The sequence below is a fragment of the Bubalus kerabau genome, chromosome 17 (assembly GCF_029407905.1).
Source record: "Bubalus kerabau isolate K-KA32 ecotype Philippines breed swamp buffalo chromosome 17, PCC_UOA_SB_1v2, whole genome shotgun sequence".
NCBI lineage: Eukaryota > Metazoa > Chordata > Mammalia > Artiodactyla > Bovidae > Bubalus > Bubalus kerabau.
The window spans coordinates 36,367,934-36,440,022 of NC_073640.1; the positions used below are offsets into that span (position 1 = coordinate 36,367,934).

Here is a 72,089-nt window from a genome sequence, read left to right on the forward strand (position 1 = left end):
TTCCATAAATTACTGAAGAAAAAGTACCAATTTACTGGCAAAATAAAGTTTAAATCTTGACACAAATCTGCTGTAAGTTCAACATGTTTAAAAGGGTGCCTTTGTCCATTGTCTCACTCCAAACGACTGTTGCCCTGGAGTCTTAGGCTGATGTTTTTTAACAAGGAATTGATTTCAATTGGACATGGCACACAAGGTAAGCATTATAAGGAGCTTTTCTTCTTGGCCATATTGCATGTGTATGAATTACCTTCCACAGGGAGAGTTTTATTATTAATCATTTGTGCCAATAAACGTCTCATTAAATCTAACTTACACTTATGGAGTATGCAATTGTCATTATATAAATATTATTTCATGACATAATGGATAAACTATTAAGAAATCTGTATTTAACTGATATATTCAGGCCGAATTCATAAATGCCCTATCCTAGGGACTATTTGAGAATTTCATAATCTTTTGATTAAAGACTGTAGGATTTTACTGATTATATTTGTATAAGCCATGTTGTCTTTATAGTAAGGTGTGTTGGTATTTAAAAAACGATTAAACGTTTTCAAGAGAAGGGCCACTTCATATTCACCCACCTTTCATCTCCTTATTATGAATTATATATTATTCTCTTACTTCTGTATCCTTAATACGCTTTTCTCTCTCTTTGTAGGCAATTATACAGCAACCCATCTATATAGCTCATGAGACTTGTCCATTTTTTATGACTACCTGTAAATATGGAGGAAGTGAGTACAAAATTTATAACCAGTTGGACCATTTTAATTTTTTGTGTGTAAGGGGGTATCGTCATCATACAGTGCTGTTGGAATTTAAGAGGAAGTTATTTTAGAATAGTGTGGGGAGTGATGAATGTTTACATCTAGAAACTCCCTTTAGCCTAGTAGGTGACCAATTTCCACAGAAGTCCAGGGTTAGGGAGAGCTGACAGCAAGGCTACTTGAATTTATTTTCTGAGAGATGGAAGGAGACTCGAGTGCAGAGCATAATGAGTGGGCGTTGGCTGCCAGCTGCTGAGAAGAGGCAGAATGGAGATGGGATTGGGCTGAGTCCAGGTTAGAGAACTAACTTGCAGAGGGTGTTGGTGTCCTAGCAGGCATGATGTACTCAAATCTGGTCTCAGCCCAGTGCTTGTATCCACAGTAACCCAACATCAGAATTCTTCAGGGAGCAATCACACTTGAGATGTGGTTCATGGACAAGACCCTCACCTATGTCCATAGTGTCCAGCACACAGCCCAGCACACTAGTTTTCTAGAAATACTTGCCAAATTGTGGGTGGAGAGAGGATGCAACCAGTATCAGGGCCCAGATGGAACATCAGATTTTGTGGGCTTGGGTTTAGTACATGGTTGGAAACCTGAGGCAGGCCTCCGAGACAAAAAGCAAGCTATGTGAACTAGTCCTAGAGTAAAAGCCAGCATCCTAGGACAGTGAAAGATGTGTGATGCTCAGAGCTCACTCAAGAGCAGTGGGTACCAATCTTAGGTGGCTATGTGTCTATTGTTTTCATTTATCCATTCAACAAACAGTTACTGGGCACTAGCTTTGGTCCAAACACTGTGTGGAATGTTGAGACACAGAGATACAATGCTATGAAGCCTGTCTTGGGAGAACTTCTTCCTTAATTGGGAGAAAGACATTCAAACACCATTACAGGCCAGGCCAGCACCAGCTCTAAGGGTGGTGTGGGCAAAGTCTCAGTACGAGACTCAGTGCCTCCAGGATGGTGGTCTGGATGTCAGGTCTTTTGAGAAAAAGTTCCAAGAGCCCAGATTCTTCCCAGTAGTAGAATGAACATTGAGTGAACATTCTAGAAACCCCAAATTACAGTTAAGTCGTTGGTTATTTAATTTCAAAAAACCCTTGGATTGAGTCAGGCAAAGCGCTTTACAGATATTACCTCATTTAATCTTCCCAACAATATTGAGGGATAGGTACTAACATTTCCATTTTACTTGCCCAAGATCTCACAGATAGTATTTGAGGAATTCTGAATTTGAACTCAGAAAATGTCAGTCCAGAATTCATCATCTTAAACCCTACACTGTAGTGTGCATAATGATGATTTCAGAGACCTGATCGATGGGTGTGAGGTGAAGTGGGTGGAAGTGGGTGAGTGGAGGTGTCTGGATGTGTCTGGTGGAAAACAGGATTTGAGTTAAATCACCCCAGTGAAAGTGGGGCTTTCCTGTAGCTCAGTTGGTAAAGAATACACCCAAAATGCAGGAGACCCTGGTTTGATTCCTGAGGTGGGAAGATCCCCTGGAGAAGGGAAAAGCTACCCACTCCAGTATTCTGGCCTGGAGAATTCTATGGGCTGTATAGTCCATGGGGTCACAAAGAGTCAGACATGACTGAGCGAGTTTCACTTTTACTTTTTCCAGTGAAAATGAGGAGTAGAAATCCATTTGTTTTTTCAAGAGCTGGTTTCCTGTGTTTATTTATTTTGGGCTGCACTAGATCTTCGTTGCTACACACGGGAGTTCTCTGGCTGCGGTGAGTGAAAGGCTGCTCTCTTGTTGCAGGGTGCGGGCTTCTCATGCAGTGGCTTCACTTGTTGAGGACCATGGGCTCTAGGCACACGGGGTTCAGTGGGTGTGGCACACAAGCTTAGTTGCCTACAGCATGTAGGATCTTCCCGGATCAGGGCTTGAACCTGTGCCCCCTGCATTGGCCAGCAGATTCTTAACCACTGGACTGCCAAGGAAGTCCATCAAGAACTATTTATTTAACATCTCCACAGAGTGCCGGGGGCTACCCTGGTGACTCAGACAGTAAAGAATCTTCCTGCAATGCAGAAGACCTGGGTTTGATGCTTGGGTCAGGAAGATCCCCTGGAGAAGGGAATGGTTACCCACTCCAGTATTCTTGCCTGGAGAATTCCATGGACAGAGGAGCCTGGAGGGCTACACTCCATGGGGTCGCAAAGAGTCAGACTCGACTGGAAGACCAACACTTGCACTTTTCAGAATGCTGGGCCTTGCGCTGGGTGCTGGACATGCAGTGAGAAGCCAGGGAGGTGAGACCTCCTTTGCTTGGAGCTCCCGGGCTAAGGAAGGATTCAGACGAACCAATGGGTGATTCCAGCAGTGAGCAGCAGGCCGAGTGCAGCATAGTGGGGGCACAGAGGAGGGGCTCCTGACCTGGTCAAGGGTTGATTTCTGGAAGAAGTGAAGCATGCAGGGAAAAGCCTAGAAAGAATCGGAAATGAGGGTTGAGAAGCACACTCAGCAATTTAGCAAGGGGAATGGAGGCAGGAGTAGAGGGGTTCCCACTGAAAGGCTCCTGAAAGGGGGAGCCATCAAGAAGCATCTTGGGTTCCCTGCTGGTCTTCTGAACCCCAGGAGTTCAGGATGGTGCCCATCAGCCCCTGCCAAGGTAGAGTCTTGTGTCTCGGAGGATCATATCACTGGTCACATTTGGTTCCTCAAACCCAACCCGGCTGTCCCCTTGTAACAGCAATTTAGTAGGTTTAACTGTGGTATACGGAGTTTCTGTTCCAGTAGGCTTTGAGAAGCGCTTCTGAAAAGGCCTTTATAAATCTCTACAGTAATGAATTATGAACTACAGGAAAAGGGCTGCAGCGTCCGTCTGCCCCTCCCGCTCCTGCGAGGGGAAAGCTGAGCCCGATTCATGTATTCTGCTTCGTCTGGCCTTGTTTTCTTTCAGAGACAAGAGAACATCATAACCTTGAGCTATCTGGTAGAAATAAAAGATTGATGTGAAATTTTACTGTGTAAAATTGGGGCCTTTTCATCCAGAAATGAAAACAATTGAATATTACTAAAAAAAAAAAAAAAAATTGAGAAGAACTTATTTTATTCAAACTCTAAGAACCTTCACCCTAGAATAAGCCTCTTTATGGGAAAATAAATAAATTAATACGTGCCTCATAAGAAATAGATGTTTCCAGCAGTTTCAAATCTCGAAGCCCCAGAGTCTGACAGCCTCATTTTAAAAGTGGAAGTGCCAATGAAAGGACCCAGGAGGTCACATACCTCACTTAAGGTCACCAAACACGAATGGGTGAATTCAGACCCAGAGGATCTGTCTCCAGAGCCTTCTCCACAATACAGCGTTGTGTTACGTCTCACCTTCTGGGCCATGTTGAAAAGTTTGCCAGTCGCCCTGAGATGCTGTAGAGCACGCAGACGAGAGGACCTGCCAGAACCCTCACTGGCTGACTTCTCCTGAGGGAGCTGGAGACGCCTCTGAAGCGGAGTTGTCCTGGACTATCTTCTGGGTGTTCATATCTCATGGTCATGGTCATTATAATTGAGCATCAGTGTGTCTGGTTAAAGTGGCACGGGCAGAGGATGAGGCTGCCAACGCCTGGGGGCACCATCAGCCACAGCATCCAGTGCAGTCCAGCCTGGGCTGGACCACTGGCACCCAGTCCTGGTTCTGCTCACAAACCCACCGAGGAAGCAGAAGGCAGAGGAGAGCTGGCCCAACAACAGCTCATAGGAGAAAGACCTAACTTGACCTTACCCTAGAGACATATCTATGGTATAATTCACTAGAGAAAAAAAAAATGGACATGGATATATTCTAGGGATCATTGTTAGAACTTTAAAGGACAAAACCACAGACAAGCAAAACCCTAACATAGTCTCAAAGGGCACTAAGAAAATCAGAATATCCAAAGTAGGGATATGATAGGTGATGATGATTCGGGCTTCCCTGGTAGCTCAGTTGGTAAAGAATCTGCCTACAATTCAGGAGACCCTGGTTCGATTCCTGGGTTGGGAAGATCCGCTGGAGAAGGGATAGGCTACACACTCTAGCTTCCTTGCACTTCCGTGGTGGCTCAGCTGGTAAAGAACCCACCTGCAGTGCGGGAGACCTGGGTCCAATCCCTGGGTTGGGAAGATTCCCTGGAGAAGAGAAGAGGCTACCCACTCCAGTATTCTGGCCTGGAGAATTCCATGGATTGTATAGTCCACGGGGTCACAGAGGGTCAGACACGACGGAGTGACTTTCACTTTCCGGTGATGAGTGCGCGTTCCCAGGATAAATGGCATCACCAGCAGCATTGTTGTTTCTATTAACTATGGTATTATTACTATAGCCATCGTTTTTTAGTGTAAAGCCTTCTGCTAAGCATATCAGATGAATTAATTCATATTTCATCAATCTCCACTATGAGATGGGGTTTTTATCCTTACTTTACAAAAAAGAAAAAAGCAAATGAGACTTAGTTGGTATGCCCAAAGCCACAGAAATAGTAAATATGGAAGAGGGTGCTCAGAGTTGAATAATTAGGGACTCACAACATCCTCTGTGACCTAAGCTCTTCCCAGCCTCCACTCCACCATCCCCAAGGGGTTAGCTTGTGCCGGGATGGCTGCTGCAGTCCCAGGCATTTGAAACAGGCAGAAAGGAGCTTTTGCCTCCCTCCATGGGTCTCTTATGAGAAAGCTTTTCAGTATATCTGCATCATAGCTCATTGACCAGAGCCACCTGGTCTTAGGGAAGGTCCAATTTCTAACACAGACTGCCAAGGTTCTGGATTCTCTATCTCAGCAGTTCACTCCTGAGGACTGCTGGGAAGGACCAAGTCAGCCCACGTCTCCCTGAAAGAAGGCTGACCCCTTCACCAGGTCTCTGGGTAGACTGTGAGTCTGGGGGAGACAGTGCTCAGGGCCAGTGCTTTCTCAAGGGAGCTGGCAAGACTCAGTATCCATGAGGCTGGGGGAGTACCTAGAGCAGCGGCCCCTCCTCTGCAAGTTCAAGGCTGCAAGGTGGGGGCCCAGGGAGTCTCAGCACTGGAGACACTCATTCCCAACTTTAGCACTCCCAACCTTGGTTCTCTGTTCTCACCATCACTGACAGAGTCTTCATCCATCAGAGCATTCCAACAGACCCTCAACAGCCCTCGAATAATCCCTGGACCTGCTCATCATGGGTCCCCTTGCTCTGTCCTGGGTGTTCCATGTCTGCATTTGTGTTCTCTTTGGCCTGCTCAGAGTTCTCGAGTGTGTTTGGCAGTGGGGTATGCACTTGAAAAAAAAAAAACTTGGCAGGGATAATCATACCCTGCTTGATTTCTGAGCTAAAAATAGCTTCTCTGCATTGTGGAGAAACCAGAGGCCAAAAAAGTCCAGAGCAACATCAGTTCTCTCTCCAGCAGCAGAAACACCTGGAATCGCTGTTTAATTATTTCAGAAGCAATGGTGCAATTTAGAGGTTTCAGGAATAACGTCAGGGGCCTCACATGTGGTTTTGGCAGCTGCCAATCACCACGGGATCCAGCCCAGAAGCTGAGGGTGTGTCAAGTTCATCACTTATGAGCTATGTGACCTTGGGCATGTTCTGTCTCCTCTCTGGGCCCTGGTTCCTCATCAGCTGTTGTTTAGTCACTAAGTCGTGTCCTACCCTTCATGACCCCATGGATTGTAGCCTGCCAGGCTCCTCTGTCCATGGGATTTTTCCAGGCAGGAATACAGGAGTGGGTTGCTATTTCCTTCTCCGGAGGATTTTCCTGACCCAGAAATTGATCCCAAGTTCTCCTGCATTGGCAGGTGGATTCTTTACTGCTGAGCCACCAGGGAAGCTGTCCCCATGAATAGGTTGGGGAAAACTGTACTTTGTTTTTAGGGCAAATGCAACAACCCACTGAAAGAGCATTTGTGAAAAGAGTTCTTCCTTTGGAGAAAAGGAACCGCTTGGGGCTAGAGGAGGAGAGACAGGAGTTCTGCTGTAAAGGATGGACAAAGACAAGGACTCAGGAAGGAGGAGTGAATGAGATTTATTGACCTAGGGAAGCAAGAGTCGGGAAAGCATGGACTACTCAGGGAGCTGGCGGAGGTTAGAGGGAGACAGGGATAAAATAAGCTTGGGACCTGATATACATGGCTCTCTGTGGTTGATGAGACATCACTGGAAGCTTTGAAGCAAGGATGGACATCACAGTTGTATTTTAGAAAATGTAGGGCAGAAAGGAATAGCCTGGAAGCAACAGGGATTAGGCTTCTACCAAAACAAATCAGAAGCGGTACAGAGGAAATAGGGATGGAAAGTAGGGACACATTGTAATTTTTTTTTAGAAGGCTGAAAAAACAGGCCTATTACTGATTAAAAATAGCTTTAAATTAACATATGCAAATGAAGGCCTTTTTCCCCCACCTCCAGCCGCACTTGCCCCTGGAGAAACCAGGGCTTTAAATCAGACTCTAGGAGCCCCCTTCTCAGCCGGATTCCCATTGTCCCCCTCCTGCCTGAGTGTCTTGGCCTGTTGTCTCTTTGCAGGTCTTGAGCTAAGAGGTTCACCCTGCTGACCGCAACCCAAGGAAAAGAACATCCAAATAGGAGGAAACCGCCGAGTTTTCTGTTTTCTTCTGCAGGAGAATGCAAGGTTATTTTTGGCCCCTTTCATACAAATCAGATTGTTTTCTTTCTTTCTTTCTTTCTCAAAGCCCTGTGTCTGGCAGGCTTCAGGCAGGGGAGAGCACATTAGAGCTCGCGTTTTGAATACCTTTGTATTTTTGCTCGGTGTCAGTTTTGTTTGTCTTCTGCCTGGCTGTCTCCCTCGTCTCGGGATTGTTGACTTCCCGCAGACGTTGCTCTCCAGCCAAAGAAAGTAAAACCTTTCTCAAGGATGGGGCGCCTTGGTTGGAGAGAAAGAGAAGGACAAAAGGGAAGCATCCCCCAGTCTGGGAGTGGCTTTGGTTTTGGTGCTTTCGCACTCAGCCCCACTTTCTCGAATTAGTTCTCTGACTTGAGATGCTGAGATGCCCTGGGAGGCACAGGGCTGACGGGAAGAGGAGGATGGAAGCCAGGCTTCCCGACCCTCCAGCCACCAGGTTTCCAAGTGTGCCCCTGCCTTCTTTGTGGCTTATGAACTTTGCTGGTGTCCCTTATAGCAATGGAACCAAGAGTGAGGAGTCCAGGCTTGACCCCGGCTGCTGTCGGTTAGAGTCTGACCTGAGCTAAGTTACTGAACCTCCGTTTTCCTGATCTGTGAAATGGGCATATTAACAGTGGATTGTTGAGTTGACGAAGAGTGTTAAAGAGGATGGTCTGCGTTAAAAACTTGTGGACTGCCTGGAGCATGCATCATGCCGGCTGAGTGTGTATGTGTTTATGTATGTGTGTTTGTGACTGATGTGTGCACTTGTGAAAACCACACCTCCCACTTTTACCCAATAGTTACCGGATTTGTTAAAGTCCCTCTCGGGGTGTCTGGCAGAAGTTGTAAATTAGTTTTGATTCTTAGGAGATTCTTTTTCTCATTCTCTTCTGCTGGAATCTTTCCCTTAAGGCAGCTGAGGTTGATGTGACCTGTAAGAATGTGACAGAAGCAAGGGGAAGGATTTTCCTGTTTAATTCCACACATCATTTTGCTCATTTTGAGCCAGAGTCACTTGTGGATTTCAAACGCAGTGGTTTGTCTTTCATCATTTTACCCAGATGCTTCTCCTTCAGGACAAGAGGGCTGCCTACCTTGTTCCCTCTCATGTCCCTAGTCTCTGGCACATACTTGCAAATATTTGTTAAATGCCTGCAGAAACAGGCTCCTGCATGCACGCACACACGCATGCACGCACACACACACACACACACACACACACACGCACAGACTGTTATTGTTGTTATTTTTTATAAGATATGCATGGCTTTGCATCCCAGCTCCAGCGCCCATGGGGAGGAGGAGTGGCAGGCATGTGGGGTTCTGGCAGCTGGCAGTCACAATGGGACCCACCCCAGAACTGGCAGATGCTTCAGGTGTGTCATTTTCAAGTGATGTGACCTTGGCCTGTTGCCTCTCCTCCCTGCGCCCTGGGTTCCCCATCAGTAAGTTGGGGGCCCATCTCAGAGAACATGGAGGCACAGCTTTCTGAGGGACCTGGCACCAGAAAGACATTCCAATCCTGCCTGGTTTTTCTCACATCACAGAGACCCCTGAGCATCCTGGGATGAGTCTCCAGTCAATCACCACTAATATAAACAAATGGCTGGCACCTGGTCGCTGGCGCCATAAATCAAATAGTCTGAATTTTCCAGGCCTACAGCTGAAGCACCAACTTTTCTCAGCACCACTCACACACACCACATTAATCTCATAAGCATTCACTGCATTGGCAGAAGAAACACGTGGATCCGAATCCTGAGGCTTCCTGCCCTGACCAATGGTGGTCCCATGAAAACATTTGACACCAAGTCTGGGAAACTCCTTCCGGTCAGGTTAGGTTTCTGGTGCTTTAGGCAGGAGCAGAGACTCTGCAGAGGTGGAGGTCGCTGGCTTAGGAGAGGAGGTACATGTACCTGTTGAAAGGGGAATTGCTAGGGGCTCATTACTCCATCCGCCCATTGAATGAAGGACTCTTTCTTTCAGGATAGCATCTCCTGAGGTTTTCTCTGAAGAGCATTGTTTCTATGGTCTGCTAGTGAGTTAGACTGGAAAGGGAGTTGGAAGGAGAGAAAAGAAAAAAAAAAAAGCATTCCTTCATCAAATAATTCTGGGAAATCTTGGCAAAAACAATGTTAAGAATTATTTTTTCAACATTTTTTTTTAACTGCAGAATTTCTCGGCACCTTTAAGAGACTAATGTGCATTTTGACTGTGTGAAAGATAAATTTGGTATCTTGTAATTAACATGCTCTTTTGACAACAGGATGTTTTTCTCCCTCTATCAACATCCCAGGAAACAAGGTTCTGTACCACACTTTGGGGAAAAGAACTTGCAAAGAGGAAGAGAGGACAGATTCTGGGCCTTTAAGCAAAGTTTTCACACAGGTTGAAGTAATTCCAGGTGGTTCAAGGCAAGTCAGGAGATCGTCATTGGGTAGCCAGTCCAGGGGTCACCTCCTTCCTGTAAGCAGCTCAGTTCATGAACTCGCCCACACCAGGCTCGAGTCCCTGCTGCTCTATCCAGGTAGGTTGTCTGTGTGCCTTTGGGTGGGCATTCGTGGCTGAGTGGAGCAGACACTTGGGTATCCAGAACAAAACAGAGAGGGGTACCATAAATCACAGAGAACGCCACTCAGCTTCCTTTCCTGGTCTTTGCTTCTTGAAAAGCAGAGAAAGAGAAACACCAGGCAGCAAACTCCAAGAAAGCCTTAGAGAAGGATTTTCATGTGTGAGCGAGCCCACGGCTGCCTCGAGGGCCTGTGTTAAGCCCAGTTGGCTGCATCAGCCCTGACGTGGTTGTATGCCAGTGGGCCATAGTTGGAGAAAAGCTTGTGAAGGCCTGGTGGACACTGGAATGGCGGGGGGCTGTTGATGGGGGATGCATCGACTGGGTGGACCATGGTGGCCCACTCAGGTGTGACCAAGATGTTCTTCAGGGACTTGGTGGCCTGGGTAATTTCTCTAAGTGGGGTGGTTGGCCATGAGTCCTTATAGCCTTGCCCATGTTTATGATTAGTTTCAGTATCTTAACGCACAGGCTCCAAATTAAGCAACCAAGGAAAGTTGACTTTCAGAGGTGAGTCCAAACAGATTTAGTGGGGCCTGGAGTCCACTGGGTTCTGAGTCTCACGGAGGATTGCACAAGGTGCCCTGCCCCCACACGCCCCCCCTCACCCCAGCCCACCAGGCTTTGCTAGAGGGGCTCGGGTTCAGCACTCCCTCCTGAGGCACCAACAGTGGCTTAGAGCGAAGCTGATAAAGAGAAGGTGATAAGAAGGGAGGGCAGGAATTTCAGAAATGCCATTGCTTCACTTCCCAGAAGTTTCCAAACATTACACCCTGACCTCAAACTGCCCTTGCTCTTTAAGAAAGTGGACAGCGAGTCAGGGAGCTTCATGGACACCGTGGCCCTGGCCTCACCTTGGCTGTTTGGCTTAAAGTTCCAGAGGTTTCTTCAAAGCCTTTGGAGATTTATGTTGTCTTTAGATTTTAGGGAGGAGGAGGCGGCCGTGAGCATTTGCTGAGTGACGACTATGTATGGGGTGGGCCTTGCCACTTGCTCTCTGGTTCTCAGAAGTGGCTACACTTGGAAGCTCTGGGTGGTTGGTTGGTTGTTTTTTAAGTGCTGGTTCCTGGGCCCCAGCCCAGGTAGCCTGACTTAATTGATCGAGAGTGTAGCCTGCGCATTGAGGTTTGCAAGCCACCACCACCCTGCCCCGCCCCAGGTGCACTGAATTCACAGCAGAGTGAATTGAGAAGCTCAGCACTGAAAACTTCTTGTCGCTCATTCCCGGTTGCTCACCAGCAACCCAACCATGAGGACATTAGTGGTGATTGAAACAGAGGCTCAAAGAGCTCAGGGCTTTCCTAGGAGCACAAAGTCTCAGCTAGAAGGTTACAGGTTCCAAAGCCAGCATTATGTCACAGTGAGTCAGTAAATGCAAAATGGGACTTAATTCGACGGTGAGGCCACCATAGGCCAGCCTGGGGCTTAAGCAGCTTGGCAGCTGCTGCAGCCATGACACTCACCCAGCACACCCTTCTCCTGGGCCCACTTCAAAGAGCAGGCTGTTGTCACTGGGGCCCTGAGCAAAGTGACTTGACCCCACAGCTCTCAGGCCCACCCAAGAATCAGGATGGGCTGACTCCAGGCCAAGTTTATTTTTCTTTCTTGTCGAGTGTGATCACTGGAGAAGACTGCAGGGGAAGTGATGCAGATACACATGGGCCCTGGAGGGCGTAGGGTTCACAGCCCATCAAGGAGCCAGCCAGGCTCCATACAGGGTCCTTCCCGCTGCCCTACTCAGACACAAGCCCATCTGCATTCCCGCTGGGCTTTAGGAACTGTGAACTGACTCGGAAGGGCAGGAAGGAAACCAAAGGGTGGGGCTTGTGCCAGATGGTCCAAAAAAAGTAAAACAGTGGGGAATGTGGCACAATGTAAAGAATAAAGCATTTGGAATCGCACTCCCCTGGACTTTGCATAAAGCTCCTTACCTCCTTCAGCCTTAGCTAACCAAGCTTCATGTCGGAGATGAAAATTTCAGGCCCTGATCTCTAGAGTAAGGATAACAATCACCTATAATTGTGATAATTGAATGATATGTAATTTATGATATAATTATGATATATATTATGTATGCATGCTAAGTCTATTCAGTTGTGTCTGAGTCTTTACGAACCTATAGACTGTAGCCTGCCAGGCTACTCTGTCCATGGAATTCTCCAGGCAAGAATACTGGAGTGGGTTGCCATGCCCTCCTCCAGGGGATCTTCCTGTCGCAGGGATCAAACCTGCATGCATCTCCTGCATGGGCACATGGGTTCTTTACCATTAGAGCCACCTGGGAAGCCCTATGATATATGTTATATTAATATATAATTATTCAAATTATATATAAAATAATATATGCTGTAATATAATATTGGGTGGGCCAAATATTTCACTTGGGTTTTTCAATAAGATGTTATTGAGAAATCCAAACAACTTTTTGGCCAACCCAGTATTTCATGTATAAATATTATTTTATATACCATATTATTGATATGTGTATTTGTTCTATGCACAGCTACAGTGAGCAGGCACCAGGCTGAGTCAGAAGCTAAGCTCTTGGTAACTCGGGTCAGTAGCCCGTTGGAGTACTTGATGGTACATCCATTGAATGGAGTACTTTGCAGCTGTTAAAAATGAGATAAATCCACGTAACCCAATAAGGAAAACTGTCCCAGATAGACCACAAGGAGGAAGAGCCAAGTGCAGAGCCATGAGAAAGGACAGCCCTTTTACATCATGAAAAGCATTTACATATGAATAAGTACATATATAAAGTGTAAAAATAGAAACTGACTCTAGCTGGGCATACACAAGTGCATATCCTTGCGGGGACGTGCTTCTCTTCTGAAGAAAATGCATTTCTGGAGAAAGTTAGAAAGGTGGAATTGGCAAAAGGAAATGAGAAGAAGATTTTTCATTTCATTTTATATTTTCTACTTATTTCATACTCAGTTGAACTTGTTTGCATGTGTGTCTGTGTGTGTGTCTGAGTTTCAGTAACAGAAACAATAAGGAGTTTGAGTTAAAATGGAAAGGAAAACAAAAGCAGAACTCGCCCTGAGACTCCAATTCTTTCTCTGTGATCTGGGCCGGCCCAGCAGACAGGGTTGTTTTTCCAGCTGGGAATCATTTCATCCTCTCTCCCTAAATCCTGTGCGAACCCAGATCCAGTGGGAGTTGACAAAGGCCTGGTCCCAGGCCGGTCAGCCACCCCTCCATGTCTGTTGGTGTTTTAAGCACACTGGTGGGTGTGACTGGGCAGTGGTAGGGAGGAGCTGAACAAGGCGTCAGAGGAGGAGGAGGAGAAAGTGACTGCCTAATAAGGAAACCCACATGGTCTGACACTAAGTGTTCAAATGCTGTAAAAGAAAACCAGAAATAAATTTAAATCAAAGTAAAAGGCTGCTTTAAATCCATGCATGGAAGCAGGAATCCTCTGGGTGAATGGATACCAATTTTGAGACTGGTTCTTCCCCTCACCTGCTATAAGGTACTAAATGATCATCCCCAAAGATATCTAACCCTAACCCCAGAACCTATGAGTGAAAGTCACTCAGTCGTGTCCGAATATTTGTGACCCCATGGACTGTAGCCCACCAGGCTTCTCTGTCCATGGGATTTTCCAGGCAAGAATACTGGAGTGGGTTGCCATTCCCTTTTCCAGGGGATCTTCCCAACCCTTGAGGGGTTGAACTTAGGTCTCCCGCATTGCAGGCAGATTCTTTACCACCTGAGCCACCAGCCAGAACCTGTGAACACAACCTTATTTGGGAACAGGTCTTTGTGAATGTCAATTAGGATTTCCAAATAAGATTATCCTGAATTATCCAGATGGGCCCTGAATCCAATGGCAAGTGCTCTCATGAGATATTTCTGTAAGACAGGAGGGGAGAGGACACAGATATAAAGGAGGAGATACGTGAAAAATGGAGACAGAGGCTACAGGGCTGCAGCCAAAACCTAAGGAACACCTTGGCATTGAAACATGTATAATATCATATATGAAACGAGTTGCCAGTCCAGGTTCGAAGCACGATACTGGATGCTTGGGGCTGGTTCCCCGGGGCGACCCAGAGGGATGGTATGGGGAGGGAGGAGGGAGGAGGGTTCAGGATGGGGAACACATGTTTACCTGTGGCAGATTCATTTTGATATATGGCAAAACCAATACAATATTGTAAAGTTAAATAAAATAAAATTAAAAAAAAAAAAAAGGAACACCTGGAGTCACCGGAAGCCTAGAGAAGCAAGAGAGGACACTCCCCCAGAGCCTTTGGAGGGGCCCAGCTCTGCCAGTACCTAAACTTCAGACTGCTGACCTCTAGAACTGGGAGGCCATTGTCCTCTCCCCTTCAATCTTTTAGAAATATCTCATGAGAACACTTGTTGTTGGATTCAGGGCCCATCTGGGTTATCCACGATGATCTCATTTGGAAATCCTTACTGACATTCACAAAGACCTCATCCCAAATAAGGTTGTGTTCACAGGTTCTGGGGTTCGGATATTAATGTATGTTTGGGGGTTTAGTACCTTACAGCAGGTGAGGAGAAGAACCAGACGCAAAGTTGGTATCCATTCACCCAGAGGATTCCTGCTTCCCTGCACAGATTTATAGCAGCCTTTCACTTAGAATTAAGTTTACTTCTGGTTTTCTTTTACAGCATTTGAAACTTTAGTGCCAGACCATGTGGGTTTCCTTAACACCAGTTTATCCTCCTCCTCCTCTGAAGCCTTGTTCAGCTCCTCCCCACCACTCCCCAGATAGACTCAGCAGTGTGCTCATTCTTAAAAACACCGCTAGACAAGGAGGGGGTGGCTCTCCTGCCTCAGACCAGGCCCTTGTCAGTTCCTGCTGGATCCGGGCTCGCCCGGGATTTAGGGCGAGAGGATGAAATGATTCCCAGCTGGAAAAACAAAGGCAAAGGAGAAAAGGAAAGCTACAACTATTTTAAAGCAGAGTTCCAAAGACTAGCAAGGAAAGATAAGAAAGCTTTCCTCACTGATCAATGCAAAGAAATAGAGGAAAATAATACAATGGAAACTCTGGAGATCACTTCAAGAAAATTAGGGATACCAAGGGAACATTTCATGCAAAGATGGGCACAATAAAGGACAGAAATGGTATGGACCTAACAGAAGCAGAAGATATTAAGAAGAGGTGGCAAGAATACACAGAAGAACTATACAAAAAAGATCTTCATGACCCAGATATCGTGATGGTGTGATCACCCATGTAGAGCCAGACATCCTGGAATGCAAAGTCAAATTGGCCTTAGGAAGCATCACTACAAACAAAGCTAGCAGAGGTGATGGAATGCCAGTTGAGCTATTTTAAACCCTAAAGGATGATGCTGTTAAAATGCTGCACTCAAAATGCCAGAAAATTTGGAAAACTCAGCAGGGCCACAGGACTGGAAAAGGTCAGTTTTCATTCCAATTCCAAAGAAGGGCAGTGCCAAAGAATGTTCAAACTACTACACAATTGCATGCATCTCACATGCTAGCAAAGTAATGCTCAAAATTCTCCAAGCCAGGCTTCAACAGTATGTGAACTGTGAACTTCCAGATGTTCAAGCTGAATTTAGAAAAGGCAGAAGAACCAGAGATCAAATTGCCAGCATCCACTGGATCATAGAAAAAGCAAAAGAATTTCAGAAAAACATCTGCTTTATTGACTATGCCAAAGCCTTTGACTATATAGATCACCACAAACGGTAGAAAATTCTTAAAGAGATGGGAATACCAGATCACCTTACCTGCCTCCTGAGAAACCTGCATGCAGGTCAAGAAGCAATAGTTAGAATGGGACATGGAACAATGAACTGGTTCCAAATTGGGAAAGGAGTATGTCAAGGCTGTATATTGTCACCCTGCTTATTTAACTTATATGCAGAGTACATCATGCGAAATGCCAGGCTGGATGAAGCACAAGCTGGAATCAAGATGCCGGGAGAAATAACAATAACCTGAAAAGCAGAGGACAACACCCTTATGGCAGAAAGTGAAGAGGAACTGAAGAACTGCTTGATGAAAGTGAAAGGAGAGTGAAAAAGCAGGCTTAAAACTCAACATTCAAAAAACTAAGATCATGGCATCCAGTCCTATCACTTCATGGCAAATAAATGGGAAAACAATGGAAACAGTAATAGAATTTATTTTCCTGGGCTCAAAAATCACTGCAGATGGTGACTGCAGCCATGAAATTAAAAGATGCTTGCTCCTTGGAAGAAAAGCTGTTATCAACCTGCTGCTGCTAAGTCACTTCAGTCGTGTCCGACCCTCTGCGACCCCATAGATGGCAGCCCACTAGGCTCCCCTGTCCCTGGGATTCTCCAGGCAAGAACACTGGAGTAGGTTGCCATTTCCCTCTCCAATGCATGAAAATGAAAAAATAAAGTGAAGTTGCTCAGTCGTGTCCGACTCCTAGCGACCCCATGGACTGCAGCCCACCAGGCCCCTCCATCCATGGGATTTTCCAAGCGGAGACATTACTTTGCCGACAAAGGTTCGTCTAGTCAAAGCTATGGTTTTTCCAGTAGTCATGTATGGATGTGAGAGTTGGACCATAAAGAAAGCTTAGTGCCAAAGAATTGATGCTTTTGAACTATGGTGCTGGAGAAGACTCTTGAGAGTCCTTGGACTGCAAAGAGATCCAAGCAGTCCATCCTCAAGGAAATGAGTCCTGAATATTCATTGGAAGGACTAATGCTGAAATTGAAACTCCAATACTTTGGCCACCTGATGTGATGAACTGACTCATTTGGAAAAGACCCTGATGCTGGAAAAGAGTGAAGGCAGGAGGAGAAGGGGACGACAGAGGATGAGATGATTGTATACTATCACTGACTCGATGGACATGAGTTTGAGCAAGCTCCAGGAGTTGGCTATGGACAGGGAAGCCTGGTGTGCTGCAGACTCAAAGAGGCATACGGGACTGAGTGACTGAACTGCTGGGCTGGCCCAGGTCCAGCTCCGGGATAAAAATAGCTCCAGGATCAGGGCGTGTCAGACCTTTGTTACCTTGTCTTGTTTTGAGCCATGAAGAGGGTGGTAATTATTACAGCAGGCTAGGAAACAAAGGGCTTCCCTGGTGGCTCAGCAGGTAAAGAATCTGCCTGCAATGCGGGAGACCTAGGGTTGATCCCTGGGTCAGGAAGATCCCCTGACAAGGAAATTGCAAGCCACTCCAGTATTCCTGCCTGGAGAATTCCCTGGACAGAGGAGCCTGGCAGGCTACAGTCCATGGGGTCTCAAATAGTCAGACACAACTGAGCGACTAACACACAGGAAGCGAACACTCTTGCTGAAGAGGCACAGCTTGCCTTGAATTGACTTCCTGGGCCAGGGACAGAGTCTGGGATTTGAAGAGAGATTGGACAGCCCATCCAGGACGCCCTGCCAGGTCCCCAACACACTGGGTGGGCCCTGGTTTCCCTTTTCTGAAGTAGCGTCTCATGATACTCTCTGCAAGCTTATTCTTTTTTTTCTTTTTTTTTTTTAAAGACTTGATTATTAGGCTGCACTGGGTCTTAGTTGCAGCATGGGAGATCTAGTTCCCCAACCAGGGATCAAATCCGGGCCCCCTGTATTGGGAACTCAGAGTCTTAGCCACTAGACCACCAAGGGAAGTCCCTACAGGATTATTCTGCTTTATTTTTCAGCATGGAGCCTGTAGTGACCTGATATCTCATCTTTTCCTATAGTAACTCCCCACCACCGCCACTCCCCACCACCCATACATAAGGGGATGTGAGCTCCGTGAGGGCAGGGCTGACAACCAGGCTCACTTCTGAATCTATCCCCAGCACAGCTCTTGGCAGGTAAGGGTGCCAAGATGATGAGATGATCTTTGAGGAAGGGAGAAAGGAGGAGAGCCCCTGAGAGGGATGTAGTGAGAACCCGCTCAGACCCAGCCCCCACCAGCTCACAGTCTAGGCAGGTGGACAGGTAAATGGAGAAGGTTCTGGGGAGGCTGTACCACATGGATGCAAGGGTTAAGAAGGACATGTAAGAAACTGTAAGAAAGGGCAGACAGCATCCTCAGGGAGCAGAGAAATGCAGGAGCTGACCTCCGCTGGCAGGGATGGGGAGATTCTGCCCAGGGGGACAGCTGTGACCAAGTCCCCTGAATGGAGGGGAGGAGGCCCGCTCCACAGCACAGCCTTCGTGAGAGACAATAAGGGAAGAAGGAGAGGTTGGAGCAGGTATGAGAGGCGTCACGGGGAAGGCCCATGGACCAGGTGGGGGATGCTGCTGTGTGTGCTGGGGGTGGAAGAGGCTGCAGGGGCTTCAGGCCGGGAGCCTGCCCAGGTGACCATCAGAGGCCCTCAGTGTACAGGGCCCTGGACACCAGTTCCGCAGCCTCCAGGAGGTTAATCTATATTCCTTTCCATCCTCTGTGTGTGTGCTCAGTTGCTTAGTTGTGTCTGATTCCTTGCGACCCCATGGACTGTGGTCCACCAGGTTTCTTTGTCCATGGGATTCTTCAGGCAAGAGTACTAGAGTAAGTTGCCATTTCCTCCTCTAGGGGATCTTCCCAATTCAAGGACTGAACCCACATCTCCTGCATTGGCAGGCAGATTCTTTACCACGGGGCCACCTGGGAAGCCCTTCCCATCCTTTACAACTTCCCAAAGTCCACAGTTACATTAGTAATTGCAGCTAGGCATTGAGTCAAGAATGTGCTAGGAGGCCTCCATATTTAAATATGTACTCCTTTGGACACATTCTTATGATAGCATGATTATTCCCTTTTTATAGATGAGTTGAGTCTCAAAGCTGGTAGCTGAGGAGATTAAGGTTTAACCCTGAATCTATACGGACTCTGGGTGCCATGTCCACACATACACCAGGGCCCGTGGCCGCCTGTATTGTGAAGCATGTCATGACTTCTGGAGTAGTTCATACACGGGACTCTTCTCTGACCTAGAGCAGAGGTTTGGCAAATCCAGGGCAGAGATCGTTCACGCCATTTTACAGAAAAGAAAGCTAAGAATCCAAGGAGTGGGGTTCTTTCCTCATAAGCTGCAGACCCAGAGGACGGGCATCAGTGTTTCATGCTAAGGTCCTCTGCCCAGGAGCCTTGTGGTCAGACTTGTGTCCATACAACAGTGCAGAATGAGGACAGTGGAGATGGGGGTGGCAGGAACGGGGGTGCATGTTGTTCCAGATCCAGTGCCTGCTGAGCAGGGCTTTTCCCCAGAGCTCAGCTCCGGGCCACCAGGCAGCACATCCAACCTTCTGGGGAAAATGGTACTCCCTGGAAGGAGCTGGCTGCATCCATCTCGTTGGACAATATGCTATTTTTGCCAGAGAGCTACAGGGCATAAGTATAGATTTCTGAGCATTTTTTATTACCTGACTTGATGGTCCCTGCACATCTCTTCATTAAACCATAAAAAGCCAGACAGCCCTTCCCAGAAACTGTGCGTCTACCTGTGTCCCATATAGACGTGGGGGATTGCAGCCGTATGGCAGAAAGGGCCCCACTTTGTTGGGGGGGCACTGGAAATCAACGGCCAGTTGTCTCAGAATTACCTTGGAGATGAATGACGTGGTTCCCAGGGGGCCTTTTCTGTCTTTTGCTGGGGCATTTCTTTCCTTCTGCCCTGTAACCAGATCTGATTCTGGGATACAGACCAGATCCTGGGCCCTGCCCTCCACTTCCCTCAGCCACTGTCTTCCTGTGCTTTTCCCCATGCTCCTTTCTACCCCAGGGCCTTTGCACTACCTGGGAATCTCATCTGTCCCTGTCATCTGTGCCTAGGCAACCTTTTATTTCTCAGACCTCCATCAAACCCCCTGGGCCCACCATCTAAGTCAGGCTCCTTTGTCTAGAACCATGGTCACTTGATTTGGGGTATTTATCCCACTTTGTAAGGGTTTGTGGATTATTTGCTTAGACTCTGTACTCCACTGTAAGCTTCATGAACATAAAGACTATTGTTTCCATTGCATTCCCAAGAGCCTAAAGAGATAACCTGGTCCATACTCATTTCCATGTAAATATTATAGAAAATGATCAAATATAAGTGAATGCATGAATGAATGAATGGACGAATAGATAAACGAGTGAGCAAGCAAGCCATGGTTCTCACCCAGGGGAGATTTGCCCCTCGAGCTCCCCCTTCCCAGGATATATTGGCAATATTTTGAGACATTCTCACTCGTCATGCCATGGTGGTGCTACTGGCATTCAGTGGAGAGAGGCTGGTGCTGTCAGATAACCTGCACAGAGCAGCGGCCCCACCTCCCAGCAGAGAGCGTGTTCCACCCAAATGCCAACAGTGTCGAAGTTGAGAAACCCTGGAAAGCTCTTTCCTAGGGCTGCTGAACAGAGCACTACAAACTGAGTGATTTAAAACAACAGAAACGGAGTCGAGTACAGTTGAAGAAGCCAGGAGTCCAAAATCAAGGTGTTGGCAGGGCTGATCCCCTCTAGAAGGCCTGAGGAGAAGTCAGTTCCCTGATTCTCTGGTGGCTTCTGCTGGTGGCAGAGAGTCTTGAGTGTTCTTGGCTCACAGCTGCCTGCCTCTCTGATCTCTGCCTCTTGTCTTCACACAGCCTCCTTCCCAAAGTGTCTGTTTTTCTCCTCTTCCTGTAAGGGTACCAGACGTTGGATTTAGGGTCTGACTTAATGACTTCATCTTAATTAGTTACTACAACTGCAAAGGCCCTATTTCTGAATAATGTTACCTTCACAGGTACTGGGGTTCAAACTCAGTTCAGTTTAGTCACTCAGTCCTGTCTGACTCTTTGTGACCACATGGACTGCAGCATGTCAGGCCTCCCTGTCCAGCACCAACTACCGGGGCTTGCTCAAACTCATGTCCATGGAGTCAGTGATGGCATCCAACCATCTCATCCTCTGTCATCCCCTTCTCCTCCTGCCTTCACTCTTTCCCAGCATCAGGGTCTTTTCCAAATGAGTCAGTTCATCACATCAGGTGGCCAAAGTATTGGAGCTTCAGCTCCAGTATCCCAATAATATTCAGAGCTGATTTCATTTAGGATTGACTGGTTTGATCTCCTTGCAGTTCAGGGGACTCTCAAGAGTCTTCTCTAACACCACAGTTCAAAAGTATCAATTCTTCAGCCCTCAGCTTTCTTTGTAGTCCAACTCTCACATCCATACATGACGACTGGAAAATCAATGCTTTGACTAGACGCACTTTTGTCTGAAGTACTGTCTCTGCTTTTTAGTATGCTGTCTAGGTTGGTCATAGCTTTTCTTCCAAGGAGCAAGTGTCTTTTATTTATTTTTTTTTTTTTATGCTTTTATTTGAGGAAACTTTATTTTTTTATTTTTTTTTTTAAATTTTATTTTATTTTTAAACTTTACATAACTGTATTAGATTTGCCAAATATCAAAATGAATCCACCACAGGTATACATGTGTTCCCCATCCTGAACCCTCTTCCCTCCTCCCTCCCCATTCCATCCCTCTGGGTCGTCCCAGTGCACCAGCCCCAAGCATCCAGTATCGTGCATCGAACCTGGACTGGCAACTCATTTCATACATGATATTTTACATGTTTCAATGCCATTCTCCCAAATCATCCCACCCTCTCCCTCTCCCACAGAGTCCATAAGACTGTTCTATACATCAGTGTCTCTTTTGCTGTCTCGTACACAGGGTTATTGTTACCATCTTTCTAAATTCCATATATATGCGTTAGTATACTGTATTGGTGTTTTTCTTTCTGGCTTACTTCACTCTGTATAATAGGCTCCAGTTTCATCCACCTCATTAGAACTGATTCAAATGTATTCTTTTTAATGGCTGAATAATACTCCATTGTGTATATGTACCACAGCTTTCTTATCCATTCATCTGCTGATGGACATCTAGGTTGCTTCCATGTCCTGGCTATTATAAACAGGGCTGCGATGAACATTGGGGTACTCGTGTCTCTTTCCCTTCTGGTTTTCTCAGTGTGTATGCCCAGCAGTGGGATTGCTGGATCATAAGGCAGGTCTATTTCCAGTTTTTTAAGGAATCTCCACACTGTTCTCCATAGTGGCTGTACTAGTTTGCATTCCCACCAACAGTGTAAGAGGGTTCCCTTTTCTCCACACCCTCTCCAGCATTTATTACTTGTAGACTTTTGGATCGCAGCCATTCTGACTGGTGTGAAATGGTACCTCATAGTGGTTTTGATTTGCATTTCTCTGATAATGAGTGATGTTGAGCATCTTTTCATGTGTTTGTTAGCCATCTGTATGTCTTCTTTGGAGAAATGTCTATTTAGTTCTTTGGCCCATTTTTTGATTGGGTCATTTATTTTTCTGGAGTTGAGCTGTAGGAGTTGCTTGTATATTCTCGAGATTAGTTGTTTGTCAGTTGCTTCATTTGCTATTATCTTCTCCCATTCTGAAGGCTGTCTTTTCACCTTGCTAATAGTTTCCTTTGATGTGCAGAAGCTTTTAAGGTTAATTAGGTCCCATTTGTTTATTTTTGCTTTTATTTCCAATATTCTGGGAGGTGGGTCATAGAGGATTCTGCTGTGATGTATGTCAGAGAGTGTTGTATTCTTACTGATCCATTTCCAGTTAAAGAAACCTGAGTTCAGAAGGATAAATACAGTGCCTTAAAGTACAGAGCTGATAGATGACAGAGCCTGGTCATCTGAGGGGAAAGCCATGCTTAGCTCCTGTTCCCTGGGGACTCCCCCACCCCTTACTGAGCTCCCAGTGTCTGTCCTTAGTTCTGTGGCAGGAGCTCTGCCCTGTGCTCTCATAGCTGGAGGCACTTGCCTCTCCCACAGCCTTTTCTCTGGCATCCTTCCTGTTTGTTTATATCCCCTTCTCCATCTAGACTGTGAAGGCTTTCAGGGTAGATACAGTGTTGCTTTCATCTCTGGGTTCCCAGCCCCAATACCTACCTGCAGGGCACACACAGCCTGTCGATTGTTAAATAAATGAATGCATTCATGGTTTTAACAGTCTAGTCTAGAGACCTTACTTTTGTTTGTATTAGAATTTCCCAGGTTATACTGCAGTGAATACAATACAACTCTGACTCTTTTAGAAGCAACCAGAAGCTGAACTTAAAAATTTTAAAATAAGTTTCCATAGTGAATTTAGCCTGGATGACTCTAAACTAGATTACTACTCTAGATTAATCAACCCTAAACCTACTTCCTTACTGCTGAATTTCACAGGGCCTTAAACATTCTCATGTGCTTCAGAAATTCTAAGAAGGTAGATCATCTTCTGGATATTTCATTTTTATTTTTTAATTTTTTGAACAGTCCTAAAAAGTACTAGAGCTTCCCTGATGGCTCAGTGGTAAAGAATCCACCTGCCAGGACGGGAGACACGGGTTCAGTTCCTGGGTTGAAGGATCCCCTGGAGAAGGAAATGGCAACCCACTCCAGTGTTCTTGCCTGGAAAATCCCATGGACAGACGAGCCTGGCAGGCTACAGTCCATGGAGTCGCAAAGAGTCAGATATGACTTAATGAGCAAACAACAACAAAAAATACTAAGCCTAGTACAGGGTTGGAATGTGCTGGGGTGCACCGCACTGCCTCCTGAATGGAGACTCTCCCACAAAGCTGAGAGGAGGAGGGGGCTTCCATCCAGAGCAGTGTCGTAGCTGATGGGCTGGGAGGACCCCTCTCTCCCACTCTGGTCTCCACTCTGCACCCACATTCTCCTGTGACCTCTTCATTCTTGTTTTTGGTAGATTTCTCCCCACTCTCATCAAACCCCAGTTGCCTGAGCTGAAAATGAAAGTAGATGGCCTGAAGCTTCCTGTAGCTCATTAACCTCCACATTATCTCAGGGAAATTATGCCAATTATCACATGGGGCTCAGGATTGAACAGCAACCACGTCTGGGCTGACTGTGATGGATGCGACCAATTTAAGGGGTGGAGGGCAGCTCCTCAGGTGGTGAAAGAATCATTTGTTTTGCCAGGAGATGCTTTCCCTGAGGCAGATGCAAGGTTCGGATCTCCGGTGGGAGAGCTCTCCTGGCATCTTCCCTGGGATGTTTCCAAGGGGGACTTCGTAAAAAAAAAAAAAAAAATTTTAAAGCATATATTGGTTAACTTTGTTTTCTTATTGTCTTAATAAAGAGAAGTAGAGAGAAAACACCAGACATATAAAAATGGCTCATAATCCGCCTACCCAGTGAGTTCATTTGACCTTTAAAACCAATCAAAATGGAAGTAATACAATATAGGTAGGTCTAGACAATCTGAGGAGTTCAATAAGTAACAAAGTTAAAGTGACTATCTTCCCCTCCCCCTCTTCTAAGCATAGTCTCTCAACAGCTAATAGAGTTTTGTGTTTCCTTTAGAAATAGTGTGCCTGGGGAAGCAAAATGGCTTAGAGCAGGGCCTCTCTGACCTGATGTCTGGAAAGCTTGTTCCATCACAGGTTGCTGGGACCCATTCTCAGAGATTCTGATTCAGCCACTGGGGTGGGGAATTTGCACATTTAACAGTTTCTCTGCTACTGCTACTGCTAAGTTACTTCAGTCGTGTCCGACTCTGTGCGATCCCATAGATGGCAGCCCACCAGGCTCCCCCATCCCTGGGATTCTCCAGGCAAGAACAGTTTCTCAGATGGCACTAAATGCCGGCTCTACCACTTTCCAGCTCTGATTTTGAACAGGATAACCTCTCTTTGCTTCATCTTCCTCTTCTGTAAAATGGGGCTCATGATAGTTATGAGAAACAAGTGAATTAAAATATTTGCATGTTCTGCATATTAAGAACAACGCAATAGCTGCTATGATGCACGTGCGTGCTCAGTCACTTCAGTCACGTCTGACACTGCCACACTAGGACTGTAGCCCATCAGGCTCCTCTGTCCATGGGATTTCCCAGGCAAGAATACTGGAATGACGTGCCATGCCCTCCTCCCAGGGGATCGTCATGATCCACGGATGGAACCCACATCTCCTGAGTCTCCTGCTTTGCAGGCGGATTCTTTACCCACTGAGCCACCTGGGAAACCCCAGTGTATCCTGTTAGTCGCTCAGTCATGTCTGACTCTCTGCCACCCAGTGGACTGTGCCCACCAGGCTCCACTGTCCATGGAATTTCCAAGAAAGAGTACTGGAGTGGGTAGCCATTCCCTTCTCCTTGGGAAGGGATACTTGTACATATTCTTCAGTATTATGCTTTGTTTACAGTAGTGATTTTTATACATTTGCCTATAAATATATTTAGTCCTTTTGAATTATGCTTTCCATAAAATCAGAGTTTAGATGTCATTCTAGGGCATATGCTGGCTTTCTATAAGTGACCACACTGGTTTAGTGTTAGCAAAAACAAGGCCAGGACCTGACTGTGGCTCAGATCATGAACTCCTTATTGCCAAATTCAGACTGAAATTGAAGAAAGTAGGGAAAACCACTAGACCATTCAGGTATGACCTAAATCAAATCCCTTATGATTATACAGTGGAAGTGAGAAATAGATTTAAGGGCCTAGATCTGATAGATAGAGTGCCTGATGAACTATGGAATGAGGTTCGTGACATTGTACAGGAGACAGGGATCAAGACCATCCCCATGGAAAAGAAATGCAAAAAGCAAAATGGCTGTCTGGGGAGGCCTTACAAATAGCTATGAAAAGAAGAGAAGTGAAAAGCAAAGGAGAAAAGGAAAGATATAAGTATCTGAATGCAGAGTTCCAAAGAATAGCAAGAAGAGATAAGAAAGCCTTCTTCAGCAATCAATGCAAAGAAATAGAGGAAAACAACAGAATGGGAAAGACTAGAGATCTCTTCAAGAAAATTAGAGATACCAAGGGAACATTTCATGCAAAGATGGGCTCGATAAAGGACAGAAATGGTATGGACCTAACAGAAGCAGAAGATATTAAGAAGAGATGGCAAGAATACACAGAAGAACTGTACAAAAAAGATCTTCACGACCCAGATAATCATGATGGTGTGATCACTGACCTAGAGCCAGACATCCTGAAATGTGAAGTCAAGTGGGCCTTAGAAAGCATCACTGTGAACAAAGCTAGTGGAGGTGATGGAATTCCAGTTGAGCTATTTCAAATCCTGAAAGATGATGCTGTGAAAGTGTTGCACTCAATATGCCAGGAAATTTGGAAAACTCAGCAGTGGCCACAGGACTGGAAAAGGTCAGTTTTCATTCCAATCCCAAAGAAAGGCAGTGCCAAAGAATGCTCAAACTACCGCACAATTGCACTCATCTCACACACTAGTAAAGTAATGCTCAAAATTCTCCAAGCCAGGATTCAGCAATATGTGAACCGTGAACTTCCACATGTTCAAGCTGGTTTTAGAAAAGGCAGAGGAACCAGAGATCAAATTGCCAACATCTGCTGGATCATGGAAAAAGCAAGAGAGTTCCAGAAAAGCATCTATTTCTGCTTTATTGACTATGCCAAAGCCTTTGACTATGTGGATCACAATAAACTGTGGAAAATTCTGAAAGAGATGGGAATACCAGACCACCTGATCTGCCTCTTGAGAAATCTGTATGCAGGTCAGGAAGCAACAGTTAGAACTGGACATGGAACAACAGCCTGGTTCCAAATAGGAAAAGGAGTACATCAAGGTTGTATATTGTCACCCTGCTTATTTAACTTCTATGCAGAGTACATCATGAGAAATGCTGGGCTGGAAGAAACACAAGCTGGAATCAAGATTGCTGGGAGAAATATCAATAACCTCAGATGTGCAGATGACACCACCCTTATGGCAGAAAGTGAAGAGGAACTCAAAAGCCTCTTGATGAAAGTGAAAGTGGAGAGTGAAAAAGTTGGCTTAAAGCTCAACATTCAGAAAACAAAGATCATGGCATCCGGTCCCACCACTTCATGGGAAATAGATGGGGAAACAGTGGAAACAGTGTCAGACTTTATTTGTCTGGGCTCCAAAATCACTACAGATGGTGACTGCAGCCATGAAATTAAAAGAGGCTTACTCCTTGGAAGGAAAGTTATGACCAACCTAGATAGCATATTCAAAAGCAGAGACGTTACTTTGCCAAAAAAAGTTCGTCTAGTCAAGGCTATGGTTTTTCCTGTGGTCATGTATGGATGTGAGAGTTGGACTGTGAAGAAGGCTGAGCACTGAAGAATTGATGCTTTTGAACTGTGGTTTGGAGAAGACTCTTGAGAGTCCCTTGGACTGCAAGGAGATCCAACCAGTCCATTCTGAAGGAGATCAGCCCCGGGATTTCTTTGGAGGGAATGATGCTAAAGCTGAAACTCCAGTACTTTGGCCACCTCATGCGAAGAGTTGACTCATTGGAAAAGACTCTGATGCTGGGAGGGATTGGGGGCAGGAGGAAAAGGGGACGACAGAGGATGAGATGGCTGGATGGCATCACTGACTCGATGGACGTGAGTCTGGGTGAACTCCGGGAGTTGGTGATGAACGGGGAGGCCTGGTGTGCTGCGATTCATTGTGTCGCAAAGAGTCAGACACGACTGAGCTACTGAACTGAACTGAATATAACCAGTGCAGCAAGGGGCATCCTTGTACATGTTCTGACAAACATTTTGTGACTATATTCATACAATAAATTCCTAGAAGGGAGGTTGCTAGACCAAAGTGTGCATGCCTTTTATATATTGGTAGTTTGAAAATTAAAATATGCACATTCATGGGAAGAGTAATTTGTTTCTAAGCCTAGGTCTGATGTAACCTAAGGGCAAAGGGGGTTTGCTCTGTGGACTTGGTTGTCTTCACCTTCAAAATGAAGATGTAAACGCAAACCAACAAAGCTGACACACTGAGGTGCATGATCAAATGACCATGGACTGCTTGTTGAGCACAGAGCAAGAGGCTGAAGATCCAGAACTGGCTGAAGCATGCTGTCTGTGCTCAAGGAGGTTTGGTCCAGGAGAGTGAACTTCTAGGAAAAGAGATGCATTTGCAATCCCTCCAGAATGACAGGTGCATCTGTAGGGTAATGCATACAGATCCATAATGGCACCCAGAGTAAGTCTGGTGGGCCAAAGTGATCAGAAAAAGCTTCAAAAGGATGGGGTGGAGGTGTTTTGCAAACTGAATGAGAATGGACAGGAGGGGATGGCCCTTCAGAGAGGAAAAACAGTACTTGTTAGCACCTGACGCAGCACTTGATGTAAGGTTGGTGCTCGAGAACAACCTCAGCCCTAATGGGACTCCACTTTCACTTTTCACTTTCATGCGTTGGAGAAGGAAATGGCAACCCACTCCAGTGTTCTTGCCTGGAGAATCCCAGGGATGGGGGAGCCTGGTGGGCTGCCGTCTATGGGGTCGCACAGAGTCGGACATGACTGAAGTGACTTAGCAGCAGCAACAGCAACAGTATACATTCCTACCAGAAGGTTGGTGTCATCTGCGTATCTGGGGTTACTGGTATTTCTCCTGGCAATCTTGATTCTAGCTTGTGCTTCACCCTTATGATAGAAGGTGAAGAACTAAAGAGCCTCTTGATTAAAGTGAAGGAGAAGAGTGAAAAAGTTAGCTTAAAACTCAACATTCAGAGAGCTAAGATCATGGCATCCAGTCCCATCACTTCATGGCACATAGATGGGGAAACAATGGGAACAGTGACTTTATTTTTGGGGGCTCTAAAATCACTGCAGATGGTGACCGCAGCCATGAAATTAAAAGACGCTTGCTCCTTGGAAGAAAAGTTATGACTAACCTAGACAGCATATTAAAAAGCAGAGACATTACTTCACTGACAAAGGTCCGTCTAGTCCAAGCTATGGTTTTTCCAGTAGTCACGTATGTATGTCAGAGTTGGACTATAAGGAAAGCTGAGCACTGAAGAATTGATGCTTTTGAACTGTGGTGTTGGAGAAGACTCTTGCGAGTCCCTTGAACTGCAAGGAGATCAAACCAGTCAATCCTGAAGGAAATGAGTCCTGAATATTCATTGGAAGGACTGATGCTGAAATTGAAACTCCAATACTTTGGCCACCTGATACAAAGAGCCAACTCATTGGAAAAGACCCTGATTCTGGGAAAGTTTGAGGGCAGGAGGAGAAGGGGATGACAGATGATGAGATGGTTGGATGGCATCACTGACTCAATGGACATGAGTTTGAGCAAACTCTGGGAGCTGGTGCTGGACAGGGAAGCCTTGTGTGCTGCAGTCCATGGGGTCACAGAGTCGGACATGACTGAGCAACTGAACTGGATATACCTTCCTAATAGAATTCATACAATCAAGACAAGATTTGCTTTCTTATACTTCTTATCACGAGGCTGGAATATAAATATCAAAATAACCCTCAGATGTGTCCTGAACTTGCCAGAAGCACCTATCTGCTGGGTAGAAGTCACAAGGTTCTGAGAGTAGAATGATCATAGCCACTTCCTTCCATAGAGACTCCAGTCCCCAGTGAAAGGCCAGTGGACATTCCTTTAGCTTCCACTGCCAGACTAGAAAGTCTACTATTCCAGTCAATTGGAAAGTCTAATTCAGTGGGAACAGTGGACAAACCCACAGCCTTCTGGTTTTTACCCAAATGGTAGATGAAAAGCAGGCATTAATGAGAATGGCAGGGGACAGTTGCAGTTGGTAGTTTTAAGGGAGAAACAGTGCTCTGGTGCAGGCTGCTCTTCAAATATGTCCTAGATGAGTTAGAAAGCACACATCAGAAAGGTGTGTTTCATGGTTGCAACCTGCAGATGGTTTCAGACAAGGGTTATTGAGGCCACAGTCTATAAGGCACCATATAGTCCACCGCCATGAGGTAGAAGAACATATACAGTCTTCAGGGAGGGTGACCCCCAAACATTCCAAAGTCATTATCTCATTCAAGAGAAAGAGGAGGAGATATTTGAGGTGCTCTGGTTAATCTGTTCCATTATCAGATCCCTGATTGATGACAAACCAGGCTGTTCATCCCTCACCTCCCTCACTCAGCTTTATTACCCACCACACTTCCCTGCCACCCATCCCTGCTGGTCCCCAAGCATGGGTTTAAAGTCTGAAAGACTGACCTGAGTCCAAACAATGCCCCCTTTCTAGATGTACAACCACAGGAAACTCCGTCAAGCACTCTGAAACCCAGGTTCTGTTTTCTGTATCATGCTGATAATGTTGAGAGGATTGAACAGTAGCTATTTTTGGAAAGGTCTAACTAGAGCTTCAATCATATGGATTTTTTTTTTAATAATAATGCCCTCACTGAAAAAGAGAATTGCCATCACATATGGATATTCCTTATCCCTGTTTTGAATTGGATGGCCTCGAGGCTCAGCTCTTGACTATGGGTTTCACTGATGTCACATGTGTGCTAAAGTGCTGATCAGAATTAAGCAGGGAAATAAGATGACTGAATTAGTTAGGACATTTTGTGCTTGCCAAGGCTAAACCTAACTTGAGCTGACTTAAGGAAAAATGCTTGTGGTAAATTATAAATAGTAATGTTTCATGAAATAATGGGATGGAATTGCAACTGAGCTTAGTTAGGGAAGGGTCTGGAAACAAGAACTGGAAGCCATAAGTAAACCTAAAAATTGACTCTCTCCCCTTCACTGTTCCTACTTCTCGTCATGTACTTGATTTATTGTTCTGTTTCCTTACATCCCTTCTCTGCTCCAAATTCCCAGGGTAGACTGTGTAGCCCCAAGGATCCTGGCTTCACCTGTGAGAGGACCAGCCAGCAGCCAAGACCATCCGTCCTGCTCCTGGTCCCTGTTTCAGACTCCTAGAAGATAGAATCTGATCCCTTCAGCTTGAGTCTGCCTTCTACTCATCAGCTCTGAGTGGTAAGTAAAGTCATAGAAAGACTAATGGCTACTAGGGGCTCCTATGCATCTTGGATATTCTACGATACAGGAACAGATTGATCATTTGAGGAAGACTGTAGGAGGGAAGAGATTTAGAAAGAAGTAGTAGACTAAAGGTTGCTCAGTCACTATTCTCTATAAAGTGCTGTTGAATATCTAGATGTATCCATCCAGCTTTAGAGAACTATCTAATATATATTTTTAAATATTTATTTTTGACTGTGCTGGTGTCAAAAATTGCTATGGTGTCTTCATTGCTATGTGTGGGCTTTCCCTAGTTGCGGCGAGCAGGGGCTGCCCTCTAGCTGTGGTACCCAGGCTTGTCATTGCGATGCTGTTGTGGTGGAGCACGGGCTCTCGGTGTGTGTGCTTCTGTAGCTGTGGCATGTGAGCTCAGTGGAGAACTGTCTATATTTACATGAGAAAACTGGACCAGATCAGTGGTTCTCAGCCTTGGCTTATCGCTTGAGTGGCATGGGGAACTTTTAAAAATCTTAATATCCAAGCAACATTCCCAGACCAAATACATCAGAATCTCTATCCATGGGATCCTGATAGCTATATATACACACACACACACGCACACACACACACACGCACACACACACATATATATTTTTTAAGTTCTTTAGACAATTCAGTTTTCAGCTAAGGTTCATAACCATTGGACAAGATCAGTGGTTCTCAAATGAATCGCCTCAATCGCGTTAAAATGAAGGTTGTGATTTAATTGGTTCAAATCAGGGCAGGGGATTCTAACAAGCTCCAAGCTATCGTCAGTGCTGCTGGTCTATAGATTATACTTCGAGTAGCAAAGTACTGAATTATCCTTGTGTCCAAGTCAAGTCCTGAGATATATTTGAAACAACATTCACTCTTTGATTTATTTTGTTTTGACTGCGCCGAGTCTTCGTTGGTGCGCGGGCTTCCTCTAGCTGGGCCCAGCAGGGGCTACTCTTACTTGTAATGCAAGGGCTTCTCATTGTGGTGGCTTCTTAAGAAAGAGATTATTTTCTCCACAAGTATTTATTTTCTTCTCTGTACTGGACCCTATGCTAAATACTAAGGCACAGAAATCTAGTGTCTGCCACAGAGGAATTTACACGTAGTCCACATAGCTGGAGAGAGGCAAAAGAAAATATTCTGTCTATACCACCTTTACTTAGCTGTGTTTGGAGGCCTGTTTATCATGGATTTATGTCTGTTTTGGTCTGGTTTGTTTTTTAAGAGAATGTCCTTAGTGAAAAAGGCACCTGGCTTCCCTGACGGGAGAAAATCTAGCTCAAGACATGGAAGGAAGGGAGGACATAAAATTTAGGGTAAAAAAAGCAAGACATGGAGTCTGTGATGGAAACTACTGTTTGGCCCTGAGCATAAAGGACAAAAATGATCTACCTAGCTTGGGAATAAGAAAATGATCAGTATTATGGTAATAGATAGATACTGCATGAAAGGATCGCTTTGTTTTTCAGTGGATTCAATGATTAATGAACCAAGCCCACTCTAAGAGATCATACACATGTTTTAGGACATATCTGGAGTCCCTAATAATAACACAACCAAAGCTGTTTCAGTGCTTATACTCATAGTTCATTAAGCTACTCTATGCCAGAAAGCCAGCAATACCAGGACAAATTGATTCCTCATTTCCATGTCATAGAGCATGCGTCCAACTAGCACAGGGGGCACACGGCTGTAATAAATGACCTGGTCTTCATTCAGTAAATATTTTCTCAGTGACTAGTAGGTGCCAGGCACTGAATTTGACCAAAGTCTCAACATTGCAATTTGAGAATTATTCATATGCTATTATCTTTAAAAATATATATATTTATTTATTTGTGGCTGTGCTGGGTCTTTGTTGCGCTGCAGGCGTTTCTCTAGCTGCAGCGAGCGGGGGCTACTCTTCATTGCAGGGCATGATTTTCTCATTGTGGTGGCTTCTCTTGTTGTGGAGTAGAGGCTTCCGCAGTTGCAGCATGTGGGCTCAGTAGTTGGGGCGCTCAGGCTCTAGAGCCCAGGCTCTGTATCTGTGATGCACAGACTTAGTTGCTCCATGGCATGTGGCATCTTCCTGGACCAGGGATGAAACCTGTGTCTCCTGCACTGGCAGGCAGATTCTTTACCAATGAGCCATGAGGGAAGCCCCTGCTGATGACAAAAGCAAGCTGTTTTTCTATCCATGGTTGTGTTTAATCCTTCTGGAAACCTGAGATGAAGGAGTCAGGATTGGTGATGCCTTTATGTGGCTGATGCTGGTGGAAACTGGGACGTATTTCCCATTGAAGAAATTTTGGAAAATAGGATCCAAAATATTGAAGGGCCATATAAAGTCCCACAGCTGGTAAGTAGCCAAGCTGGAGTAAGAACAGGGATGCCCAAATTCCAGATTTGGGTTCTGTCCATTTAACCATGAATGGTTAACAAGAATAATAGCTTGTTGTTAAAGTTTGGTTTGGGGTTAGCCATCATAAATACTTAGGGGAAAATGAATGGAAAACACAGGACCTGTAAAATACCATGGCTTTGTGTATGAAGAGAGGGAGAGTTTCAAAATGGCAGTTCTTGGAGTTTCAAATTTCTCGTTTCTAGCACGGATTCTTTTCTCCTGGCAAGGAAGGCTGGAACAAGAAGCAGTCATGAAGGGAACGTTTCCATCTGTCTCACAAATGTATTTCTGTGCCAAAGTCAGCGTCTACCTTTATAGCTAATACACGTCAAAAGAGAACATTTAGAGAGGCGCTTCACAAAAGCGTGGTTAGTTTAGGAAGTCAGAAGGTTATACGTGGCCCCAAGAAAATGTTGTGCTTTTCAGACAGCTTCAAGCTCCCCAGCCTTCCAGCTTCCCATCTGGTTTTACTCTCACCCTGCTCTTAACCGCAGCCAGGGGTGTGAGTCCATCCAAAATGGGAACGCGATTGCCTTCTCTGCAGGGTCGAAAAGTCTCACCGGCTCTCTGGAAGAAAGTTCAGGTTCCTTAGCCGAGTGCCTTTTGTGCCGTGGCCACTGCTGATCACTCTGATCACTGCTGATCCTTTCCCTCCTTTCAGCCTTCTGTAACATTCTTCAGCAAAAGCAGATCACATCAAGCTGTATCCTGACTTATAGGACACTTGGGGTAATACTTCCCTGCTTTGGACTATGCTGGTTCCACTGCAGAAATGCTGCCTCTGCCTTCTTTTTTATAATCTTTTTAACTTTTTTCTTACTGGAGTATAGCTGCTTTACAATGTTGCTAATGTCTTCTTTTTAAAATATTTATTTAATTGGCTGTGCCAGGTCTTAGTTGAGGCAGGTAGGATCTAGTTCCCTGACCAGGGATCAAACCTAGGCCTCCTGCATTGGGAGCCTGGGGTTTTGTTCACTGAACCACCAGGAAAGTCGCTTTGTTGTGTTAATTTCTGCTGTACAGCAAAGTAGATCAATGATATGTTTACATAAATCCCCTTTCTTTTGGATTCCCTTTCCTTTGGAGCAGAGTTGAGTTTCCAGTGCTGTCCAGTAGATTCTCATTAGTTATCTATTTTGTCCATAGTATCAGTGAAAGTTGCACAGCCGTGTCTGACTCTTTGTGACCCCATGGATAGTCCATGGAATTCTCCAGGCCAGAATACTGGAGTGGGTAGCCGTTCCTTTCTCCAGGGACTCTTCCCAACCCAGGATTCGAACCCAGGTCTCCCACATTGCAGGCAGATTCTTTACCAGCTGAGCCACCAGGGAAGCCCAGTGTATCTGTCATTTTAAATTTTCTGCCTCTGCCCTCTTCACTCAGCAAATTGTTACTCATCCGTAAGGACTCAAACCTTATCCAAAAACTTCCTTGACCAGCCCCAGACTACAGCAGGGGAGTCACCTTAGGCTATATCTATGAGTTTTAAAAAGCAAAATCCATTCATCTGTTGATGAACATTTAGATTGTTTCTGTATTTTGGCAATTGTAAATAATGTTGCTGTGAACACTGAGGTATATGTATCTTTTCATAAAAATTAGCATTTTTTTTTTTTCGGATAAATACCCAGGAGTAGAATTGTTGGGACATATGGTAGGTCATATGATTTTAGGCTTTTGAGCAACCACCATACTGTTTTTCACAATGGCTGCACCAATTTATATTCTCACCAGCACTGTACAAGGGTTCCCTTTTCTCCATATCCTCACCAACATTTGTTATCTGTGGTCTTTTTGATGATAGCCATTCTGAAAGATATTAGGTGATATTTCATTGTGGTTTTTAATTTGCATTTCTCTGATGGTTAACAATGTTCAGCATCTTTTCAAGTGCCTGGTGGCCATCTGTATGTCTTTTTATTGGAAAAATGTCTATTCAGATCTGCCCATTTTTAAGGTTTTTTTGGTAGAATTTACCTCGAAGCCAGCTAGATATATAATTTTCTTTGTGGGAAGATTTTTAAATTAGTTTTTACTTGAGTATAGTTGCTTTACAATATTGTATTAGTTTCTATTGAACAGCAAAGAGAATCAGTTATACATATAAATATATCCTCTCTTTTTTGGATTTCCTTCCCATTTAGGTCACCACTAAGCACTGAGTAGAGTTCCTGTGCGATACAGTCAATTCTGATTAGTTATCTGTTTTATACATAGAAGTGGATCTATGTCAGTCCCAGTCTGGCAGCTCCTTCCACCTCCCTTCTTCCTCTGGTATCCATATGTCCATTCTCTGTGTTTGTGTCTCTATTTCTGCTTTGCAAGTAAGTTTATCTGCGTAATTTATCTAGATTTCACATGGGAGCAACATTATACATTTGCTTTTCTGACTCACTTCACTCTGTATGATGGTCTCTAGGTCCACACATATCTCTGCAGATTATGCGATTCTGTTCCTTTTCAGGGCTGAGTGATATTCCATTGTCTGTGTGCACCACATCTTCTTTATCCATTCCTCTGCTGATGGACATTTAGGTTGTTTCTATCTCCTGGCTACTATAAATAGTGATCAGTGAACATTAGGGTGCATGTATATTTTTGTTCTGCCCATTTTTAAATCATGGTGTTTGCTTTTTGATGTCACGTTGTATGAGCTGTTTATATATTTTGATTATTAACTCCCTGATCATATCATTAGCAGATATTTTCTCCCACTTAGCAAATGGTATGTCTGTATGTGTGTATGTAACGAAATCCTGTTTAGCTATAAAAACGAAATTTTGCCATTTGCAACAACACAGATGGACTTGGAGGGTATTAAGCTAAGGGAAATAAGTCAGAAAAGCAAATACTGTATGATATCACTTAAATATGAAATCCCAAAATGACACAGATACAAAGAACAAACTAGTGGTTATTAGTGCGGAGAGGAAAGCAAGGAGGGGCAAGAGAGAGGTAGGGATTAAAGCTCCAAGGATGTATTGTACCACACAGGGAATATAGCCAATATTTTATAATAATTATAAATAGAGTACAGCCTTTAAAGATTGTGAATCATTATGATGTATACCTATAAATTACATAATATTGTACATCAATATATCTCAATTTTAAAAAGTAAAAAGCAAAACCTAATCATCATCTCACCCTCCAAAAAAATCATTGAGGGTCCCTTAGGTTTGAGCCACTGTTCTAATCACTTGAAATATATTCTCATTTTTTAATATACACAGCATCTCTATAGATTTGAAATTAAATAAAGTAACAAACAAAATCTTGAGCTTTCCAAATATGACAATGTCTGGGACATAGTAAACACAGCAACTGCTCAATAATTTGTAAGGCTAAATTTATAAATGTTTTTCATTCATTTAAAAAATCGATTTTATTTTTAGAAGTCATAGATTTGTCAAAAAATTGAAAATGTAGTACAGAAAGTTTCCTTGTACTCCATGCTGTTTTCCCTATTATTAACATCACGCGTGAGTTTTGTATATTTACTGTAACTCACCAACTGATATTTATGCATTATTAGAAGAGTTACAGATTATTCAGATCCTAGTTTTCACCTGTTGTCCTTTCTGCGGTGGAATCCCATCCTGGATATCACAGTACATTTCATTGTCGTGTCTCCTTAGGTCCCTCTTGGCTGTGACCACGTGTCACTCTCCTTGCTTTTGTAGACCTTGACAGTTTTAAGGAGCCAAGTATTTTGTAGGATGTCCCTTTATTGGAATGTGATGGTTTCCCATGGCTAGTCTAGAGTTATGGGGTTTTGAGAGGAGAACTACAGTGGCAAAACTCCATTTCCATCATGTCGTATCAAGGCTGTTTATCATCAACGTGATTTATGAGGGTGGAGGTTGACCTTGATCACAAGACCAAGGTAGTGTGTGTCAGATTTCTTTACTGTGAAATTACTAATCCCCTCCCCCCTGATTTTCATACATTCTTGGGAACAAAGTCACAGTGTGCAGACCAAACCTAGAGAGTCTGAAACTATGCTTCCCCTCCTTAAAGACAAGAGTGTCTACAAAATAGTCTGGAAATCATTTAAACAGGTTATTTGTCCCTTCTCCCTGAGTTATTAACTTATTTAATCATTTATTTAGATATGTATAGACTCATAAATGTGCATTTTCTACTTTGAGTTTTAATCCAACACTACATACTTTTGTTGCTGTAAATTGTCTAGCTTTGGCTATTGAGAGTTCTTTCAGTTCTTTCAACGAGCACCTGTACTCCTTTGACATCCCTACATCATTGTGAGCATTTAAAATTTTTGAGCCTTTTCTTACCTTCTCTGTCAAGCTCATTTTAAATATTTCTTGCTCAAGTCCTAGAGCATTTTTCCAAGAAGCCCTGGTTTCTCTTAATGGAGAATGGTATTAGAAACCAAGATCTAGCTTGGGTACTAGCTGTGCTCATTGCTGCTGCTGCTGCTGAGTCACTTCAGTCGTGTCTGACTCTGTGCGACCCCATAGACGGCAGCCCACCAGGGTGCCCCATCCCTGGGATTCTCCAGGCAAGAACACTGGAGTGGGTTGCCATTTCCTTCTCCACTGGGGTACTGTTTCTTTTGGATGTTGTCAGCTAAGTGATCAAAAAATATGTATTACCTAAGCATGTGTATGCTGACTCATGTATATATGTATACACACACACACACACACACACACACACATTTGTGTATATACCCATGTAAAAATTTCCATCTGTAGCCATCTGCAGTTATAGTAAGGAAATATCAGTTCATCTTGATGTTTCCAGCTTTGATCATTGAGCACGTGGATTACTCTAGCTTCCTCACCTTGCTCATTTATGTTTCCACTCCAGCAGCGAGAAACCTCGTTCCCATCTCCTGCCATCCATTCAGTTATTGGTTTAGCTCCAGTGCACAGCAGTATCAGAACTGTTAACCTGTAGCCCCGTGGAAAACAACTTTGTCAGCCTGGGTACAGTGCTTATGTCATTCTTCTTGCCTTCAATCTTGAAGACTCTATTCATTTCCAAAATTACTTAGGTCAGCACCTTTTCTTCCCACCCTTTTCAATGAGGTTGTCTTACACATTTGTAACACAGTTAGGTTTTCTTGTCACAGTCTACATTCTTTCCTGGAATTCCTGATTTCCTAAATGGTGTGTGTGTGTGCGCACATGTGTGCGTATGCATTAAAGTGCCTTTTTTGTGCTGTACAAGTTTTATTACTCATTTATTTTTCATCATCTATTTCCCATTTATTCACTATTTACAGTACTCTTGTTTCACACACTCAAAAATAAGTTGAATTAACTGACGTTTAGAAATAGTCTTTAAAGGTATTTAAAGTAAAACAGAAAGATCAGAATCTGCAGAGATTCTCAGAGAGAAATGGTGTAGACAACTGATCAGAGCTTAACGTGAAGCAGCTACTACAATAGAAGTTGAAAGTTCAGAGTCACCTGGCCTCCAAACAGAGCAGCATCCTAGGACAGACAGATCCTTTTCCGGCCCTAAACACAGTGTCAGCTGTAAAATTTCTGTAGGAGAGTGAGATGGACTGAAGTTGACTTTGGAGCTGCTTGCAGGCTCCCAGATGGAAAGTCTTTAACCCCGAAGTCCAGAGGAGATTTCATTTCAGATTCCCATGGTTGGTTCAGGAATCTGTCCCCTAGAAGTTCACACAAGCACAGTGAGATTCACAGCAGCACTGGAAATGAGCCTTCATCATCACGTGAGACACTTGAGCACTCATGTTAACATTTGAACATCCCATTTGAACACTTTTGATAACATTTGTCTTTACAGGATACTTCTGTTTGTTCCTCCTCCTATCATTTTCAGGCCCACGTTGGGACGCCTTACCAGCTGTACAGTCATTCCTGTTTTACAGATTAGCAAACTGAGGACCAGAAAGGGCTTGATTTCCCGTTGGCACATAGGATAGGGAGCTCCATCCCAGAACCCAGCTATTCCTCCCTCCTCCAAAGGGACTCTTGCTACTTCCATCACCCTTGAGTACTCCGGGGACAGAACCCCAGATAAAGCTAATGTGAACCTGAGGCTGTATGTGTAAACTTCATTTCTGATTCCTGTGAGAATCCACATTAGAGGGATGGGGATTTCAATATGGACAATTTGGACTTTAAATAAAATCCCTCACAGGTATGCTAGGCCCAGATGCCACCTCAAGGCATTTCAAGGTGTTCTTTGGCCTCCTTTGGCAAAGAAAGCAGATGTTTTATTTTGTCTTCCCAAGTCATTCTTAGGTACCAATGCTTTCTCATATCTAACATCATCTTTAAAAATACCCAGAAAATAAGAAAAAAAGTTTCTGAACAGTCAGAGCAGGTGGTCTTCATTCCATTCCCTCTGTTTGCACACACCTTTTCAGAGCTTTTTACTCTTACTTTACACAGAACTCAAATGCTCATAATTTCTTGGTATCCAGTCCCACAACATATCAGAAACAGCAACTGGAAAGAGAGGAGAGTGAGTAGAAAAATTGGGCTTTAAGGATTTAAAATAGGAAACCATCCAGGAACATTTGGTCAAGAAGTTAAGGGTCTCTACAACTCAGTCTCCCTTAATGGCACTGGTTCATTTAAGTATGGTGGCATAATCTGTGCTCAGAAAGATGTTTCCAAATTATTTTTAAATGCAAATAGTGTTTTGTATACTCTACTTGAAATGGTGATTTTTCAAAAAGGTTTTCATTCAAAATGATTTAAATAAAAGAGTTAGTCTTTCCACATTTAAAGGAGGGAAGCCGTATATCTATGGGAAGCAAGACTACCCAGTATAACTCATTAACTCAGTAATCATTTGCTGTATATAAACTGTACATCATGAATTGGGGATAAAGAAACAAATAATATCAATTCCTCTCTTCAGGAAGCTCAACATCTAATTTAACTGGGGTCTGGATGGCTGAGGCTTCTATGGTATGAAAAGCTGATGGTTAAATCCTCCCTCTTCTCTGAGTCTTCCAGGACTCCTAGAGGTGAGAACCACGTCTAAGTTGTCAGGGTTAAAGAAGCGACAAGATTAATTATTATAGAAAGAGAAGGAATAGAGTCATGGAGTGAGGGAAGAGGGAAGGGAAGGAGGGAAGAAGGAAAGAACCCTGCCATCCTGCTAACTTTGGGCAGATGGGAAAAAAAAAAAAAGCCTTATCCCAAAATTTCTATTCTGTATCCATGTAAACTTGGTCAAATGTTATAAATAACAGTAATTTTATAGGTGCCATGTCTTCCAAGCAAAAAATAACACAAAACCTAGTGATGTAGGTGTTATTATCCCAATTTTGTATAGGAAACTGAGGCCCCAAATGTCTAACCATCCTATCCAAGCTTGGAACTTGGACACTCAGGCATGGCTGGAGCTGGATATGAATGAGTCCAGGTCTGTTCCATTTGGTGTGAGATCCCAGACACTCTTCACTATGCAACATTGTCTTCAGTTGAAGGAGGTTGGACAGATCCAAAAGAGGTCTGCAATAATGTTGTTGTTCAATCGCTAAGTCGTGGTTGACTCTTTGCAACCCCATGGACTGTAGCATGTCAGGCTCCTCTGTCCTCCACTGTCTCCTGAGTTTGCTCAAATTTATGTCCATTAAGTCACTGATACTATCTAACCATCTCATCCTCTGCCACCCCCTTCTCCTTTTGCCCCCAATCTTTTCCAGTAATACATAATAATATACAATAAAATGTCACCAGTAAAAGAAGGCGGGAGAAGGAAGGGAAGGGAAGACAAGAGAGAAAAGAGGAAAAGCATCTTTAGGATCCCCTTTCCACAAGAGGCTGCACTCATCCATCCATCCATGACACGTTCCCATATGACACGACCATTCGGTCATTCGGCACTGTGTGTCACTTGGTCACACTCCAGTTGGAGAGAGTTTGGTAAAAAGAATGTTTCTACAGACAGAGCACCATGTGAGAAACCCTCAAGACACGTGCAGTGCACAGTAACCCAGGGCTAGTAAAGGAGGAAGGAGGGAAGGATTGGGATCTGGAGAGAGAATGCCAAGAGCAGACAGCCTCCCAGCAGGAGCCGTGATCTTCCTCTGAGGGGGTGAAATCAGCCATGGTGGTCCCACAGCAAGGGAATCAGGGAACTAAAAACCACCACCTCCACCTCATCCCTCCCTCCTTTCAGTCTCCTGGTGGGCAACCCATTGGCCAAACCCAGCCAGAGGCTGGAGAGTAAGGGACTCCTCTGGTGTAGGGGTCAACCACAGAGCAGAGTGAAAAGGGAAAAGGACATCTGGAAAAGCAAATAAGACATTCCCTCCCAGCCACCCATATGCATTCCAACATGGTACCTGCTTAATTCAGTATCAACGGATGCTTTCCCATTATGATCATGGTCTTTCTTGGCACAGCCCTCCAGGGATCTAAGAGTAATTGACTGAAATTGGCCTGGAAGTAACTGATGAGAAGTTGGGCTACATTTGTCACATTTGTCTCAACCCAAGCCTGGGACCTTGTTCCTTTTTCTTCTTTGGTTGGTTTGATCATTTTGAAGTTGGTAACATCTTAGAATTTTTTGAAAGGTGATCTTAACCTGTGTTTGCAAGGACACAGTACAGATATCACCTTGTGGATTTAAAATACCCAGGGAGGTAGCTTCCCTGGTGGCTCAGACGGTGAAGAATCCGCCTGCAATTGTGGGAGACCTGGGTCCGATCCCTAGGTTGGAAAGATCCTCTGGAGGAGGACATGGCAACCCCTCCAGTATTCCTGCCTGGAGAATCCCCATGGACAGGGGAGCCTGGTGGGCTGCAGTCCATGGTGTCACAAAGAGTCGGACACGACTAAGGGTCTAAGCACAGCACAGCACAGCCATGCTGTCGTGAAAGAAGCATGGGACTTGAGTTTAGGAATCTCCATATCTCACAGACTGAGTGACCTTGGACAAGTCAGGTGCCTTCTCAGAGCCTCGGATCTCACTCATGTCAAATAGGAATGACAAAGTTATCTCTCAGGATGCTACACTTTTGACAGTTTAAGGACACAAAGCAAAAACACAAGTACGCTTTGCATCATACAAGGAGGGCAATGATTTTTCAATGATTTTTCAGTAAGGCATCTTAGTAGTCAAGACATCAAGATGTAGGTCAGAAAATAGAGCTTTGAACCTTGGTTGGCTCTGGAACTTCTTAACTGAGTGACAAGAAGCAAATTCTGTAATCTTTCCAGACCTCAGTTTCCTTATCTATAAAATGGGAATAACTAGAGTCCCATCTCTCAGGCCATCATTTACTGGTTCATGATTAACCTCAGTAAGGATAACCAAGGGTACTCATTACTCCTGCATTGTTAGACATGCAAAAGCTGCCTTCACAGCAGTGGGCAGGTCCATAAGTCATTCGTTAATTCAACAGTACTTACCGTCCCTGTTACTTTCCAAGACATAAGATCTACCTGGGGATCGACATCAGCAGACGTCACAGTTTCTCTTGAGACCACAGCAAGAAACAGAATATAACTCCTGAGTGCTGCTCCTACTACCATTCCTTTTGAGTTTTGTTTACCCAAGCTTCAGAGACTTTGACTTTGTTGCTTGACTCTTTGCAACCCCATGGACTGCAACATGCCAGGCTTCCCTGTCCTTTATCATCTCCCAGGGCTTCCTCAAACTCGAGGACATTGAGTCGGTGATGCCATCCAACCATCTCATCCTCTGTTGTCTGTCCCCTTCTCCTCCTGCCTTCAATATTTCCCATCATCAGGGTTTTTACTAATGAGTCAGCTCTTTGCATCAGGTGACCAAAGTATTGGAGCTTCAACTTCAGCATCAGTCCTTCCAATAAATATTCAGGACTGATTTCCTTTAGGATAGACTGGTTTGATCTTACAAATCCAAGGGACTCTTAAGAGCCTTCTCCAACACCACAGTTCAAAAGCATCAATTCTTTGACACACAGCCTTCTTTATGGACCAACTCTTACATCCACACACAACTACTGGAAAAACTATAGCTGTGACTAGATGGACCTTTGTTGACAAAGTAATGTTTCTGTTTTTTAATATGCTGTCTAGGTTTGTCATGGCTTTTCTTCCAAGGAGCAAGCATCTTTTAAAGTCATGGCTGAAGTCACCATCTGCAATGATTTTGGAGCCCCAGAGAATAAAGTCTGTCACTGTTTCCATTGTTTCCCCATCTATTTGCCATGAAGTGATGGGACCAGATGCCATGATCTTAGTTTTTTGAATGTTGAGTTTTAAGCCAACATTTTTACCCTCCTCTTATATCTTCATCAAGAGGCTCTTTAGTTCCTCTTCATTTTCTGCCATAAGGGTGGTGTCATCTGCATATCTGAGGTTATTGATATTTCTCCCTGCAGTCTTGATTCCAGCTTGTGATTCATATAGCCTGGCATTTCACATTTTACTCTGCATGTAAGTTAAATAAGCAGGGTGACAATACAGCCTTGATGTACTCCTTTCCCAATTTGGAACCAGTCCATTGTCCCGTGTCCCATTTTAACTGTTGTTTCTTGACCTGAATACAGGTTTCTCAGGAGGCAGGTAAGGTGGTCTGATACTCCCATCTTTTGAAGAATTTTCCAAGTCAGTCAAATGCATTAGCATAGTCAATGAAGCAGAGTAGAGGTTTCTCTGGAATTCTCTTGCTTTTCCTATGATCCAGCAGTGTTGGCAATTTGATCTCTGGTTCCTCTACCTTTTCTAAATTCCAGCTTGAACATCTGGAAGCTCTTGGTTCATGTACTACTGAAGCCTAACTTGGAGAACTTTGAGCATTACTTTGCTATGGTGTGAGATGAGTGCAATTGTGCAGTAGTTTGAACTATCTTTGGCATTGTCTTTCTTTCAGGTTGGAATGAAAACTGACCTTTTCCAGTCCTGTGGCCACTGCTGAGTTTTCCAAATTTGCTGGTATATTGAGTGGAGCGCTTTCACAGCATCGTCTTTTAGGATTTGAAATAGCCCAGCTGGAATTCCATCACCCCACTAGCTTTGTTCATAATGATGCTTCCTAAGGCCCACTTGACTTCACACTCCAGGATGTCTGGCTCTAGTTGAGTGATCACACCATTGTGGTTATCTGGGTCATTAAGATCTTTTTTGTTGAGTTCTTCTGTGTATTCTTGCCACCTCTTCATATCTTCTGCTTCTGTTAGGTCCATATGGATTTTGCCCTTTATTGTGCCCATTTTTGCATGAAATATTCCCTTGGTACCTCAGATTTTCTTGGAGAGATCTCTAGTCTTTCCCATTCTATTGTTTTCCTCTATTTCTTTGCATTGATCGCTTAGGAAAGCTTTCTTATCTATTCTTGCCATTCTTTGGAACTCTGCATTCAGATTTTTGTTACTACAGGTATCTCTTGACTTCCTACTTTTGTATTCTAGTTCAATTTCAGCAACAAAATTTGCGGACTTTGTCAGCAAAGTAATGTCTCTGCTTTTTAATATGCTGTCTAGGTTGGTCATAGTTTTTCTTCCAAGGAGCAAGTGTCTTAATTTCATGGCTCCAATCACTGTCTGCAGTGATTTTGGAGACCGCCCCTCCCCACCGCCCCCCCTGCCTCCCACACACAATAAAGTCTCACCATGTTCAGTAAGTCTTTACTCCAATTTTCTGCTGATGGGTGGGGCTGTGTTCCCTCCCTGTGAGGCCAAACCGTGGTAGGGGGACATGGTGGTAATGGTGACCTCGTACAAAGGACCTTATTCCAGCAAGCCGGGGCTCCCGGGACTGTTGTATTCAGTACTCCTGACCCTGCGGCAGGCCACTGTCAACCCACGCCTCCAACCCACTGTCCAGGAGGCTCCTGGACACTCTCAGGCAAGTCTGGCTCAGTCTCTTATGGGGTCACTGCTGCTTTCTCCTGGGTCCTGGTGGGCACAAGGGTTTGTTTGTGCCCTCCAAGATTCATCAAATCCCACTGGCCCATCAAAGTCAAATTCTCTAGGGGTTCTCAGTCCCTATGCCAGATCCCCAGGTTGGGAAATCTGTTGTGGGCCCTAGAACTTTTGCAACAGTGCTATGACTTTAGTCCCGTGATTTTCCATGTCTGATTGACTTACAAGCCTGGGAGTCAGAAGTTTTGATACATCTCCTGTTTCTGCTTCTAACTTTCTGATTGACGCTGTATGAACTACTTAGTTTTTCTGAGTCTCTCAACAAACTCAATAGAGAGAGAGAGGTTATAGAAGAATAGATGATAGAAAGTTGGGAGGAAGGATGGGCTAGATGGATGGATGAGTAGAATTTACACTAGACAACCCACTCAAAATTCTATTTCAAAGACTGGCTCCAGCAACCACTCTCTGAGAGCAACTCCATTTGCTTCTGGAGTTGTTTCATCACTCTTCACACATGGATGTTGATGAGCCCACTCAAGAACACACAAACATCAAGTGCCTCCTGTTTGCCTGACACCAGGTACATGTTTAACAAATTCTGGATGTTTTCTGAAACAAACATTGTTTTCCATAATCTATTCCCCAAGCCCATCCCATGCATCTGTGTCCAGCAGAATGGAAGCAACTCACAGGAACCTCACCTTTGTTATATTCCAAAATGGACCTAAAGGTGCCTAATTTCCATGTAGACTCACATTGCTGAGCTCTGATTCAAACACAGTTTCCTAAAATGGGAAAAGATTAGCCTAGGTAAGCGCTTTAGTATAAAGAACGATATGTATGTCTTCTTGGCTAGTGTCTGCTCTTTTGCCTGTTATGAGAGTTAATGCCGGCCCAGGAAGGGAGCAGCAGGAGCCAGAGTTCTGTATCCCACTTGGAACAAAAGGGGGAATGTACTGCAATAAGAGACGCCCAGTGTTTGGGCTTTTGGAAAGGGAAATAGAATTGCTATATATATATGTCGGCCTGATCTGGGAAGGCCCCTCCATCCCCCATCTCTTAATTCTGATTATTGCCAGACTGAGATCTATCTATCTGTTCTGAATGCTCTTTACAAGAAAGGTTTCATTGTGAGGAAGGGGGGCTGGCCTTATTTTACCAGTAGAAGGCTATTATCTTCCAACAGCTGTTTATAGTTAACTGCAGCCCATACTTAAAGCCTGAGCGCTGGAGCCTTATTTAGTGCCTGTGGATTTGTGGTGAAGAGTCAGGCTTAACTCTTTCTTCCCCTGTAATGAATGACCTCGGTGGGGAACTGGGATGGAGGCGGCCTATGAACAAAGAGGGAGGAGATAAACAGGTCTCCACCTCCCAAAGATGGTAAATATCAATGTTTTATTAACTGTTTATATTAGGGGTGCATTGAGCACTTTGTATGCAGTATCTTGGTGAATTTTGACCAGCTGTGCTCTGAGAGTGATATGATTATGCCCATTTCACAGGTAAGACAATAGAGGCTCAGGCAATGAATGCCAGGATTCAATCTGCACGAATCCAGTTACAGAGTCAGAGTGGGTAACTCCTACAGTATATTTGTATTACGTCTCCTGTTAGTCCAGTGCAATAGCTGAGGATAGTTTATATGTCCCGCGCTATGCAGGGCTCCATTATGGATAGAAAGCTTCCACCCCAGAGGGCTTTCAGGCTGGCCAGAAAGGTGAGCAAATGTAAGTGATACACTGAGAATGGCGAGGAGCAGTGAAAACTTCATAAATGGCTCACCCATCTAGGGTGGCAAGAGTATATCAGAACTTAGGAGTTTAGGGAAGGGCAGAGTTTACCTTTAAAAACGAACAAACAAAAAACTGATATCAATAAAGGAGCACAGCTACAAAAAATAAAGAGAGTGGGTGGGGAGAGAGAGAAAGGCAAGGAGAGCGAGAAGGAGAGAAGAGAAAGGGAAGCCGAGGGGCTGTGGTGGGTATGATCAGAACCCCAGGGCACCTTGACTTACCCCTAGGTGCTTAGATTTAAATCTCCAGGAAATGGGCAGGTAGGTAGTCAGATCCACATCTTAGAAAGATCCCTTAAGCTGTGGTCAGAGCATATTTTGGAGGGAGCAAAAGACAGGAGATGAGAAAAGCTTAGGACACAGGCTGAGAATCCAAGAAAAGGAAAATGGCTGGACGAGGCAAATGGGGAGCTGGGCCTGCATTCTAAAGAAGTGCTGCAGGTAAGAGCAGAGACACACAGCGTTCTGCCTCCTCACCTCACCGAAGATGAGAAAGAGGTTAAACATTACAGCAAGAAGTTGGAAGGAACATTTCTCCAACCACTAACTCAACCCTAAATGACACACATTCCTGAGGGTTGCAAATGCTGATCAATGGCCTTGGGGGTAGCTAGTGAGACAGCATGCATATGCGTGGGCGCGCGTGGGCACACACACACACACACACACACACACACACTCATTTTCTCAGCACGTCTGGAATTCTTGTTCTCCCTTTGTTTAACTCCAATATCTTTCATGATGACAAAGAAAACCAAAAATTTGGAAACCCATTGTTGAACACAAAGAGACGCAGAGTCAGAGGGCTGTGGGGGAGAAGTTGGCCGACCTCGAACTTGATTCTCTGCCTTGGTACCCAACAATTCACAGTGGGGGAGAGAGTGGCTTGCCAAAGGGTTCTGTGTGACTGGGCTAAAATAGAAGAATATGTCAAATTCAAGATGAAAAGACAGCCCTCACAGCTGAAAGCCGAGCTGGGAGCTAATGGAGCTGGGGAAAGGGGGCCTTTTCAAAGAAAAGTGCTTATTTGCAAACTCATTTCTCCTCAGCAAATGCTCTCAGGACCTCTGGCAAAAGGAATTCCTGGACCCAGGCCTTCCCATTGAGCTGTTAGTGATCGGCAGTGGTTAATTACCTCTTGCCCGGCTCTCTTCTGCAGCCAATCTGCAGGGGTAGCTCTGGAGGTCCGGGGTGGAGGTTTTGCCCTTTTAATTCTGATGTTCAACAAAGTGAAAGTCTTACCACTGCAGAGCTAGAGGAAACCTTACTTTTCCTTCTGCTCTTAAGTCCTCATTTTTGCAGTGGCAGGAGTGGTGGTTCAAAGGAGGGAGAAGGGCATGGCCACCAGGGGAGACTTGGGGTCTGCAGTGGTTCATGAGCCAGGCATGCCCCTAGTGCTGTGAAGATAGTCAAGGGAGACCCTGACTGACACCCGCCCTGGTGACTGGAGGTTGAGTATCACTGCAGTTTACAGAGATTTGCATCCACTGGCCAAACAGGCTAAGGTCACTTCTGGTACTGCCATCTGATATTCCCGGGATCTGACATACAAGTGAGACCCAGCAGACCTTTCCTGAGAAGGAAGTGCTCTAGTCAGTGTAGCAGGCTTTCTTTGAAGATATATGTAGAGTTTGTTTTTGTTTAAGGAGTTTGCTCCTGTGATGTGGTGGCTGGAAAGTCTGAAATTCACAGGACTGGCTGGAGATTCAGATCAGAGCTGACGTTGCGGGCTTGAGTTCGGATTCCAAAGGGCAGAAGGCTGACAACTCAAGTAGGGTTTCTAATTTGTGGTCTTGAGAATTTCTTCAACATTGAGAAACCTGTCTTTGTTCTCAAGGCCTTCAACTGATTGGATGAGGCTTACTCACATTACAGAGGGTAATTGGCTTTGCTTGAAAGCTACCAATTTAAATGTTCATAACATCTAAGAAGGAGAAGGCAATGGCACCCCACTCCAGTACTCTTGCCTGGAAAATCCCATGGACGGAGGAGCCTGGAAGGCTGAAGTCTATGGGGTCGCTGAGGGTTGGACACGACTGAGCGACTTCACTTTCACTTTTCACTTTCATGCATTGGAGAAGGAAATGGCAACCCACTCCAGTGTTCTTGCCTGCAGGATCCCAGGGACGGGGGAGCCTGGTGGGCTGCCATCTATGGGGTCGCACAGAGTAGGACAGGACTGAAGTGACTTAGCAGTAGCAGCAGCAACATCTAAGAAAGGGCTTCCCTGATGGCTCAGACAGTAAAGAATCTGCCTGCAATGTGGGAGACCTGGGTTCTGTCTCTGGGTTTGGAAGATCCCCTGGAGAAAGGAATGGCTACACACTTCAGTATTCTTGCCTGGAGAATATCATGGACAGAGGAGCCTGGTGGGCTACTCTCCATGGGGTCGCAAAGAGTTGGACATGACTGAGTGACTAACACACACACATATCTAAGAAAATACCTTCACATACCTTCGCTATGAACTAGTGTTTTATCCAACAACAGGACACCATAGCCTGGCCCAGCTGACACATGAGATTAGCCATCACAGAAGGTATTCCAGCAGGATCCAAAATGTGCCAAGAGTCAGTACTGTGAGATGGTGAGGGTGAAGTCCCTGTTGGGGAATGTTTATCCTTCATTCCTGACTAGCGTTCAGTTCATGCCATTTTCAGTTCATTTCACATGCATTTCCATCCATCTCCTCCTCCCTAACCTTAGCATTCTAGAGGATTAAAACCTGTGCCCAATCTAGACTTCTGACCCATCCCCAAATTTAAATTCAAAGTAAATCAGGAAGTCATGAAATCAAGCAGAAGCTAGGACTCTGCTTCTACAGCATAGATCTAGTAACTGGCATGAGCCCTTGGTTGGGGATTGTTAAGGAGTCTAGAAGCTGTTTATTTTGTTGTGGCTTTTTATGTTCTTTCTGTTTTCTTCTTTTTCTTTAACCTAGAGATAATCAAAAGGGAGAAAAAGTCTAGGGAGACAGTAATTCAAAATAATCTGGAAGTTAAAACTATAATGTTACTATGCTCTGCTATGCTAAGTCACTTCAGTCGTGTCTGACTCTGTGCGACCCCATAGACGGCAGCCCACCAGGCTCCCCCGTCCCCGGGATAATGTTACTATTCGTATTCTAAAAAAGACTATCACTGTGTCAAATTCTTCACACTGGTTTTGGTCTGGGGGTCAGCTCACTAAGGAGAGGGGCAGTCTACCTCTGGGTTGGGGGTTAAGGTCCATTTTGTGTTTTCCAGACCTCTTGTGCACATGTTCTAAGACGACCCCAGTTTTTTGTTTTTTGTTTTTTTTTCTGTTTAAGAAATAGTCATACTGGTAAAGACAGGTGGAAGGCCATGATACAGGCCCTTGACTTAGATAAAGGGAACCAAGGGATACCAAGGGAACATTTCATGCAAAGATGGGCTCAATAAAGGACAGAAATGGTATGGACCTAACAGAAGCAGAAGATATTAAGAAGAGGTGGCAAGAATACACAGAAGAACTATGCAAAAAAGATCTTCATGACCCAGATAATCACGATGGTGTGATCACTGACCTAGAGCCAGACATCCTGGAATGCAAAGTCAAGTGGGCCTTAGGAAGCATCACTATGAACAAAGCTAGTGGAGGTAATGGAATTCCAGTTGAGTTATTTCAAATCCTAAAAGATGATGCTGTAAAAGTGCTGCACTCAATATGCCAGGAAATTTGGAAAATTCAGCAGTGGCCACAGGACTGGAAAGGTCAGTTTTCATTCCAATCCCAAAGAAAGGCAATACCAAAGAATGCTCAAACTACCGCACAATTGCACTCATCTCACACGCTAGAAAAGTAATGCTCAAAATTCTCCAAGCCAGGCTTCAAAAGTACGTGAACTGTGAACTTCCAGACGTTCAAGCTGGATTTAGAAAAGGCAAAGGAACCAGAGATCAAATTGCCAACATCCGTTGGATCATCAAAAAAGCAATAAAGTTCCAGAAAAACATCTATTTCTGTTTAATTGCCTATGTCAAAGCCTTTGACTGTGTGGACCACAGCAAACTGTGGAAAATTCTGAAAGAGATGGGAATGCCAGACCACCTGACCTGCCTCCTGAGAAACCCATATGCAGGTCAGGAAGCAACAGTTAGAACTGGACATGGAACAACAGACTGGTTCCAAATAGGAAAAGGAGTACGTCAAAGCTGTATATTGTCACCCTGCTTATTTAACTTATATGCAGAGTACATCATGAGAAACACTGGGCTGGATGAAGCACAAGCTGGAATCAAGATTGCTGGGAGAAATATCAATAACCTCAGATACGCAGATGAAACCACCCTTATGGCAGAAAGCTAAGAAGAATTAAAGAACCTCTTGTTGAAACTAAAGAGGAGAGTGAAAAAGTTGGCTTAAAGCTCAACATTCAGAAAACTAACATCATGGCATCTGGTCCCATCACTTCACGGAAAATAGATGGGGAAACAGTGACAGACTTTATTTTGGGGGGCTCCAAAATCACTGCAGATGGGGAATGCAGCCATGAAATTAAAAGACACTTGCTCCTTGGAAGAAAAATTATGACCAACCTAGATAACATATTAAAGAGCAGAGACATACTTTGCCAACAAAGGTCAGTCTAGTCAAAGCTGTGGTTTTTCCAGTGGTCACGTATGGATGTGAGAGTTGGACCATAAAGAAGGCTGAGCGCTGAGGAATTGATGCATTTGAACTATGGTGTTGGAGAAGACTCTTGAGAGTCTCTTGTACTGCAAGGAGATCCAACCAGTCCATCCTAAAGGAAATCAACCCCGAATATTCATTGGAAGGATTGATGTTGAAGCTGAAACTCCAATACTTTCGCCACCTGATGCGAAGAACTGACTCACTGGGAAAGACCCTGATCTGGGAAAGACCGAAGGCAGGAGAAGAAGGGGTCAACAGAGGATAAGATGGTTGGATGGCATCACCGACTCAATGGACATGAGTTTGAGTAAACTCCTGGAGGTGGTGAAGGACAGGGAGGCCTGGTGTGCTGCAGTCCACGGGGTTGCAGAGTTGGACATGACTGAGTGACTGAACTGATCTGATGTCACTCGTTACATGATGAGAAATGAAAATGAACCCACGTGAGTTATGGGTGCCAGCAGGTGGGCTAGGTGCACTCAAGACACCGCAAGGCCTCGTGAGCGTGGCCTGAGTCTAGCTTCCTCTCTCAGTGCTAGTGCACGGGCTGTCTTAGATGCCTTCTCATGCCCTTGCCCGCGGCCAAGCCTACCCCCAAATCTGTGCTTCTCCTTGGTAGTGCCCTGGCCATTGTGGTGCATTAATTCTCGTTTAATTATTTATTTGATGTCTTTCTCCTATTGAATGGTGAATTCTGTAAGAAAAAGGTCTGAGCCTGGTGTAATGATGGACATGATACTGAGTGAGCAAGTGCTCAGTGAACATTCACTGAGTGAATGAATCAATCAACCAATAGCCAAGGTGCTACATTCCTCTAGTATGACTGGACAGGCCTTTTCATTTATGTGGTTGTGTCTACTTCCCGTTTCCATAGATACAAATGAACCCTTAGTCTTCCCCCTCGTTCTCCTTTCTTCTTTTGAGGTATATGCATGGATAAATTACTCCATACTTTGAAGAACATTTAAAGACTGCTGCATATATGAGACTGTTTTTCCAGCACCATCATTTCCTGTGAGATTCAGTTCTCAGGAATCATTATCAGTGTGATCCCGGGCAGCCTCAGCCTGCAGCAGTTTGAAGTGGGGCTTCAGCTCCCAGCCAGAGATTGAGATCGGGTTGTGGCAGTGAGAGCACTAAATCCTAGCCACTAGACCAATGGTCAGTGACAGGCCCTGGTTCTTTGACTTGGCAGGAAAAAAAAAAAAAAAAATCCCACAAAGATGGAAAGTAGTGAAGTATGTACTTTTTAGGGAAAAAAAGAGCACAGTATGTGTGGATAGACATGTGAGTAGATTCAGAGAGAGAGTCCCTGAGTCACGCCTTTGTGATAGTTTGAATCACTTTTATGGGGAATTTCTTCTGATTTTCCTCAGCCAATCATTTTGATTCACCTGGTTCAGAGTCTATATTTGGTATATCTCAGGATCCTCCCTTGTGTGTCCATGTGACTCTTAGCCAGGATAGAATCTATCCAAGAGGTCTAAGAGTAGTTTGGCATTAGTTAGCATCACACCCCTTTTGACCTCTAAGGAGCCTTTCTGCTCATGTGTAGTTGGAGAGGTCTCCAGACTTCAAAAATGAGAAATATATGGTTTCTTACCTTCTATCTAGGTGGGGCCTAGCCTCCGCTCACTCCAGTGTTCTTGCCTGGAGAGTCCCAGGGACGGGGGAGCCTGGTGGGCTGACGTCTATGGAGTCGCACAGAGCCGGACACGACTGAAGTGATACAGCAGCAGCAGCAGCAGCAGCAGCCTCCTCTCTCAATAGTCCTGCCATTCTGGTCTTGGAGTATGGGTCCACAGGGAGTCTCCAATTGCTTTACCCTAGAGGCAGGGCCCATCTACCTCCTGCCTCCAAGTGTATGTATGTATAGTTGTGAGTTACCCATATTTTATCTTCCTTTCCTATAAAACAGTCCTTAAAAGCTCAAAGAAAATTATGTTTGTGTTTCTTCCATTTACTTTGCCTTTTCAAATAAAGGTGTCTGGAAGCATATTTGCATGGAAGACATTGCTCAAACTCGCTGTAATTTCCTCTTCCTTTGTCAATGTTTTCCTCATCTCTAGGCAGTTCCCACCATTTTCACAAACAAACTGACAAGGGGTATCTAGGGATCAGGTCTTGAGGAAGGTACTGAGAACACGTGGAGAACCAAACACAGTCTAGCCTGCATGAGTTTACTCTTCTGAAAAGATAAACTGAGGCATATTAACATTTTTGAGTTTATTTGAGCAAAACTTGATTGTAATCAGGCAATGCCAAACCAGAAGTGGTTTAGGAGCTCTCTGCCAACAGGAGCCAGAAGTAAGACTTACACAGAAACAATGAGGAAGCAAAGAATAAGAAAGTATTTGATTGGCTGTAGCTGAAAGCCTCCTTGTCTGTGATTGGCTGTCCCTAGTGTTTCAGTTTCCTAGCTTTAAGGCATTTACAGCACTAGATTTTAATGTGCTTATGTCCATGGATTAGAGACATATCAGTCTAATGACCTCGTTATTTAATTAACACCCTGGATTGAGGAAGGTAGGCATTAAGCAAGTATGTAGGATGTAATGAAAGTTAACAAAGAGGATTTCAAAAACGTTATGAGAGCATAAAGCAAACGATAGAGTTGAGTCTAGTGTGTTAGGACAGGCCAGCTTGAGAACGTGACATGGAAGCTGAGAATTAAAGGAATGGGAAGAAGGTAGGCAAGTGGACAGAGCTAGGCTGGGGATATGGTTACAGGTTGAAGGAAGAGTAGTTTAAAAAACCAACACCAAGAAAGAAGATTGTATTCTTGGAAATGAAGGAAACCAGAACACTGGCAGAAGAAACAGTTCTCCCAACATAACGCACAAACTATTTTGTGCCCCTCTGCTGTCTTCACTCCTGCTCTTACCTTGGTGTCAAATGGTGTCGTCCTTCTTAGTCTAGTGCATACTTTGGTTCAGTATTTATCTATGTCCTGAAACTTTGCCCAGAAACTCCCCTGATGGAATTAATTCTTCGCCCCACAACTTTTTTTTTTAAGGTTTTTTTTTTCGATGTGGACCAGTTTTAAAGTCTTTATTGACTTTGTTACAATATTACTTTTGTCTTATGTTTTGTGTTTTTTGACCATGAAGCATGAGATCTTAGTTCCCCAAACAAGGATTGAACCTGTACCCCCAGCTCTTAGAAGGCGAAGTCTTAACCACTAGACCACCAGGAAAGTCCCTGCTAGAACTCTATTTATATAAATTTCTACATGGAGCTCATTATTTGTAATTCTACTGTATCTCTTACCTCTTATCACCATATGATGATGGCTTCAGTACATCTTATTCCCTAGACTTACACAGTAGCCAGTGCAGAGAGAAAGTCAATGTTTTTCCCAAAATGAACTGAATTAAATTGTTTGATTCAGCGACTTCAGCGGGGTGAATTCCCCAGAAAGCTTCCACCCCCCAGTCGCACCTAATACTAGAACACTTTCTTCAGCATTTCTGACTGATAACAAGGCTTCACAGCTAATTTCTGTCCCCAAGAAAGTCCATAGAGGGCAATGAATGTAAGCTTCTACGTTGAGAAATATCTATAAAAGAACATATTGGGAGGAAGGTTTAACTTGGGTAAGAAGATTAATAGTCTGAGCTTTAAAATCATTAAGATGTGAGGGAAGAATGAGGTTTGAATAAACAAAGCCATGTCTAATGAAACATTTTTAATATTAAAGACACGTTCCAAGCAGTGAGACTGACATTGGACTTAGAAACATCAGAGTGTCATGGATATTGGGAGCAGGAAAATGAGCAAATGTCCCAGCAAGAGGAGGCCACAAGAAGTAGGTCACCACTAAAGATCTGAGAACATAGTAAGTGCTGCTCTAAATGGGGCAGTAGCTGAGTTCTCTGCTTATTCCTCAGATCAAGCTGGCAGTCCTTAGCTGTGATGGTCTCTGGGACCCTCCACTCTTCTTGGTAGGCAGCCAAGCCCATCAGTCTCTGCTGCACTGGAGCTTGTCTTTGGGCTGATCATCCCTAGCATATAACAGGTGCTCAAAGGCAAGGGCATATGTAAGATAACAGCAACAACAATAATGATACCTTATTTTAAATCTTTGGCTGTGCTGGGTCTTATGACGTGCAGGATCTTCTCTGTATCATATCTTTGCTGTGCACAGACTCCCCAGTTGTGGCCTGTGGGCTCAGTAGTTGTGGTGCATGGGCTTAGTTGCCCTGTGGCATGTGGGGTCTTCATTCTCCAACCAGGGATGGAACCATGTCTCCTGCATTGCATGGTGGATTCTTAACCACTGGACCACCAGGGAGGTCCCCATGATGCATCATTTTAAAAAAATTTCTTCACCTCTGCAAACTGCCCTTTCTTCCTTTGTAAAATGCAGATCCTAATGTTCATCTTTAGATCATAGACAGTCACCAGGAAACAGGCCTGAAACTGTAGTGTGTACACACAAAGGATCATTGGGAATAGAAGCATCTTGTGGTGGAGAAGCATCAATTTTTCCTTAGGGGAAAAATTCTTAGGTTTCCTTAGAGCAAACACGAATGTATTATATTGATTCATTTATTCAATCATTTGTTCATCCCTTCATCTACGAATGTTTATTCCATGACTTAGCTTAGAAAACCCACTCGCTATCATTAATAATGCACCATATTTGCTCCCTATCACTAATCATGCCAGACAGAGTTGCCATGGTGAGGAAATTTGATTGCAAGTCAAGGCATATAGTTTTTCAATTTAGAGCTTGTATTTGAAATCATGGTTTATTTGCTGTTTTCATAGCACATGGTAAGAAGAGGTTTTCTCTTCTATTTGGCTGTCCTGGGGCATCAGGCATCATTGCTGCAGCTCTGTGTTCACTGCTCAGGAATGCTCTTGTCTAATTCTTATGGTGCCCCCTGGAGCACCATAAAAATTCCAGTAGGAATGTTTGCTTAGACATATGGTTTTATATTTTATCTTGTTATTGTTCATTCGCTAAGTTGTGTCTGACTCCTTGCAACCCCATGAACTTCCTGCACGCCAGACTTCCCTGTCCTTCACCATCTCCCAGAGTTTGCTCAGACTCATGTCCATTGAATCGGTGATGTCATCCAACCACCTCATCCTCTGTCGCCCCGTTCTTCTGCCCTCAATTTTTCCTAGCATCAGGGTCTTTTCCAGTGAGTCAGCTCTTCATATCAGGTGACCAAAGTATTGGAGCTTCAGCATCAGTCCTTCCAGTGAATATTTATCTTAGACCTTATAAAATATGCCTTCCCAGTTGCCAATATGCTGTCAAGAGTATTTGTGAAATGTGGTAACAATTAGAAATGTGATTTTATTCATATGGATGCTGTTCAGCAAAGATGGTCCATCACCTGCCCTGCTGCAGCTTGAAATCTACAAGGGAAGACACAATGTTATGTAAGAATTCATAGGAAATTGTGATGGGTGTTAAAAGTGAGGAAGAATAGCATGCAAACATATAGCAGAGACCTAACTCAATTTAGGGGTCAGTGACATTTATATAAATATTTATGAGTGTGTAATTTTAGCAGTTCACAGGCAGATGTGGAGTTACACAAGGAAGCAGGGAGGACTGGGAAAAGTGTACTCCAGTTATCACTGCAAGTGGCATTTACATCTGGCTCATAAGCATAGAGGTTAATACAAGATGCTAAGATTCAAATCATATCTTTATAACTTACTGTGTGACCCTGGGAAAGTTATATAACCTTATGGTGCCTCAGTTTCCACATTTGTACATGTAAAAATACAATGCCCGATCTTGTAGCATTATTTTGATACTCTGGTAAATTCATACCCAGCAGGCTCATAGAAGAGTGGAGACAGCTCATAGAGAAAGCTGTGCAAATGTTAGCAATTATGATCATGAGTATAATCATGATTATTACTGCTGTTATTATTGTTTTCTATGTAATTTCAAAAGAGGCAGATAAACACCCAATGCCTAGGGTTCCTCGTCCATAAAATGGTAATATGAATACCTTCACTGCAGGGGGATTATTCACTGAAATGATAAATGCAAAGGGTGTGCATCTTCTCCGCATCCTGTAGATGTTCAGTAGATATGACTTGGTATTCACAGCAATAGCCCAAACCTCATGAAATGCCTTGGCCTTGAGCTTGGCCCTGTCTGCTGCTTATAGTTGATGTTCACGTACTGACAGGTCTTCCTCCTCCAGGTTTACTTGAGGTAACAAAGCTTATGTAGAGGGCAGGTCCAGTGTACACCCACACCCAGACATAAAGATGGGCCACTTTCATAAGTTTTCCTTGCTTGGCAAGTGCCACGTTCATGACCCTAGCACTCCCCAATGACTATACACTTCCTTCATGTTTTTTAATGATGGTGCTTCTGACATCCCTGACCCTGGACAATTTTCCTTGTCTCTTGCTCCGAGTATCACATTCAGTGGGGGAAAGGACAGCCACAGAGAGGAGGTGTCCACAAAAAGGAAACTCTTGTGCCAACACCTGTCAAAGGGAGAGGCAATGACCTTTCAGTGGCTCCCCTTGGGCTCTCCCAGATGCACATCTGAGAAGCAGAAGACTGGGCTGCTCTCTGCAAAAAGAATCCATCACCCAGCCATTTTCCCAGGTCCCATTAAAATGCTGACACCATTAATCTGCACTACTTTACTTCTCATTATGCGGAAATGTGCTCTTGATCAAAAGTCCCCTTGTGTAGCAGCCTGATTCATCACCAATAGCTATGGGCCACACATCAGAAATTCATAATCAGCTGACATTATCCACCCAAATCATTCCCAGGATCTGAAAAGCTCCGAACATGTCCATCATTGGGAGGAAGCAGCTACATAGGATGCAGTATGCAAATAGGCCTGATAGTTAATACAGCAGGTTTATCAACAGGTTTAAATTAAGGAAAGAGCTTCTGTCTCCTGTTTAGGTACAGGTGACCCTAGAACAACATGAGTTTGAACTGCACAGGTCCACTTATGTGGGTTTTTTTTGCAATAAATACCCATATATAGTATAAATGTATTTCTCTTTATAATTTTTTTTACTACTTTTATTATTTTAATAATAAAGTACAATTATTTTAAATTATTTTATAAGTTAAATATAATAATTATTATTTATTATTTATTTGGCTGCACCAGGTCTTAATTGCATCCCTTGGGGTCTTTGATCTTCAATGGGGCATGCGGGATTGCAGCCTGCCAACTCTTAGTTGAAGCATGCAGGGTCTAGTTCCCTGACCAGAGATCAAACCCAGGCCCCCTGCATTGGAAGCCCAAAGTCTTAGCCAATGGACCACTAGCGAAGTCCCTATGATTTTAACACATCTTCTTTTCTCTAGCTTACTTTATTGTAAGAATACAGTATATAATACACATAACATATAAAATATGTGTTAACCAATTGCCTACATTAAATAGGTAAGGTAAAACTTCCTTCAACAGTAGGCTATAAGTGGTTAAGGTTTGGGGGAGTCAGAAGTTACACGTAGAACTTCAATTATTAAGGGGTCAGCACCCCTAACATTTACATTGTTCAAGGGTCAACTGACTTGGGTCATCTGTTTTCTGAGAACTTGTCTCCACTGACTCCACATGGGATCTAAGCAGCATAGAATTTGGAGACAAAGGTGACTTCAAGCTAAGTAGACCCAGATTCGGTGACATAAAAGTACTAGCTCAGGGACACAAAGCCGCTTATAAAAGACAGAGACATTTCTACTACTCCAAGCTTACAGGCTCTGGGTTCAATGCCTTCTCCAACACCCAGGTTTGACAGGCGTGTGTTATCTTGGTCCAAATACTTATACCTCATCCCTGCTTCCTTATTCTATGTCTAACCACCTCACGAAGGAGTGACTTAGGTAGTAAATTCACTGTGTATGAATGTGTTAAGACTCAGTGTCTGTTCTCTTTATAATAACCCTCTGGTTGACTACCAAGTTTGGGATAAGAAGTGGGGTCCTAATCAAGCTTGTTCGTAAAGTAATAACTGCATGATTCCCTGTGAGATGATCAAGTGCCAGATACTGTGGTATGTGCTTTGCAAGCCTCATAGCAGTTATTTGTACAAACTGCTATAAACTCATAAGGTTATGGAAATTTTAAAAATTAGTACACTTAAAATTCTTAAAATATAGAAAGCACTCAGTAAAGTATATCCATTAGTATTGTGGAGCATTCCTACATCTTGCATTTACAGCGTTGTTTTACCTGTTTGAACATCTGTCAAAAAAGTCACTTCCTCTCATTGTAGATACTTCTGGCCATTGGGTGATCTGCCATAACTTGGGTTAGGATCTGAGACTTCTCAGTTCCAAACCACTGTTTCTACATTTGCCCCCTAGGCAGAACAAATCCAATTCTTCTATTAGAAATCCCTGCAATAATTTAAAGCGATTCATCCTAATCTTGTCAAGTCTATTTTCTAGGCTAAAAAAGTCATTTCTTTTAGTATTAGGCTCTTGTGTAATTTAACTTGAACTTCACTTCCTAACTTGTTTAAAATTGAGAAATTTCCTCAGCTCGGTGCTTCATGCTGAGTAACAGAGGTGAACCAGCCGAACAAATGCTCTGTCTAATAATGCAAGCGAGAGAATGGGCAATAATAAGACACCCAGGTACTTTCCTCGGAGATTAAACAGCTGCTATCATTTTACCATCTTTGTTTCAATTTTCTTTTAAATAGTAAATAATACAGTATGGCTTCACCTTCCTCCCCATCCCCAGAGGGAAAACCAATATCTGAAAGTTGATATGTAACCTCTTCATGTATATTTTTGTATGTGGATACATGTGGATGCTTGCACAAATAATGTGTAGTATTGATGCAAGCATTTCAGATTTAAATAGATGCTTCCATACTGTGCATAGCACTTCATGTCTTACTGTCTGCATCCCGTATTATATTTCTGTGTTGATTCATCTATGTTGTTATACACATTAATTTTAATTATTGTATAGAAATTCACTGTGTGACTCGACTGTACTTTATTTACTCAACCCTCTTATAAAGGCCACTTACCTGTAGGTTAATTAGGCTAATTCCAATGTTTTTAAAATTTTATTGAAGTATAGATGATGTACAATATTGTGTTAGTTTATAGCAAAGTGATTCAGTTATACATGCATACATATGTATACATATATGTATACACACACATATATATATAATTTTCATATTGTGTAGTATTGGTGCAAGCATTTCAGATGTAAATAGATCCTTCCATATTGTGCATATCACTTTATGTCTGACTGCACCCCGTATTATATTTCTGTGTTGATTCATCTACATTGTTATAGACATTAATTTTAATTGCCGTATAGCAATTCACTGTGTGACGCAACTGTACTTAATTTGCTCAATCCTGTTATAAAGGCCACTTACCTGTAGGATAATTAGGGTAATTCCAGGGCTTTTAAAGTTTTATCAGAGTATAGTTGATTTACAATATTGTGTTAGTTTATAGCAAAGTGATTGTTATACATGCATATATATATATACACATATATGTGTATACACACAGACATATATATAATTTTCATATTCTTTTCCCATTTCCTATTTAGGCTATTACAGAATATTGAGTTTCCTGTTCTGTACGGTAGGTCCTTCTTAGTTATCTGTCTTATAAATAGTAGTGTGTATATATTAATCCCAATCCCTTAATTTATCCCTCTCTTTGATGTTTCCCTTTTGATAACTGAAGTTTGTTTTTAAAATCTGTAAGACTGTTTCTGTCTTGTATATAAGTTCATTTATATAATCTTAAAAATTGGATCCCACATATGAGTGATATCATGATATTTATCTCTCTCTGACTTCACTTCGTGTGACAATCTCTAGGTCCTCCACATCACTGCAAGTGACATGATTTGATTCTTTTTATGGCTGAGCAGTATTCCATTGTATACGTGTACCTCATCTTCTTTATCCATTCCTCTGTCAGTGCACATTTTGGTTGTTCACATGTCTTGGCTAATGAAAATAGTGCTGCAATGAATATTGGGGTGCATGTATCCCTTCAAAGTATGGTTTTCTCTGCATTTATGCCCAGAAGTGGGGTAGCTGGATCATATGGTAGTTCTATTTTGTAAGGAACCTCCATACTATTCTCCACAGTGGTTTTACCAATTTACATTTCCACCAAAAATATAAAGGGTTCACTTTTCTCCACTCTTTCTCATGCATTTATTGTTTGTAGACTTTTGATTGGCCATTCTGACCAGTGTGAGGCCACTTATCTGTACAATAATTAGGGTAATTCCAGTGCTTTTAAGATTTTATCAGAATATAGTTGATTTACAATATTCTGTTAGTTTATAACAAAGTGATTGTTATACATGCATGCATATATATACATATATGTGTATACACACAGATGTATATATAATTTAATCCATTGTAGTCTTGTTTTCATTTCTCTGATAATTAGTGATACTGAGCATCTTTTCATGTGGCTTTTTGGCCATCTATATGTCTTCTTTGGAGAAATGGTCTATATAGATATTCTGCCAATTTTTGGACTGATTGTTTTTCTGATATACCACTGCACAACCTGTTTGATATTTTGAGATTAATCCCTCATTGGTCACTTCATTTGCAAATATTCCAGTTTTTTTTAAAATAAAATTTTATATATGTATACATATACATGTATATATATACATATATATGCACATTATCTTCCCAATATGTTTGTGCAAACTTGTAAACACACCCATATACATATACAGGAGACATTGTGCATATGTATGAGTTTCATACAGATCTATTAATATAAGTGGAATGGCTGTGTCACAGAATACACACATCCATAGCAATATTAGACATTGACAAATTGTTCTCCCAAATCACTATGCCAACTTATTGCCACCAGGAATATATGAAATTATATACTTGGTCACAAAAGAAATTAATAAAATTAAAGAGAGATTATAAAATTCACATTCCTTAATTAAAATCCAACAAAATCAGAAATCCAGACATAGTTCAGTTGCTCACTTGTGTCCAACTCTTTGCGACCCCATGAACCGCAGCACACCAGACCTCTCTGTCCATCACCAACTACCATAGTCTACCCAAACCCATGTCCGTTGAGTCGGTGATGCCATCCAACCATCTCATCCTCTCTCGTCCCTTTCTCCTCCTGCCCTCAATCTTTCCCAGCATCAGGGTCTTTTCAAATGAGTCATCACTTCAGCAAAGTTGAAGTTTCCGAGTTTAGGAGTTTCAACTTCAACATCAGTCCTTCCAAAGAACACCCAGGACTGATCTCCCTTAGGATGGACTGGTTGGATCTCCTTGCAGTCCAAAGGACTCTCAAGAGTCTTCTCCAAAACCACAGTTCAAAAGCATCAGTTCTTCAATGCTCAGCTTTCTTTATAGTCCAACTCTCACATCCATACATGACTACTGGAAAAACCATAGCCTGGACTGAATGGACCTTTGTTGGCAAAGTAATGTCTCTGCTTTTTAATATGCTATCTAGGTTGGTCATAACTTTCCTTCCAAGGAGTAAGTGTCTTTTAATTTCATGGCTGCAGTCACCATCTGCAGTGATTTTGGAGCCCCAAAAAATAAAGTCTGACACTGTTTCCACTGTTTCCCCATCTATTTCCCATGAAGTGATGGGACCAGATGCCATGATCTTCGTTTTCTGAATGTTGAGATTTAAGCCAACTTTTTTCACTCTCCACTTTCACTTTCATCAAGAGGCTTTTGAGTTCCTCTTCACTTTCTGCCATAAGGGTGGTGTCATCTGCATATCTGAGGTTATTGATATTTCTCCCAGCAATCTTGATTCCAGCTTGTGCTTCTTCCACTCCAGCGTTTCTCATGATGTACTCTGCATATAAGTTAAATAAGCAGGGTGACAATATACAGCCTTGATGTCCTCCTTTTCCTATTTGGAACCAGGCTGTTGTTCCATGTCCAGTTCTAACTGTTGCTTCCTAACCTGCATACAGATTTCTCAACAGGCAAGTCAGGTCATCTGGTAGTCCCATCTCTTTCAGAAATAGTTACTCAAAATAAGCAAAATCAAAATTACTTGAAAACTAAAAATAATACCCCTAAATAATTGAATTACAAACCTAGAAAGCAATGAAGACATAAATACTCACATACCAAAACCTATAGAATTTAAAAACAAACCAAAAAATACTATTCTCAGGGGAAAATGTACAGCTACAAATTAAATTGATAAATGCATTCATTTTAGAATTTAAAAATAAGGCTAAGATAAGAAATTTAATACTTACCTTAATCAGAAAAAAGAAACAAAAGATAGGAAGGATTTAATGAAGTATATAATTAATCAAGTTTTTAAGAAAGCAATGAAACCCCAAAAATGTTTCCTTGGAAAGACCAATGCCGCTGCTGCTGCTGCTGCTAAGTCGCTTCATTCGTGTCCAATTCTGTGAGACCCCATAGACGGCAGCCCACCAGGCTCCCCTGTCCCTGGGATTCTCCAGGCAAGAACACTGGAGTGGGTTGCCATTTCCTTCTCCAATGCATGAAAGTGAGAAGTGAAAGTGAAGTTGCTCAGTTGTGTCTGACTCTTAGCAACCCCATGGACTGCAGCCTACCAGGCTCCTCTGTCCATGGGATTTTCCAGGCATAAAATAGACCAATTATAGGTTTTGTTAGAGAGAAAGAGACACACACACTCAGAGAGGGAGAGGAAGAGAGAAACATGCAACATTATGAGAAAGAAGACATGACTGCAAACAGAAAGGAAATTAAAATAATTAAGGGAAAATCATAGCTACAACTTATAGAATCAATTGAAAAACTTAGAATATATATAGAATTATAGAATTAGAAATATATAATTTCCTAAAAAATATATGTATTAGCACGATTGATTCAAGAAGGGAAAAAATAGAATACAATATTACCCTAGATAACGCTGGAAACATAATTTAAAATTTATCACTAAAAAGGCAACAAGACAAATTCAAAGTTGACTTTCATCCATCATTTCTAATAAACAATCAAATGTTATGTATGTTCAGATATAGAAAAAAAACAAAAACAAAAACAGAAAACTAACCAATTTAACAGGCAGCTAGCAAAACACCAAAATCTGATGAAGATAGTATAAAAATCCTGACTGTTCACTTATGAATATGTCAGTACAAGTATTAAATGTTAACAAGTTAAACTTGTTATATACCAAAGACTAATAACTGTGAGAAGCAGCAAAAGTGGCAAAGATACATTTTAATCCACAGGAAAAGAGTGGATTATTTCATAATGGTATTGGTACAACTCACTATCCATCTAAAAAAAAAGTCTAAGACCATATACATGAATATTTTATATACATTAAAGTCTTAAATATAAAAATAAAATACTACATAAAACTCAAGAAACATGCATAGGATATACAGGGCATGGGGACATTGTTGATCAGATCTGGGAACCTAAAATTTTTTTACAGAAAATAGGGGGGACATTAGTTCAAGTCAGAATTGAAAGGAAATTTTATAACACAGTATAGTATACACAAATTTAATATGAAAATAATATTCCCCAAATCTCTTTGCATTGCATACAACATGGGTCTTATAATATTTAAAGTAACCTTAATATATTGACAAAGAAAAGAAACTTCGTAGGAAAAATAGACAAGATTATGAATAAACACACACAAAAGCAAATCAAAGTGGATTGCAAACATTTAAATATGTCCACACTAAGATTTAGATACCTGAAAATTAAGCCAACAGTCAAATAATAATTTGCACCTGTGACTGGTAAGGGGCTTCCTAGGTGGCCCTAGTGGTCAAGAACCTGCCTGCCAATGCAGCAGACACAAGAGATGTGAGTTCAATTGCTGGATAGAGAAGATCCCCTGGAGTAGGAAATGGGAACCCACTCCAGTATTCTTGCTTGGAGAATCCCATGGACAGAAGAGCCTGGTGTGCTACAGTCCATAGGGTCGCAAAGAGCTGGACATGACTGAAGCGACTCAGCATGCATGCATGCATATAATTGGTAATGTTTTTTAAGTTGCTGAACTATAGTTGACTTACAATGTTAATTTCTGCTGTACAGCAAGGTGATTCAGGTATGTATGTGTGTATATATGTGTGTATATACATATACACATACACACATTAGGTATGTACATGTATTTTATATATATTTATACACACACACACACACATATACATTCTTTGTATTTCTTTTCCATTATGGTTTATCACAGGATATTGAATCTATCTCCCTGTGCTATATAGTGGGACCTCGTTGTTTATACATTCCATATATAACAGTTTGTATCTGCTAATCCCAAACTCCCAGTCTATCCCCCCCGCCTCAGCAACCACAAGTCGGTTCTCTGTCTGTGAGTCTGTTTCTGTTTCATAGATAAATTCATCTGTCATATTTTAGATTCCACATATAAGTGATATCACATGGCATTTGTCGTTCTGACTTACTTCACTTTGTATAATAATCCCTAGGTCTGTTCATGTTGCTGAAATGGTATTATTTCATTCTTTTTTTATGGCTGAGTACTATTTTATTCTTTTTGTTTTCCGGTTCAGTTCAGTTCAGTCCCTCAGTCATGTCCGACTCTTTGCAACCCCATGAATCGCAGCACGCCAGGCCTCCCTGTCCATCACCAACTCCCGGAGTTCACCCAAACTCATGTGCATAGAGTCGGTGATGCCATCCAGCCCTCTCATCCTCTGTCGTCCCCTTCTCCTCCTGCCCCTAATCCCTCCCAGCAGCAGGGTCTTTTCCAATGAGTCAACTCTTCGCATGAGGTGGCCAAAGTATTGGAGTTTCAGCTTCAGCATCAGTCCTTCCAATGAACACCCAGGACTGATCTCCTTTAGGATGGACAGGTTGGATCTCCTTGCAGTCCAAGGGACTCTCAAGAGTCTTCTCCAACACCACAGTTCAAAAGCATCAATTCTTTGGCGCTCAGCTTTCTTCACAGTCCAACTCTCACATCCATACATGACCAGAGGAAAAACCACAGCCTTGACTAGATGGACCTTTGTTGGCAAAGTAATATCTCTGCTTTTCAATATACTATCTAGGTTGGTCATAACTTTCCTTCCAAGGAGTAAGTGTCTTTTAATTTCATGGCTACAATCACCATCTGCAGTGATTTTGGAGCACCCCCCCCCAAAAAAAGTCTGACACTCTTTCCCCTGTTTCCCCATCTATTTCCCATGAAGTGATGGGACGAGATGCCATGATGTTAGTTTCTGAATGTTAAGCTCTAATCCAACTTTTTCACTCTCCTCTTTCACTTTCATCAAGAGGCTTTTTGTTTTACGTTTTTAATTTATTTATTGTAATTGGAGGATAATGACTTGACAGTATTGTGATTTTTGCCATGCATGGAGATGAATCAGCCACAGGTGCTCTTGTGTCCCCCTATGCTGAACCCCTCTGCCCTCCCCACCCCATCTCTCTGGGTTCTCCCAGAGTACCAGTTTTGAGTGCCCTGCTTCATGCTTCAAATTTTCACTGGTCATCTATTTTTTTTTTTTTTTGGCTCTTAATTGGCCTTTATTCAATGGGTGTACATTAAATACAATAGGATTTCACTTCAAAAGCAAAGACAAATAAATCATTCATAGCTTTTTTTTGGGGGGGGGGTGTTGGGGATAAGTCAGAGGCATACAGAGTAGCCTGGAGGAGGAGACTTAAAAGGAATAGCCCATCTGCTGGAGCATCCATGTGAGTTCAGCACAGTGTCTGGGCTCTCAAGGCATCCTGCTTCCAGCATTGCCCCCAAAGGAACTTCCCTTTGGAACACATTATACAACAAGATCTTGTTCCACCAATCTTGAAAGTGGCTGGCTCTGAATTAAATCATCTTTCTCCCAAATCAGGCAATGGGGCTTGTAGAGACCAATGGGGCCTGTAGAGAACATTTTGTTGTGTTTTGTTTCTGACATCTCTGAAAGTTTAAAGAGGGTGCACCTCATAACCATCATAAGCCAGGAGGAAAAAATTATTTCCCCAAATTCTGACTCAATATGTCACAGTAAAGACTCCATTCTACAAAAAATCATAGAGTTGTAGCAAGAAGAAACCCTGATTGTCTAGGAAACATTTCTTCCTCAAGGTAGAAAAATATCCCTTTACATATTTTGCTTGTGTTGGCAATAAGAGACATTTCTTTTAGGTCCCCAGAAAAGCTTATCAGACATTTTTCCCCAAGCTAAGTAGAAAAGCTCCTATTTCTATTGATGTTAAAATAAAATTAAGTTTAAAGCTCTTAATACTTGGTGGATCTTTTCAAGTGAATCCTTAGCTTTGACTTACAGAGAGGGTAGATTCTCTTTCACACTTTGTTGGCATCACCACCTCCACGGGAGACATTTGTAGCTCCCCCCAACTCACATGTCATGTGATCGCCGTTAGAGGTCACCACAATTGAAAATCCATTTCCAGGAACTAAGATAGCTACTAAATCATGAGGAGAAAAAAGCTATCAGGGCTGAGAATGTCACCATGAAAAAACCGGGTCCCCTATAATCAAGTGGATAGTGTGTTATCCTCAAGCTCAAATGTTTTTCCTTTAAGTTCTATTATTTTTTAAAACCACTAATATATTAACAGATCCTAAATAACACTCTGCATGAGATTCTAAACATAAAAGAATTTCTGATTTTGCTATTTTTAAGTCAATAATATGTGTGTGTGTGTATGTGTGTGTGTGATTCTATGAGCTTGAGACTTTCTATGTGGTCAGAACTTTTCAGTCCTTTCAACATATAACAGGGCAGCAAAAAGTAAAGCCAGACTAGCGAACCACAAATCCAAAACTCCTCAAGACTGGGAAAGGAAACAAAGGATGAATGGCCCCATACATAACCCAGAATCCATCCCTCTGGGGTGATATTCAAACTTGGGTAAACACTGTTGATTGGAGAAGGCAATGGCACCCCACTCCAGTACTCTCGCCTGGAAAATCCCATGGATGGAGGAGTCTGGTAGGCTGCAGTCCATGGGGTCACTAAGAGTCGGACACGATTGAGTGACTTCACTTTCACTTTTCACGTTCACGCATGGAGAAGGAAATGGCAACCCACTCCAGTTTTCTTGCTTGGAGAATCCCAGGGACGGGGGAGCCTGGTGGGCTGCCGTCTATGGGGTCGCACAGAGTCGGACACGACTGAAGCGACTTAGCAGCAGCAGCAGCAGCAAACATTGTTGATAACACTCTAAGTACTTTGTGCAACACTCAGAGCAATAATGCAAAAGGAAACCAGGAATACTGATTTTTCAATTAAACAGAAGCTAGTTAAGATGAGATGCCGTAAAGTTGAGGAAGACATACTGAGACTTCTCAAGGGCACTGAGTGTTGGGAAAGTGAATCAAGAGGGATGCCTAGAAAGGAACAGGTTGAGGAAGAATGGATGGGTGAAATTAATTCAGTCTCACTGGTCATCTATTTTACAAATGGCAATATACATGTTTCAATGCTATTCTCTCAAATCATCCCACCCTTGTCTTCTCCCACATAGTGCAAAAGTCTGTTCTTTACATCTATCTGTTTCTTTTGCTGCCTTGCATGTAGGATCATTGTTACCATCTTTCTAAATTCCATATGTATATGTTAATATACTGTATTGGTGTTTCTGTTTCTAACTTCACTCCAGTATAATAGGCTCCAGTTTCATCCACCACATTAGAACTGACTCAAATGTGTTCTCTTTTATAGCTGAGTAATATTCCATTTTGTATATGTAGCACAACTTCCTTATACGTTCATCTTCTGATGAACATCTAGGTTGCTTCCATGTCCCAGCTATTGTAAACACTGCTGCAATGAACATTGAGGTACATATGTCTTTTTCAATTCTGATTTCCTCACTGTGTATGCCCAGCAGTAGGATTGTTGAGACATATGGCAGTTCTATTTCCAGTGTTTTAAGGAATCTCCACACTGTTCTGCATAGTGGCTGTACCAGTTTGCATTCCCACCAACAGTGTGAGAGAGTTTGCAAAAGCAAAATGGCTGTCTGAGGAGATCTTTCAAATAGCTGTGAGAAGAAGAGAAGCAAAAAGCAAATGATAAAAGGAAAGATATAAGCATCTGAATGCAGAGTTCCAAAGAATAGCAAGGAGAGATAAGAAAGCCTTCCTCAGCGATCAGTACAAAGAAATAAAAGAAAACAATAGACTGGGAAAGACTAGAGATCTCTTCAAGAAAATTAGAGATACCAAGGGAACATTTCATGCAAAGATGGGCTCGATAAAGGACAGAAATGGTATGGACCTAACAGAAGCAGAAGATATTAAGAAGAGATGGCAAGAATACACAGAAGAACTGTACAAAAAAAGATCTTCATGACCTAGATAATCACTATGGTGATCACTGACCTAGAGCCAGACATCCTGGAATGTGAAGTCAAGTGGGCCTTAGAAAGCATCACTACGAACAAAGCTAGTGGAGGTGAAGGAATTCCAGTTGAGCTATTTCAAATCCTGAAAGATGATGCTGTGAAAGTGCTGCACTCAATATGCCAGGAAATTTGGAAAACTCAGCAGCGGCGACAGGACTGGAAAAGGTCAGTTTTCATTCCAATCCCAAAGAAGGGCAATGCCAAAGAATGCTCAAACTACCGCACAATTACACTCATCTCACACGCTAGCAAAGTAATGCTCAAAATTCTCCAAGCCAGGCTTCAACAGTACGTGAACTGTGAACTTCCAGATATTCAAGCTGGTTTAAGAAAAGGCAGAGGAACCAGAGATCAAATTGCCAACATCTGCTGGATCATCAAAAAAGCAAGAGAGTTCCAGAAAAACATTTTTTTTCTGCTTTATTGACTATGCCAAAGCCTTTGACTGTGGATCACAATAAACTGTGGAAAATTCTGAGAGAGATAAAAATACCAGACCACCTGACCTGCCTCTTGAGAAATCTGTATGCAGGTCAGGAAGCAACAGTTAGAACTGGACATGGAACCACAGACTAGTTCCAAATATGGAAAGGAGTAAGTCAAGGCTGTATATTGTCACTGTGCTTATATAACTGGAGAAGGCAATGGCACCCCACTCCAGTTCGCTTGCCTGGAAAATCCCATGGACAGAGGAGCCTGGTAGGCTGCAATGGGGTCGCTAAAGTTCGGACACGACTGAGCGACTTCACTTTCACTTTTCACTGTCATGCATTGGAGAAGGAAATGGCAACCCACTCCAGTGTTCTTGCCTGGAGAATCCCAGGGATTGGGGAGCCTGGTGGGCTGCCATCTATGGGGTCGCACAGAGTCGGACATGACTGAAGTGACTTAGCAGCAGCAGCTTATATAACTTATATGCAGAGTACATCATGAGAAATGCTGGGCTGAGGGAAGAACAAGCTGGAATCAAGACGGCTGGGAGAAATATCAATAACCTCAGATATGCAGATGACACCACCCTTACAGCTGAAAGTGAAGAAGAACTAAAGAGCCTCTTGATGAAAGTGAAAGAGGAGAGTGAAAAAGTTGGATTAAAGCTCAACATTCAGAAAACTGACCTCATGGCATCTGGTCCTATCACTTCATGGCAAATAGTTGGGGAAACAGTAGAAACAGTGACAGACTTTATTCTTTGGGGCTCCAAAATCACTGCAGATGGTGACTGCAGCCATGAAATTAAATGTTTACTCCTTGGAACAAAAGTTATGACCAACCTAGACAGCATATTATAAAGCAGAGACAGTACTTGGCCAGCAAAGGTCTGTCTAGTCAAGGCTATGGCTTTTCCAGTAGTCATGTATGGATGTGAGAGTTGGACTATAAAGAAAGATGAGCACCAAAGAATTAATACTTTTGAACTGTGATGTTGGAGAAGACTCTTGAGAGTCTCTTGGACTGCAAGGAGTTCCAACCAGTCCATCCTAAAGGAAATCAGTCCTGAATATTCATTGGAAGGACTGATGTTGAAGCTGAAACTCCAAAACTTTGGCCATCTGATACAAAGAACTGACTTATTGGAAAAGACCCTGACGCTTTCAAAGATTGAAGGCGGGAGGAGAAGGGGACAACAGAGGATGAGATTGTTGTATGGCATCACTGATTCAATGGATATGAGTTTGAATAAACTCCAGGAGTTGGTGACGGACAGGGAGGCCTGGTGTGCTGCAGTCCCTGGGGTCGCAAACAGTCAGACATGACTGAGCAACTGAACTGAACTGAGTCTTTTTGATGGCAGCCATTCTGACTGGTGTGAGATGATACCTCGTTATGGTTTAGATTTGCATTTCTCTAACAATGAGTGATGTTGAGCATCTTTTCATGTGTTTATTAGCCATCTGTATGTCTTCTTTGGAGAAATGTCTGTTTAGTTCTTGGCCCACTTTTTGATTGGATTGTTTGTTTTTCTGGTATTGAGTTGCATGGGCTCCTTGTATATTGTGGAGATGAATTCTTTGTCAGTTTTTTGTTTGCTATTATTTTCTTCCATTCTGAAGGCTGCCTTTTCACCTTCCTTATAGTTTCCTTCATTATGCAAAAGCTTTTAGTTTTAATTAGGTCCCATTTGTTTTTATTTCCATTACTCTGGGAGGTGGGTTATGGTGGATCTTGCTGTGATTTATGCAACAGAGTGTTCTGCCTATGTTTTCCTCTAAAAGTTTTATAGTTTCTGGTCTTATATCTTTAATCCATTTTGAGTTTATTTTTGTGTATAGTGTTAGAAAGTGTTCTAGTTTCATTCTTTTATACATGGTTGACCAGTTTTCCCAGCACCACTTATTAAAGACATTGTCTTTTCTCCATTGTATAGTTTTGCCTCTTTTGTAAAAAATGAGAAGTCCACAGGTGC

At 43.2% G+C, this 72,089-nt stretch overlaps 2 long non-coding RNA genes across 4 annotated transcripts; one reads left to right on the plus strand and one right to left on the minus strand.

The window, feature by feature from the left end:
* Positions 1-2,045: 2,045 nt before the first annotated feature.
* On the minus strand, positions 2,046-11,795 carry LOC129631579 (uncharacterized). 3 transcript variants are annotated; one of them, XR_008704118.1, is made up of 5 exons: positions 10,793-11,795; positions 9,286-9,949; positions 8,174-8,301; positions 7,496-7,627; positions 6,762-7,358 (listed from the first exon to the last, which is right to left on the minus strand). It is a non-coding gene; the product is annotated as an uncharacterized LOC129631579 (long non-coding RNA). The 3 variants fall into 3 exon arrangements; XR_008704119.1 differs by lacking the exons at positions 6,762-7,358; positions 7,496-7,627 and adding an exon at positions 2,046-3,209 and having other exon boundaries at positions 10,793-11,793; XR_008704117.1 differs by having other exon boundaries at positions 6,762-7,627; positions 10,793-11,791.
* Positions 9,102-53,325, plus strand: LOC129631577 (uncharacterized). Its single transcript, XR_008704115.1, has 4 exons — positions 9,102-9,275; positions 9,666-9,896; positions 30,482-30,640; positions 52,931-53,325. It is a non-coding gene; the product is annotated as an uncharacterized LOC129631577 (long non-coding RNA).
* The last annotated feature ends 18,764 nt before the right edge of the window (positions 53,326-72,089 follow it).